The sequence below is a fragment of the Mustela erminea genome, chromosome 18, assembly GCF_009829155.1.
Source record: "Mustela erminea isolate mMusErm1 chromosome 18, mMusErm1.Pri, whole genome shotgun sequence".
In the NCBI taxonomy this organism is placed as follows: Eukaryota; Metazoa; Chordata; class Mammalia; order Carnivora; family Mustelidae; genus Mustela; species Mustela erminea.
The window spans coordinates 23741363-23802310 of NC_045631.1; the positions used below are offsets into that span (position 1 = coordinate 23741363).

General features: G+C 57.7%; 1 protein-coding gene across 1 annotated transcript; it reads left to right on the plus strand.

Annotated features, from left to right (window-relative positions):
- Positions 1 to 3900: 3900 nt before the first annotated feature.
- TMEM132E (transmembrane protein 132E) lies at positions 3901 to 58217 on the plus strand. Its single transcript, XM_032321773.1, has 9 exons — positions 3901 to 5568; positions 45373 to 46303; positions 47750 to 47896; positions 48167 to 48359; positions 49270 to 49413; positions 51588 to 51793; positions 53540 to 53828; positions 54731 to 54922; positions 55859 to 58217. The coding sequence occupies exons 1-9, from the start codon at positions 5502 to 5504 to the stop codon at positions 56909 to 56911; spliced, it is 3222 nt and encodes a 1073-aa protein (XP_032177664.1). The 5' UTR covers positions 3901 to 5501; the 3' UTR covers positions 56912 to 58217.
- The last annotated feature ends 2731 nt before the right edge of the window (positions 58218 to 60948 follow it).

Below are 60948 nucleotides of genomic sequence, written 5' to 3' on the forward strand. Positions count from 1 at the left end.
CAGAATCCCTGAGCTAGCCTCCGCAGCAGTGCTCTCCCAGCACTGAATGGCCTGTTGGTGCCCAGTGCCCCCACTGACCGTGATCGTCTCCAGCCAGAGGCTATAGCTTTGTCAAATGGAAGCGTGGGGACTTACAACTCACCAGTTAAAGTGGTTACGCAGGTTACTCGGATTTCTAGCTGTGTGAGCCTAGGCAAGACACTTACCTTCTCTGAGCCTCACTCAGGGTCTTCTTCTGGAAAATAGCAGTGTGAACAGTGTCTACTGAACAGGGTTGCAGGGAGCACCCAGAGAATGCCTGCAAAATGCCCAGCACAATGCCTGGCGTGGCAAAAACGCTCAGTAAATGGTAGCTATTAATGTGACCAGCCACTCAATACGGGTCTGTAGAACTAAGCTCTAGAACCTCTCCGTCTGGCTCTTGTCTCTCTCATCCAACCCCTGTGTTCCCAGACCTAGTACAGTGCTTCACACAGAATTAGAGCTCAACAAAAGAAAAATGTCAAGGTAATTAATAAAATGACTGAATTAATGAATTAATTTAAGAAAATGAATGAATAGAAGGACCTCTGTTTTTGCAGCTGGAAAATGAAAGGCCTAGCTTAGAATATCACCAAGCCCCTCGTCAGCAGACTAGGATTCTAGGGGAATCCCAGGAACTCCCCACAAATGGTGAGTTCCTCTTGGTGATGTCCCACATTGGCCTGCCCTATCCTCCCCTGTTGGCAGGCATCCTGAAACACAGGCCCATGGTGACAGGCCTAGCAGCAGGGGAAGTGGGTGCCTGGTTCAGCCTCAGTCCTTCAGAGATACCCATGCAGGGCAGAGGGGCCTGACACAGAGCCCAGCTTCCTCTCTGGCTGCCTGGCAGGAGAGTGGGGCTGTTACAAGTACCAACCAAGAGCTGGGGATCTAGGAAACGCCCGACCATTGCCAGTCCTCTGGCTGGAAAGATACTTGGCCCCGGACAAAATGGGAACAGCAGAAAGGAGATGTCGCCACCTGGATGAAAAAGGTTTGGGGCAGAAGAGCACACAGATACCAGGCCCTTTTTCCAGCCTGGGGTCCCCCCTGGGTTTGCTCCTCTGACCTCCTACCCGGGTTCCAGTTGGGCTCCACGGGGCTCACAGGTGAGGCCACAGCAGTCTGCAGGGATGGTAGAAAAGACCTGAATGAAGGTATGAGCCTCCTTTCCAGGTAAACAACACATGGGATTGGAATAGTTGGGGACAGCTGGCTGTGTTAACCTCATTGCCGACCGCTTTCTCTCTGAGTCCTAGAACTGGCATTGCCAAGAGTAACAGGCCCATGGGGGTACTGGGGTTGGAGTATTTGGGGCATTTTACTCCCCAGGTGGGCTGTCCACAGCTCTTTGCTTCCCTAGGGCAGGGAGGACGCATTGCCATTTGGAGCAAGAGAGGGTAATCAGACCCACTGCCTGGCAGGAGGCTCCCAGACCATGAAGGGTAGATCCACAGAGAGGGTACCAGAAGAACCTGGGTCTGAAATGACATAGCAGGCTGCCCCTGCCTTCCTGACCCTGGGCCTCAGTCTCCACCATAAGAGGAGAAAAATGCATGCTGACCTATAACTTATCACAGAGGTGATCAGTCATAAGCTTAATGTCTGTCTTGTCCTCCAGAATGTAAGTTGCATGAGGCCCAGCTAGGTCTACCTTGCTCTCTGTTGTGAGGCTTCTAGAAACGGTCCAAGCCTATTTTCCAAAAAGAAAATGTCACTTTCCTGGATGCAAAGGAAACTCACAGGGCCAGTAAGTCTGGGGCAGAGTCAGGTACAAGGCGGGGGCGGGTGGGCAGAGACAGAGCACCCCAGCTGGCCTTGCTCCGACCTACCTCACCCCACACTCTCAGACTGGTTGAGAGAGTGACCCTCAAGATCCATGGTCACCGCCCCCTTCCCCCATGAAAGCGATGTCTATAGGATTGAAGACCCTGTCCGTCCGGAGTTGAGTGGGATTGAGATGAGGCCCCTGGGGTTTGGGGCACGATACCCAAGGATGCTATAAAATCATTGCCATTGATCAAACGGGCCTATGGTCCTGTGATGGATCATGAAGTTCACCAAAGTGTGGTGAAAGGAGGGGGGCAAATGGAGGGGGCGGAGAGAGGCTTATCTTCCCTTCACCTAATATCTGGGTGGGTGGGGTGGCACTTAGAGAGAAGAACTAGAACTCTGTGCTCAGTTTCCAGAGAAGGCCAGGAGAATGGGCTGAAACAGCTGATCCACGTCAGCCGCAAACACCTGTTGAGGACAAGCTTGGACCCCATCACTGGAGACCGTGGGTCCTCAGCTCAGAAAAGCAATCTGTGTCTCTCCCTAAGACTTACTCTTTACAGGCCTGGTGCCCCTTCCAGCTGGTAGAAAGGGATGGAAGATCTCCCTGCTTTCTTCCTCTTTTTCCTGGAGCCCTCCTATCTGAGAAAGTGGCTTCTTTCCCCCTTTCTCCCACACACGGAGCCTGATTGCTGGCTTGCCTCTCAGTGGGATGGTTAATAAGCCCTTGGGTGACATTAATTGCTATCAGGCATTAGGGGCTTAATGAGAATCATCTTCCTTGACGACCAGCACCTTCCATCCTGAGGGCCTCCCAGAGCCCGGCCAGCCCTCCCTAGCTGCACCTCAGAGCTCCAGACAGATGTGGGGGTGGGGGAGGGGCGCGAGAGGTTCTCCACAGGCCCCAGTTCTAAGCTGAGGCAGCAACAGCCAGCAGCCAGGGAGGAGGGAGGCTTCCAGGAACGGTCCAAGCCTATTTTCCAAAAAGAAAATGTCACTTTCCTGGATGCAAAGGAAACTCACAGGGCCAATAAGTCTGGGGCAGAGTCAGGTACGGGGCGGGGGGGGGGGGGGGAGTGTGTGCAGAGACAGAGCACCCCAGCTGGCCTTGCTCCGACCTACCTCACCCCACACTCTCAGACTGGTTGAGAGAGTGACCCTCAAGATCCATGGCCACTGCCCCCTTCTCCCATGAGAGCGATGTCTATAGGATTGAAGACCCTGTCCGTCCGGAGTTGAGTGGGATTGAGATGCGGCCCCTGGGGTTTGGGGCACGATACCCAAGGATGCTATAAAATCATTGCCATTGATCGAACGCCTGGCTGACGGTTGACGGTTGACTTGTCGGGTCTGATCTGGGTTGCGCTCTAATGGAACCGGCCTGACGGTGGGAAAGAACGCCACCCCAGCCACCCCTCCCCCTCGTCAGCAGGTGCCTGGGTGAGTGTGCAGGAGGGGCAGTTCCCCACCCCCCATATCCCTTTAAAGGCTTGCAAAACAACCTGTAGGAAGGCGCGTCCCTCCCTCTCCGCCCCCGACCCCCACCAACGGACGGGTTTTTCCCCAGCTGCGCCCGGGATCCATCCCAAAAGAAGCTCAGCGGGCGAGCTCCCGCGCGCCGGAAGGGCTGGGCGCGACAGCTCTGTGGATTCCCAGCCAGTACCCCCAGAGAGACTCTGGGGGTGGGGGTAGGGTGCCCCCTACCCGCGCCTCTGGCAGAGCGGCTGTAAAGCACCGCCGGCGCCTGGCGAGGAGCGTGCTTCCTTTGTAAAGGGACATCGGTGGCTGCGGTGGCGTCTACCCCGGGGGAAATGCAGCCACCGCAGCCGGCCGGCCCTACTCGGGCCCCAGCGCTAGCCTACAATGGGGAAGAAAAATAAAACATAAAAGAGAGGCGAACAGAATCGCGAGGTCTGCCGCGGCCCGAGTCTCATTAAGGAGCCGCGCGCGCCCCCAGGCTGGGAATGCGGAATGGACACGTGGACCGGGGAGGGGGGAAATGGCGTGGGAGGGGGGGGTCTCCGAAGCGCGCGAGTCGTGGGCCGCGCGCTCCGGGCCCACGTGACCACGGGGAATCTGGGAGGGGAGGGGAGGGGAAGGGAGCGAGCGCGCCCGGCTCGGCGCCCGCTACTGCCGGGGTGGGCGCTGAATCCCGGACGGGGGAGGAGGGCGGGCGGGCGCGAGTGTGTGTGTCTCTCTCGAGTCATTTACGGCGGAGCAGCCGGCGCGAGCGCCGAGGAGGCAGTGGCGGCGGCGGCTTCGTGCAACTGTGGCTCCCTCCACCTCCTCTCGCTTTTTGCTCCTTGATTCTTCGCCCCACACACACGTCCATGGGGAGCCGGCCCCCCTGCCGGCACCTCCTCTCGGCTCGGCCCCCTAGGAACCAGCTGCCGCCTCCCTGGCCGCGGGCTGCGCGGGCGCCCGGTGCCCCGGCCCCGGCCCCTGGCGTGGCGCCCAGGTCTCGCCGCCCGCAGCCCGGGCTGGCGCGGCGCTCCGCTCGCCCAAACTGACTCCGAGAGAGAGGAAACCGATGCTCAGCTGCACCAAGACAGCGGGCGAGCGGGCGTCCGGGGGCAGGGCGGGGGCGGCAGGGAGACGGAGACGTCGGAGACTCTGAACCCCACAAAAGTTAAAGGTTTGTGCAGGTTCCCCCCGGGGGAGGCGAGGAGCGAGGCGGAGCTGCGCGCCCCTCTGCTGAGACAGCGAGACCTGGGAGGAGAGGGGGACGGCCGGGAGCCGCCGCGGGCTGGCCGACCCCCCTCGCCATCCTACTACGGCTGACAGCCGGGAGGCTGGAGTCGGCGCCCCGGGCAGGGAGGGCGCGGGTCCGGCACATTAGCCGGCTGTCCCGCTCCCCCGCTTCTCCAGGCCGGGTCTCCATGGGGCAGCCGGTTCCGGCCGCACCACCCGCGCCCCAGCCGCGGAGCCGCTGCCCGAGCAGGCGGCGCTGAGCCAGCTTGCGTGGAGCCCGGGCCCTGGTCGAGACTGGAGAGCGCGCTGGAGCCGTGCAGCGAGCTCGGCGAGGGGACGAGCCGCGGGCCGCCCGCCTCGGGCATTTTGTCCCGGCGGCGCCTAGGGTGGCGGCGACCCGCGTCGCCAGTCTCATCACTGCACGGAAACTTTTCCTGCTCCAGATGGATTAAAGTTGCCTGGATTTTCTCTTTCTTTGCGAAAGAAAGCATTCATTTGCTCCTAACCTGGGATTTTTATGCTGGGGCTGCTGCAGGGCGCTTGGAGGAAGGAAGCCGCGCTATCTCTGTGAGGTTACTACCGACACCGAAGAAACTGGGGCTTGCGCCGGAAATCTGCACCCTCGGGCGAGTTCAGATTGGAGCTGGGCCTCGGGACTGGGGGATCCAGCACTTGGCTCTAGGCAGTCTCCGAGACGCTGGTGGCCACTGGGCTCCGGGACCGCACGTGCGGCTCCCCCCTCGCCGCACAGATCCTGCAGGGGGCACCAGCCCGGGGAGGTGGAGGCTCCTCCCGCCCGGAGCTGCGCCCCTACCAGCTCCGAGGGTGTAGCCGGCGGCGCCTGGGACGCCCCCTCCCCTCAAAGTGTCCCCGAATTGCACTCCCTGGTCCCCAGAGCTACAGCAGAGACATTTGGACGCCACGACCACCCTGAGTTGGATGTGACCGAACCCAGCCTGGGGCCAAGTCATCGACGACTATTGCCCCTTCGGCCCCTTCCCGCTCCCGCCTCGGCCATGGCCCCAAGGATGTCGGGCCGCGGCGGCGCCGCCCTGCTCTGCCTCTCGGCGCTGCTCGCCCACGGTAAGTGTCGCGGCGCGGACTCGGAAGTGGAGATGCGGCGGGCGCCTCTGGAGGGGGCACAGGGAAGACTAGAGAAAGGCGAGCCCCCACCCCGGACTCGAAGCCGCTGCTCCCAGCCTGGCATCTCGGGCTGCAGCTCGAGTTACCTCCAGCTCCCCCAGCCCTTTGGCGGGAGCGGAGGCTGCGAGCCCCGCCCTGGGGACCGAGCCCGGCCCCGGAAAAGGGCGGGGGGGGGGGTACACTCCAGTGCTTTGCAGGTTAGGAAGAAGGGTCCAAACCCAAGAGTCTGGGGGCGTGTCCGCCCTCGGAAATCTGCGGGGATCCAAGGGATCCGCTAGATCGCGTCCGGGCCGCCCCTCCTTGCACTCCCACCCCCGCAGCCGGCGGGGCTGGGGGACGTTTGGGTCCGCGGGGATCTTGTCTTCTCCGCGCCTGATGCGCAGGCCGGTACGGGGCCGCGCCGCCCGTCGCCTCGCTTCCTGCGGCGGTCCTCGGGAAGGGAAGTGGACTGACAGGGGCCCGGGGAGCCGCGGCGGCTCGCCGCTCGCCGCCCGCCGTCCTGTGAGCTGCATCTAAATGGCCGGCTTAGCTGAGCCTGGAGGGCGGGGGTCTGGGCCACGGGCGCAGGCCGGGGCGGCGGGCGGCGGGCAGCGCGCGGAGGGAGCGGGCTCCGCGCTCTCGCGTTCTGCAATCTGTTGCGTCTGCTCCCTGGGCTCGCCCCGGGCTCCGCGGGAAAGGGGGTGGGAGAGGGAGGGCCCGGGGTTGGCGCGCTCTGGCAGTGGGACAGCAGGAATACGGGTAGGGGACAGAGGGTCTCTGAACAGCCCCCCACAGTGGGAACTCCGATCCGACGGGAGGAGGCTGCAGCGGGCCTTCTGCAAGCTGGAGGCGCTCCAGGAGGCGAGGGTGCTGACCGATTGGGGAGGGCGAGAGCTGGGGCGGAGGAGGAGAAAGGAGAAGAGAGGCCCTCTGCCCCCTCCCAACCTGAAGCCGGCAGACCTGGGACACATTTCCCTAACGGGCGTCGGCAAAGGAAGCTTTGTTAACCGCGTGTTGAGGGGTGAGCCTGGACAGGCTGGAGAGGGACTTAGATGGAGAGAGCAGTAGGCTCTGCGCATTGATGGAGGACCCTGGATAGGTCGCGCTCAGCTTTTGCCCACATCTGCCCAGTCCTGAGGAGCCTGCCCAAGCTCTAAGCTTCCCTTGCGCAGGCCCACAGCCACTAACCAGCTGCCCCTCAACCTGACCAAGGCGCTTTCTCAAGGTGGAAGAATAAAGAAAGGAATCGGCTCCCCGAATCTAAGGTCCTGGGGCTAGGAGGGGGTGGGGAACAGGCTGACCTCCCTCTAGGGTGGATTGGTTCTTCCCGGCTGGGGGTGACCCTAGAATGGGAGCGGATTTGAGTTCAATTCACCAGACCCAGCCAAGCTCAGTTCTTTATCAGAAGAATGGGCAGGGCAGCAGGATCGGGTGGGAGCAGGGCGAATGCAGCTGGGAACCAGAAATCTCGGCTCCCTGTGCAAGACTTAGGGCGGGGAGGGGGTGGGGTTGTGGGCTCCGCACTTCTGCGCCCTGGAGCTGCAGGGGCTACGCCTGGGACCGGGCCCTGGTCAGCAGGGTGTCTGGGTGCCTAGCTGGAGGAAACTGAGCTCCTGCGTGGGGCTAGGCGTGGTTCTGCCCCCCTCCGAGTCTTGTGCCTTGTTGCCCACTTTCTGTTCTAAACCCCAGCCATGGCCCCACTTGGGGGCAGCGCAGGGGCTCCTATTAGGTTCCCACTGCCCAGCTTCCCAACCCGTCAAGCCTGGCATTAAAGATCCTTTCTCTTCCCTCCTGTGCCAGAATCCTGCCTGCTTCCTAAGATCCAGCCCCGTAGGGCCTGGCTGTCCTTGCACTTGCTTCTCTGGAGTGTTAGCAGTCTGCTTCGTTTTCTCCTTAGATGTCTGTGTCTTCCCTGTGCCGGGTTAGTCCCCGAGTGGTGGAGGCAGACCCGTGGGCTTATTCTCCACTGTCCCTCCATGCAAACAGCTCTTAGCACGGTGCTGGTACCCACAGGACCCACGGCTGGTCCGGCTCCCCTTCTGAGCTCCTTCCCTAAGTCACCATCCCATGCCTCAATCTCCCCTTCCTCAAGGAATGGTACCAGCAGATGCTCAAAGCTTAGGGGATGCCCCCCCAGAGATGGATAAGACTAGAATCACAGAAGTTCTTCCCCTCACCCCCCAATAAAACCCATATTCCCTGGACCTTCCACCTTCAAGGTTTTCTGACACCCACCCACCCAAACTATTCCTCTGTCAAGAAAAGGATTTTGCCACACTTCAAGCTAGCTTTGGTTGGGATCTCTGGGCTCTTCAAAGAAGCTGGGGTTGAGGAGGGAGGAGTTGCAGGGTTTGGTTCTCCAGCAAGCTACTGAGCCCACAGGCTTCTGACCACACAGCCAGACTGAGCCAAATAGCCTGGGTTGCTCTCTGATCGACTCTGGTGCCATCGGGCAGGGTGACCTTGGGCTGTCTCCCTCATGTCCCCCAACTTCCACAAGCCGTGTGGCCCCCCTCTGTCCCCTTTCTCACTTTCTGCTGGGACTACTGGGCAGGTACCATATGTGAACAGAGCCCTGCTACCTTTCGGGGCCCAGCTCAGACTCCCCTCTCGATCTCCAGGCTTCTGCCAGAGAACATCTAAGAAGGCCACTTTCCTGCATCTGGTCTTTGGGAAGGCTTTCTGCTCCATTTTTAGTGTGAATGGGAGTGTAGGGGGACAGGGTGCTGGTGAAGTCTGTGGTCGAGCCGGTAATGTCAGCCTCCTACTCGGTAACCTTCACTGGCTCTCTGCTGCCTGTAGAATCAAGGATCCGTCTTTGGCCTAGACGATCAGAGGCCCTATACAATCTCATCTCGACCTGCCCTCAGGGGTGGGCACTGCCTGCCCGGCATCATCCATGCATCTTAGGAGGTATCCCTGTCCTCACCTTCCAGCTTCTCTGCTTTTGCACCCAGCAACCCCACCCCCACCCCAGAATACCAGCCTCCAGTTCTTACCCAGCCATCAAAACCCAATTCCAACCTCATTCCCCCCAGGGAATCTGACTCTCTTCCCCCTTGGCTTCCCACCAGTGGCCCCCGCCCTGTAACAGAAGCAAGTGCTCTTTGTGCCTCCTTCCCAGCACTCCCCCCTCTCCAGGCCACAGTGTGTGCACACACGCGCGTGCAGGGTGTGCATGGGGATATTCATGTGTGCACCCCCCTGGTGTCCACATCCTTGCGTTGAGAGCAGGTGCCATGCATTCTTTATTCTTGCCCCATTCTGCAGTCTGTGACACATGGTAGGCGCTCCGAAGAAATGAATGGCGGTGGGACAACAGCTCCGTATGGAAGGAAGGGGGGCCTTCCTGTGGCAATTGAAAAGGGAGTTCTGGGACATGGGGCAGAAGTTGGGACAGGGAGGAGCTAGGGAGAGACACTGGGAAAGAGCAAAGGAATGGGGCAGAGCCATGCCACACCCTCTTGAGGGAAACATACAGGAAACACACATCTGGAGTGACATGAGTAACATCACTCCCCAGACGAATGTAGGGTCCCACGGCATTCTGACTATATGACCTCAGATGAATGTGTCCCTACAGGCAACCTGGCAACCTCAAGTTTCCCTGGTGGCTTGGGTCCATGCTCTCCCCACCCCACTGATGACCCAAACTCTGGGATCCTTTTGAGAGGCAGAAGGGACCACAGCAGTACAGGGTCAACTCTGTCCCTTGGGACGACCCCTCACTGCTGGGAGTGAGGAGAAACGCCCCCCCTACCCCGCCCCTGCAAGCACACACACCCATCTTCTCGCTGGCCACACGGAGTCCTACACCACAACACAGCCTGGTTACATTTAAGACCAGTAGGTGGGGATGTGTTATAAACTTGGTGGCAGAAGCTTTATTAGATCCTGAGGATAACTCAGTGCTTGGCTATACGGGGTAAGGCCACATTAGAACATGAGTGGAGGACGTGGCCATCTCCTAGACCCTTGCTGGGGGGCCAGTCTAGAACTGATGGCCCCCAGACCTGAGATGGGCAGTGAGTGCCCATGAGCCTGCAGAAATACAGAATCTTAGAGGCACCAACTCCCACCACCAGGGTCCACCTGCCCACCTGGGGCAGGGACGTGGGGGGCTTACGTGGTGGGGGTAGTGGAAGGGTTGGCTTTGCTGCCCTGCATATGGTGATGTCCACCCACAATCGGAAGCTGAAAGACGCACACAGAGCCCCACCTCAACCTTCATGCAGATGAGGACGTGGGTGCTGGGAGAGGGGAGGGGACTGGCCAAGGTCACCCTGCCAGTGTGTTCTGGAATCAGAACCAGCACCAGAGCCCAGGGGTTTCCTGGATTGGTAGTCGGCTCCAGGCCACTCCACAGACACCCCTGCCACCTCTGCTATCCCATCTCCTGAGGGCTTTGTGCAAAGATGCCCTCCTGGCCTCAGGCCAACCTCAAGTCCCAACCAGTCAGGATAGGCAACCACCAGGGGTGGTAATAGGCCTTGGTGAGCACTACAGGGGCGTGTGGTGGGGCTCCGGACTTGGTCTTCAGCTCTCTTTCATGAGCTCAAAGTCCAGTGGAGGAGACCAGAAAAAAGCCCAGGTTCTGAAATTTGAGGCAGTTTGAAATTGGAGTCCCTGGGTGACAGAAGACAGGGGCTCAAGTCCTAACCTTGTCATCCACTTGCTGTGCAAACTACAGTAAAGCCATCTTCCTCTCTGAGTTCCTTCCTCCTCTGCCAAGGAGGAGACGGCGCCCGGCACGCCCCCTTTCACATCTCTTGTGATGGTTGAGCCTGCTGTTTCGTCCCTTACGTGTCTCTACCCGACGCGGGGCCCCCTCCACGGATGCCCCCAGCAGACGCTAACAAGGGAATCCGTTTCTTTCTCCCCATTCCCTCCCCAGGGTCCTCCTTACTTCTTCCTTGCCAGCACTTAGCACAGAATTTTAATAAGAGATTAATGAGCCAGTTGTGGGGCATTGTGTTTTTTTTTTTTAATTTTTTTAAGATGAATTTCTTTTTCTAGATCCCTTTTCTGTCTTTTGACATGAAAAGTGGGCCCCTGACCATCAATTCGGCCAGCTCTGCCGTACTCCAGCTGTCCCCAAGGATGGGGCAGTGTGTCAGGGAGCGCCAGCATGGGGCTAGCTACCACACTGGTCTCTGGGAGACAAACCGCCCGCCCTGGGGAGGGAGGCACCGGGCCGGGGAGGCCAGCACAGTGACAGACAGGGGACATGCTGCTCTGAGGACACAGGTGGAGAGGCCAGAAGTCATGTTCTCCTTTCTTCGGTCATGTTTGCCCCTTTGAGCCCTACCTCTCCTGGCCCCCCCATGCCCACACATCCACCCCCATGGGCTGGATGGAGTGGGAGACAGACGTGCCTGCCTGGTACTCAGGGCTTGGGGCGGGAAGGAATGAATGCGAGAATAAGGAACTCAGGGCAGAAAAAGCTTAAAAAAAAAAAAAAAGAAGTAATTGAAGAAAATCACTTTTTGCCTAAATTATCTAGAGGATTACCCGCTTTTGGAAAGTTCTGCTTTTTATCAGCCCTTGAATCCCTCCTACATTCTCCTCCCACGTTCTTGCCCACACCTTTCTGGCCCGAGAGGATGGACAACGGGTTGCTCTCTTCTCTTGAGGGACTCCTCCTGTTCTGTCCACACTGGACACAGGAAGCAGGATATGGACTTGCTGGTGGACTCTGCAGCTTGCGTCCGTGTCCTAGGCCCATGCCTCGGGGCCCGCAGAGCCCGGAGACCGGTGTGCCCAGGCTTACCTGGATAAGCGGGATGACAGTCATGAGAGTCGAGGCTTCCGGAGGCATCTCCATCCAAGAATCCAGGTCCGAACTGCGTCAGACCTCACACGGCAGGCCCCTGGCCGCCAGGGCCCCCTGAACCCTGAAGCCCTGCCCAGGGGCACAGCCCCAGAGGGGGCCAGCCCTCACACCTAATGAGCCACAGCCACACTGAGTGCCAACCTCCTTGTTTTTCTGAGGGAGAAACAGAGAGAAGGGAAAATGGTTTCTGTCCCCCAGGAGTGCCCAGTATGACAAGGGGGACACAGTCTCATACCAGAGAGGCCCCAGTCTGATGGGAGAGGCACAGCCCCAGCCCTCAGAGGTGGCCTCGGTCCCCTTGCATAGTGACAGTCTGACAGTGAGAGACGAGAGGGCCCCCTTTGCCCAGAAGCGTAGGGCCCCACCTTGCAGGCCTCGACCTCCGCTCCCCACCGCCCCCGGGGCTGTTGGAGAGCATGGCGCTGGGCCAGGAGTGAGTATATTTTTGGTGGCTCAGTACAGATGATACAGCAGACTTGTCACGGCAGGAGAGCAGTGTCGCTGGGAGCTTGCGGCACAGGCACACACTTGCGTGCACACCCACACACTCATGGGCACAGCCGGACGCACTTGAAAGCTTGAATGGCTCCTTGGAGTTCAGATCCACCTTTTCTCTGGATCTCCACAGCAGATCCCCATTTTACAGAGAGCAAAACCGAGGCTCCACGGAGTCCTCGCCACACCAACTCTTGAAGTCACTTTTTTGGACCCTGACCATGGAAGTCTTGCCGTTTACCTCCCCGTCTCACACGTACAGAGGATAAGCAGACGTGGACAGACAGACACGCGGACCCATACACCCGAGTGAGTCCCTCCTCCTCTCGAGCCTCTCTCCCCCTTGCTCTCTAGGCTTCTTTCAGTCCCTTGAATGAATGGTGCCCCTCTGTGCATGGTGTGGCCTCTCACCAGAACACCGTCCCATACCTGTCTCCTCGTCAGCCTTCAGGTCTGAAGGTAACCACACCTCCTCTTGGAAGCCCACCCTGATTCTCAGGTGGGCAAAGACCCACTACCTTCTGTAACTCATTGCCGATTTGCCCTATGTGTAATTGCGTTGCGTGACCTCCCTGCGGGCCACTAGCCTGGGTGGACCTGGACGGTGTGTGGCCTCCTCCCTGCTGCTGTACTCCCAGGGTCTACTGGGACATCCGGAGTAAAGTAGACATCCAGTGATTTGTCAGATGGGTCAATGAGTGTACCCTTGTGCACATACTTGCACACGGAGACACCTTCCCTGTCACTCCATGAGTATTCAGTTGGTGGTTACTGTGGACCAGGCACTGTTCCAGGCACTTCCCGTCTTCAGGGAATATAGCACATTCTCTGCATTCAGGAGCCTGTATTCTGGTGGAAGACGTGGCGGAAGGCAGACAGCAAGTAATACATACATTCAGTAGGTGGATTATATGTTAGAAGGCAAAGGAGGCTAAGGAAAATAAAAACGGTAGGGTAAGGGACATTGGGAATGCCTGTGTGTTGGGAGGGGTTGTGCAGTACAGAATGAATGCTCTCACCTGATAAGTGTCATTAAGCACACTCACGGGGGTGGGGAGCACACCAAGTATGCAAATATTGCCGATGGCAGCCTAGGGCAGGAGTGGGCTTGACCATTCTGACACAGCGAGGACTGCCCGAGGGAAGGAGGCGGGAGGAACTGGACTCCCTGAGAAGAGGAGGGTTGGGGAAAATGGGTGGGGGAGAGGGAGGCTCTTGTAAGAACATTGCTTTGTAGGCTCAGTGAAAGGGGGAGCCATAGCAGGGCGTAGAGCAGGGGTGACCTGAGCTGACCCACTGTTGCAAGCTTGCAGAGCTTCAGAAACTGCAGGGTCAGGGACTGCTCCCCACCCCCCAACCCAGGGCCAAAAGAGGGGGCCTCTGTCTGCTCCCTTTAGCCCACTGACCCTCACCGTCCTGGCTGTGGCCTCCTTTCCCAATGCCCATGGCCCATGGGCATAAGGCCCATGGCCACCCCATGGTAGTGGGAAAGGAGCAGGACACACCGGGGCCCAGCTGCAGAAGAGACCATCCAAGGAGAGGCCAAGCTGATGTCCAGTCCCGCCCGGCCAGCCATGTGGCTGTCCAGGCCTCTTCCAATGGGCGTGGACCACTTGTCTATAAAACAGGGCTGCAGCCCTGGGTGCTTCCTCGGCCTCTTCTTGCCCAAACCCCCACCATCGCCTCCATGGTGGGAGCCAGATGCCAGTGTCTTCTTCTCAGCTGGGGGATTTGGGATGCTAAGCTAGCATTGGCTTATTTCACAGATTCTGATTTTTTTTTTTTTAACTAATTATCTCCTTTTGCAAAAAAATTCTCTTCAGGAGCAAGGGGGTTATAGGCGCTTGTTTGGACAGCGATCTTACACCACTGATTTGGGAAGGATGACAGCCAGGATGTGTGCAGGGAAAGCAAAACCCCATTTCCCTGGATCCCTGAGTGCCCTGCAGTGATTCCAGATTACCTGTTGCTTTGACCTCTGCCTGTCCCTGTTTTATGTCTGCAAGTGCTCGGTCGGGGGCCCCCTCCCTCCACCACAAGCCCCCTGCCACTGCAGGATCAGTGCAGCCCACACCTCTTAGGCAGGGAGGTGACCTGAGCCAGGGTGGTGGGGAGGGGGAGGTGTGTGGAACCACACCCTCGCCAGCCCTGTCCTTCTCCCCTTCTCTGGGGAGAGCGAGATGGTATGGGGCCTTTGTCCAATGGGAAGGAACTCTTGGATTGAAAATAGGAAAAAATTACCATTTTCTCAGCTGCCAACACAGCAGAGAAATGATCTCAATTTTCTGTGGCTGTTCTCCGCAGGAGAAAAACGGCCAGCCGCCTGCCCCATGCATGAGAGGTCTGAAACGCAGGAGAGGGGAGGCTGGAGCTGGCAGAGGTGGCGAGGTGAGCAGTGGGGGCACTGGCATCATGCAGGAGACTAGCCTCCCCACTTGGGCCCTGCAGCCCTCCTCCAGCCCAGCCCCCACTGACCACAGGCCTATGTCAGGGCATCTATGGAATTACCTGATTACCTCACTTCTGTTAACTGAGCACCTGCTATGCACCACCCGCTGTGCTGGGCACCAGGAATCTTTCCCATGGAGCCAGGAGTAGACTTTGTTCTGTTTTTGTTTTAGTCCTGATATTCATAGCTCTCCTCTTCAACCCTTACTCGTCCCTGCTCTGGACTCTATAACCACCTTGTCTGGCTTTGTCCCTTCCTGTGTGACTCTGTGCCTTGGTTGACTCATCTGCAAAGGATTATGAAAGTACCCAACTTCCAGAGTTGTAATCATAATTACATAAACGAGTCCGTGTTTCATGTCAGATACTGAGAATAGTGCCTGGCACATACTAAGTGCCCCAGAATGATGGCTGTCAATGCCACTGTTATTAATATGCCTAGTATATGCCAGGCACTGCATTAAATGTAAAAATGAAGAAAATATGGTGCCTGTCCCTGAAGGGGCTTTTAAGGGGGCGCCCCAGGCAGATGAGCTGTGTCTGCACAGACTGTGATACAAGGCGGTCATAGGTGCATCAGGAGGGATGAAGAGGGTCATGGAGGGAGAAATCTCATAACTATTCAAGAAATCAGGGCAGGCTTCACGGAGGAGGTACCACTTCAGGAGGCCTTAACAAGGTTTGAGTTCTGCCCCTGAAAACTAATCAGTCAACATCTACTATGTGTCTGTTACCCTGGGGAGGACAGAATTGCAGGGCAAAAATGGCTCTTGGCCTACAAATTCAGTCCAGCGAGGGAGAGCCAAGGCTGCTTGGGAAGGAGTAGCAGGACAGGGGCTAAGTGCAAGGTATATGGTTGATAATTCTTTACCTGGGTGCTCTTTTGAGACCCCCTCATAACTTTGATCTAATGTCCATGGAGCACTGGGGAGCTACTGAGTGTTCTGAAGTGAGGGAATGATGTGATCAAAGCAGGGTTCTCTGCAATGACTCGGTTGGGGGCAATTTACAGGTTGGAGCAATGCTGAAGGACACCATTGAGTGAGGACACTGGGGATGGGAAGTAACCACTAGCCATCATAAGAGCACTACCATATGGCAAAGAGTCCACCCTTAGAACCAGAGAGACAGAGCTAAGGGCTGGCTCTGCCACTCGCCCGTGGCCTGACTTCTTTCTACTCCTTGGTTGCCACCTCTGTTGAGATCTGACAGCAGATGTGAGGTCCAAAGCCTGCAGCCTAAACCTCAGTGTTTGGAGCTACCTTGATTATCCTGGCAGCTAAGGCCCAGGGAGCCAAAAGGACTCGCCTAAGACCCACAGCCATTTCTGACCTCCTGGGGGTCCAGGAGTGTCAGGAGTCCTGGGGAACATGGCCTGGTAGGAAAAGTGAGAGAGACAAGATCTCCCTCAGTATTTTCAACAAACACCCAGCCTCCCTCCTCATTCCCCAGCCCAACTGGCAGCCAGAGGCCAAGGGGTCAGATCCCAGGGGTCACTGCCAGCCCTTGGGCTCCGGGAAAACCTCAGAAGAAACCACATCAGCTCAGAGAACAGTGGTAGGTTTTTAAGTTCATGCAAATGTAGGTTGGACTCTCAGCCCTGCGGCAGTACAGCTGGGTGACCCAGAAGCTTTTGCCGGCCTATCTCCCTGAGCCTTAGCTTCTCCATCTGCAGAATGGGCGTAATACTATCACCTCTCCGGGGTGGGGCTACTCCAAGGGTTCAGGCATGGAAGTGCCCAGAACAAAAGCTGTGGGCCTGCCGGAGACCTTAATAAATGTGGTAGGCTTGGTTTATGTCCTTCCTTTCTTGCCTGAAGCCAGGCCTCGCTGCTGGGAAGCACGGGTTAAGACGGTGCCAAAGGCTTCCCGGAGCTCTGCTTCCCGGTGGTTGGGTTTTTTTGTTTTGTTTTGTTTTGTTTTGTTTGGGGTCTTATTTTTCTTACCCTTGATGCCTCCTAGCAACATGCTGCCTGTTTGAAACACAGCAGTGGCCAGCAGCCAGCCCCTCGCCTGCACTCCCTCATTTCTCTTCGTGTCCTTAACCAGGAAAGCAGCCACAGACCTTGGGGGGCCCCGCATTCCCACCCCGGGGCACAGGAGGCATTCCTGGGTCCCGCAGCTGACCCCCCTGCAGTGCCTGGGTCGCACCGGCTTGTGACTGCATACGTCACTTGCACGGTAGTTCTGAGCCGTGGCCAAAAATCAGGTCTCGGGTTATAGATGCGGAGCCCGGGGCGTTCCTAAAATACTTACTCTGATGCATCCTGCTGCCCAAAGCATGTGCAGACCCTTGTCCCAGAGCTGCCTTGTCTCCCTCTTGGGCCTCACGATTCTTCTTCTGCAGACTGGAGGGAAAAAAACAAACCCACCGTGTAGGAGAGTTGAGAGCAAGGTCCCTGAGCCCCTTCATCCTGCCGGCAGAGTCGGGATTTGGTACAGGTCACTGTGACTGTTTCTTCTTCATCATGAGTCCCTAGCGGTCACCTCCAATGACCCAAACCACCCATGGGGCCCCTGTCTCCCCAGCCTCGTGCCGTTTCCCTCCTCTGACTCTGGGCTCTTTCCGCCAGCCACCCACCTCGGACAGAGCCTTCCTTCCGCTGGAGTTCAATGCCCAGGTCGCTGAAACCAGGGCTTCTGTACTGGATCAGGGCTGTCCCATGGAAATAGACCCCCAAGACACCTGTGTAAGTTACATTTTCCTAGTTCTCACATGAGAAGAAGTGGAAAGAAACAGGTGAAATTGATTTTAATGTATTTTAACCAATATATACAAAAGGTTATCATTCCAATATATTTCAAAATATATTTTAACCAATGTATACAAAAGGTTATCATTCCATTTAATTAGTAAGGAGCTATTTTATGTTGTTTCTTTTGACTTCTGTATTAAATCTTCGAAATCCCTTATGGTTGACTCCTGTAGGAGCACATGGCAATCCCAGCACGCCCCATTTCGGTTGCTTGGTAGTGGAGTGGAGAGTGAGTGTGTGTGGCTGGCATCCTGGACAGGCCGGGGCTAGGTGTTCCCCAAGGACGCTACCAAATTCCCCCCTGGGAGCTTCCTCTGGGGGCCCTGGGGCTGGTGGGCTGGGCCACTGGCCTTTCAAATGCAGTCCTAGGAGATTCCCTGCCCACTAGGAGCCCACCCAGCTCCTCCCCAGCCCTGGCTACAGTGTCCCATCCATGCAGGGGCTCCCAGTCGCCTCCCAGGGGCCATTTTCCCTTCTGCTTTGTCCTGAAATCATATAAACCACGTGTCAGATCAAGTCACTCTCCTGCTCAGAGCCCTCCACCTCCCTGAGAGGGAAAGCCAGAGTCCTTACGGTGGGTGACAAGCCTGGCGTGATCTGTCCCTTTTCCTGGCCATATCTTCTTTCTCAGCGGCTCGCCCCACCCCCAACCCTGTCCTCCACTGTCCTCACCAAGCCTCAGCGACTCCACCCTTGCTGCCCTCACCTGGCCTCTTCCCCCCAATACGTGTGACTCAATGCCCCCATCCTTTGAGGCCTCCGCTCAAATGCATGTCCCAGAGTGGCCCTCCCTAGCCACACTAGCCCTGCCCACACCTCACTCTGCCCCCCACGGTCTCTCTTCACCTGACATGATGTGTAGTTATGTGTCTGCTGGATCAGGGACCGGCACCCTCCTTGGGATGGGAGCTCCTGAAAGCTGGGTGCTGGCTGTCCTGGTCACTGCTATACTCATTCCCAGCACCTGGATCGGTGCCCGGCACACGGGAGATGCTCGGTACCTATGTGTGGAATGAAAGAAGAAAAAGGTTGCGACTTTCCCTCCTCTTAGCTTTCTCCCCAGGTTGCAGCTGGGATGAGAGATCTGGGATTAAATGGATGACAGTAGACCATAGAGCAATTTCTCCCTCCTTCCCTCTCTCCCTTCCTTCCTTCCTTTCTGTCCTTCTTTCCTTCCTGTCCTGCCTTCCTTCCCACACTCATCTGCCGTATCCTAACTTCGTGGTCTCGGGAAAATTACATCACTGTTCTGTGGGCTCAGTTTCCACATCCATAGAATGGGAGACCAAGAGTACCCATCTCATAGGGTTGTGGCAATGAATACATTAATGCACGTAATCCACTTGGAGCAGCGCCCAGCTGGTAGTTAAGTGCTTAGAAACGGTAACGATACTTTTGTTCAGCCCATGGTTTGTATACCTGCTCCGCGCCCAGCTCTGTGACCAGCAGTGGTCATGCAGCAGTGACGACACAGTCACTGGCAGATGTGGGACAAGGATGCAGACACTTTCTGTGCAACAGAACCCGGGCCAGGGTAGCCAAATGCAGGAGAGCGGGGTGGCAGAAGGGCCTCCCCTGGACTCTGGGGGGTGGCGGCAGCGGCAGCAGCAGCGTCCAGTCATTTTGCCACAATCACTGCCCAAATCTCCGTGACCTGGTGCGTTGAGCCCCAGGAGCAACAGGGGTGTCCATTCCGTCCTGAGCTGCGCCCACCTGGCTCCTGCCGAGTGCTGGACAGAGCCCAGGGGAGCGCCGAGGGAACCTGCTTGCCATCAGCACTTACATCTGAGATCACAGGGGTTCTGTGAGCTGGTGCACGTGATGGCCCCAGCTCTGTCTGGGTGCCGGGTAGACAAAAGGTACCAGTTATATTATCACGCTCACTCCTGAAGTACCAGCAGGCAGTGGAGTCTCCATGCACAGCGCCCTGCCCACGGTGGGCTCTCCGTCCGTGCCTGCAGAGTGCACTGAAAGCCAGTGCCCTCTGAAACTGCGTCTGCATCCGGGCACACGGGGGCCACTCAGTGCAGTGAGAGCCTTAACGTCAGAGCGCCTCGGGTCAGGGGAGCTAGATGGGAGTGTCAGGCCCCCCTCTCATCCTTGAACCATCCCTGTTTGGAGAGAGAGCAACATCGAGGATCCAGAAAGGGACAGATCACACAGCGATCGGGCATGGCAAAGCCACGCCTAAGACCCGGGTTCCTGATGCCCAGCCCAGTGGGCTTGTCCTTGTGTGTTCAAAGGTCTGGCATGAGGGTATTGGAGGTGGGGTCCCCCCGCCACATCCGGCTTCCCCAGCGGCTGTATCTGGGGGATCTGTCTGTCTCAGCAGGCACGGTGTTTACTGGAGTAACCAGATTCCGTCTCCAATAATCACATCACAAACAGCGTGAAATGGGAAGTGTGGGGAAGGCTTTGCTACATGTGCGACCCGTTTCCTTATTTTCCCTCCAAACGCCAGCTCCCCCCACCCCCCACCGCTGCCACATCACACGCCCACACGTGGACACACACGCACGTGACCTGCACTCCCCAGGTATCCCGGTTTGGACCTCTGGTCCCAGCCCAGCGTAGGTCACTTAGGTCCCTGTTCAGCCCTCGAAGAGCAGTTTTTCCTGTCGGGACCGGGGTGTGGGTGGGGGGGACAGGAGGAGGGGCTATTCGTCACCCCTGATGGCCACCACTGTTCCCCACCAAGACCAAGGAATGTGATGCCCTGGACAGTTCCAAAACGGCTAGCACACTCTCTATCACCTTATCCCAGGTAAGCCCAGCCTATGAAATGGGCCATCCTGATCCCCATTATACGGATGAGGTGGGGATTAGAGAGGAGAAATGACCAGCCCAGGTCACAGATGGGGAAATCTGTCTCTTCCTCTGGACACTACTTTCCATTCCCCCTGGGCCCTATCTCCTGAGTCTGTGGCTCCAGGTCCAAGGGCCTCTCTTCTCGCCCCGATATCATAGAGAAGAGCCACCCCCTTTCAGCGTGGTTCCAGAGCTGTCAACTCATCCATGCACACACCCCAGTTACCAAAGGGGAAACTGAGGCACAGACTGCCAGGCTCATCCCCTGGGGCTGGCTTCCCTCCTCATGGGTCTCTGCCCTTTGCCTGATATATCTTCCCCACTCATCCCTTTCCTCGGTCCGGGGCTGCTGCCTCGGGACCCCCCGCGGGAGATTTGTCGGAGTAGAAACCCTGCAGGCCCCCTCCCCTTCCCCACACCCGCAGGAATCCAGATTCTCCTTGGCAGCCCTGAGAAGCTGATCTGCATAAAACCATCCCCGGGCCCTGCCTTTAAAAGTCTTCATCTTTTCTCTTCTCCCTAAACGGCCCCTAAATGATTTCTGTAAATTGCTCTAAGTAGCTCAAAAAAAAGAAATAATAATAACTCAGCGAGTGGCTGCCTGACCAGAATGCGGATGGCTTTCCCCCGGCCTGGTCCCCGCTCCCAGCTCCTTCCTGCCCGGCACCCAGACAGAGCACCCTCCACTCCTTAACCCAGGAACGAGGAGCACGGCCTCATAGACCCAGCCTTGCCTCCTCCCTCAGGCAGGAGGCTGCCCAAGTCAGGGGCATCCCCCATCAGAGAGAGAGAGAGAGCCCCAGGAAGGGATGTTCTTCCTTCCCTTTCCCCATCCCCACCCCCACCAGGCTGGGGACTCTCCCAGGATGGAGCTGTGCCTCCCTCATCAGTCTTCCAGAGAAGATAGTGCCTCCATCGTCAGATGAGAGGTTTTCCCAGGAGCAGGGGCACTTGCCCCATGAAGCAGGGGCTTCTCTCTGGGCGGGGCTAACTTCCCCTGTCCTGCAACCAGTTCTTTGTAGAACCTCATTTCCTTCAGCCCACCTTAGAAGCTTGGGCCCTGATTCCTAGACTGGGCTCTGTGTCCTTGACTCCAATCAAGCATTCATTCATTCATTCATTCATTCACTCATTCATTGTAGAAAGCTTTCCTCAATACCTCCTGGGTGCCAGACACTGACTTTCTGCAGATCTGGCCCCTTTGCGGGGCTCCTCTGACCAGGGCTCCCTGGCACAAGCCTGGCTCTCCTGGGGGTAGGGTATCCAGCCAGAGGGCCAGCTGAGCTAGCATCGCCCAGGGGCATGAGCCCAGCCTCAGCCCCGGTCACCGTCATGACCTCCTGACCTCTTTGTTGTGTGGACCAGAGAGGGGTTCCTCTTGGGGAACAGAGGCCAGAGGCAGGAGGGAGGTGCTTCCATGGAGACCCTGGCCTGGACTGTCGTTCCCTCCATAACCTCTCCCCAACCCTCCTCACCCCAAGGCCATCTCCTAGCCACAGGGGGCTGAGATCAAGCCAGGAGTCCTTGATCCTAACAAACCAGGCCCCAAAATGGTGGCATGGACTTGAAAAAATCTCTTCCCCTTTCTGGGCCTCAGTTTCCCTTTCTAGGATGTGACAGAATTGGACTCAATCAGCAATTTTTTTTTTTTTCTGGCAAGGGAAATACATAGTCTATACTCTATATTACATAGAATGTATGGGCTTCATATAATACAGGTGTTACACATATAATACAGGTGTTACAGTGCAGAGCTACTGGCTAAATGGAGAGTAGGATTGTCTCCTTGAGGGCTTATCTGCCTCACCTCCCCCTGTTGCTCTGGGGCAGCCTGGAGACTCCCCAGTGAGCCCAGCTGGCAAGACAGGGGTCTACTTAACCCAGCCCTGAGCCCCTATCCACTCTGCCTGGGTAGTACTGTTCCCTCTACCTCTCTGCCCCCCGATTCCCCAGGTCCACACTCAGCCCCCCAGTTAAGGGTGAAGCCCATAAGAAGACAGGGCTCTCTCCTGAGCACCCAGCACCCCCTAGGGCCCTTGAATGAGTCCAGCCTCTGATGAGAAATGCAGGCCTGAGAGCCGCTCAGAAGGAGCAGGTGGGGCCAGCCCCAGGACAGCCCTGCCCGCCCCTGATAGGAGGCGGATTGTTCCAGATGGGATAAAGCCCGTTTGTCACCCTCCCTGCACTCTCTTTGATGCGCAGAAGGAGGAAGGAGGAGAAGAAACACAGACACAGCCCTCCGCTTCCTCTCCAATTTAATTGGAACCCAATTAAGTGAGTAATTGTTACAAATGTGAAATCACCTTCCACGGAATTGGGGATGTGATCCTGCACTCGGCATGAGTCTGTGGGACACAGGCTGCGGCCCCGGCCCTGGCCCAGCAACACAGGGTTTCCAGGGGCTGGGCAAGTGGGAACCCACACGACACCACCCCCCCCCCAAGCTGGGAGAGATGCAGGGTCATCCCAGCCAGCCCCCTCTGCCCGAGCACAGCCTCTGGTCTCCAGCCTCTGATATCCCATTCAGCCAAACTTGACCTACCCGAGGTGTGGAATCCCCATCCCAGATCCCACAGATACTTGCTTATCTGACTCCAGGTGTATGGAAGTAAGTGTCACCACTGAGGCAGGGCCGTGGGTCCCCAGAAGATATGGGAGTGAGAAAAGTGGGGGGCAGGTGTGAGTGCTGGTGTCTGTGGGTTCAGGTCTAGGGAAAGGGGAGACAAAGAGAAATAGAATAACTCAGGCAGTAGTTCCGAATCCTGGCTGCACATGCAGGAGTTTAAAAAAAAAGAAAAAGAAAAATTGCTCGTACCTTGGTCCCAGCCCTAGCAATTCCCTCTCAGTTCCCTCTCAATTCCACTGCCCTCTCATGACCCAGGATTTGGGCAGTGACAGCTGACCAGAGTCCTGGGAAGAGTGTCACCAGACATCAAGGAGGGGTCTGACTCACAACCTTCTGGAGTTTTGCAGGAGACCCCAACTTGACCATCATCCCAACGTCATTAAGCCACAGGTCTGGGGTGCAGCATGGGCTCCCAGGTGATCCCTGAGGCTCATTACTAGAGCAAGAGGGGAGGGCTGGCAGTGGGGCAGGCGTCCCCTTCCTGGACCCACCGAGACCTGCTGACCTGTGTGGCTGGGGAAGGACCAGGAACCTGCATCTTATAAAGCTTCTAGAACCGGGATGGGCTCAGGGGGGTGCTGCTGCCATGCCGCGGTCCTGTGCGGAGGGGACTTGGAGGCCCTTGAGGTCCAGAGGCTGGGGGTGCTGGGAAGGAGGAAGAGAGTAGACAGTGATTTGAAGAGAGACTTGGTTTGAGTTTTTCATCTTCTCACTCTCTCACGTAGTCCTCTGTTTCAGGGCCCAGAACTCAAGGGAACACGGTGAGAACCCCTGTTCAGTTTCATGAGACACCTCGTGGGTGCCCAATAAATATTTATGGGACACATTATAGGCGAGATCCGTTTGGTGGGCTCGCCTGGGAACAGAACTGCTGGGGATAACACCAGCTCTATGGAGGAAGATGTTGAAATGCGGTTCTAGGTTCTCATATCCCATTTCCACGGAACTTCTGACAGGCGGCCCGCGAATACGTTGGAGTGTGCATGGGTGTTTGTGTGTGTGTGTGAGAGAGAGAGACTGTTCAGCTCCCTAGCATGGGACCCACCCTCGGGGCCTACACTGACATGGGCTTTGGCTACCCAGATTGACCTCTATGGTGCATTTATGGAGAAGGCAGAGAGGGGTCAGAGGGAGGAGGGCCTGAGTGGTAGTTGAGGAGTGAAGCCAGAGAAGGGCTGAGGTGTCCGGGACAGGCAGAGGGGACTGGTGTGGCCAGGGCAGAGCTGGGGCCCAGGGTGCTGCTGTGGAGGACACAGATGTCAGGGTCCTTTACACACACGGCCTCCATAGAGTGTGCAAGGACAGGTCCGGCAGATAAGAGATTCCAAGCAGAAACAGCCAGAGACAGGGAGCTGTGAGAGGGAGGCCGTGAGGTCACGGGAGCCCCTGACCTGGAGCTTCGGTCCAGGCCCAGCTCACCATGGGTCTCTAACTGTGTTTGCTGTGAGAAGAGAGAAGGGACCATCCCCACCAGGGAGCAGGCCCAAACCAGAAAGGGGCTGGAGTGGGGAGGAGTGTCTTTACTGCCCTCTCATGACCCAGGATTTGGGCAGTGACAGCTGACCAGAGTCCTGGGAAGAGTGTCACCAGACATCAAGGAGGGGTCTGACTCACAACCTTCTGGAGTTTTGCAGGAGACCCCGACTTGACCATCATCCCAACGTCATTAAGGAACTCTGTGGAAAGCTGACAGAGAAGCAGAGACTGGGCAAGAGGCCTGGTCAGGGCCCTCCCTCCCCTGAGCCTCCAAAATATAGGAGTGGGGCAGCATCTCCAAGGAGGAATGAGGGTCCATCTGCGGGCCGGACTGCCCCGGGGCATCCATCTATCTCCAAAGGGCAGCCATAGAACTCAGAATGAGGGGCTTGAGAGAGCCCTCCCACCCTGGCTCCTGAGGTTGCCCCAGCCCAGCCCAGGCTGTATCTCCTGAAGCCGGGCTCAGCTCCACAGGGCGCTCTGACCTCCTGCCGAAGGCTGTCTTTGTCCCCAAAGTCCCAGCCCTACTTCCTGCTGACCGAGGACTCCAGAGAGGCAGCCATTCACAGGGGAGGTGACCCTGTTGGCCTTGGGGGAGGGGTCCTCCCCTGACCACACAGGGTGACAGTGATTAAACGTACCAGCAGCTGGGCCATCAGGGCCCTCCCTGCTGCTAATTTGGGTCAATTAAGCCAATTTGTCTTTGTCGACTTGAAGTCCCTTCTCTGTAATGGCTGCGGTCCCTCTGGGGCTTCCAAGGGAGGAAGCAGGGCGGAGGGAAGGATGAGGCAGTGCCCTGGCCTCAGTGGCCTTTCTCCCACCCCCATCCCAAAGCCCCAGGCTCAGGGACATTCCTGAACCTTGTGACCCCTCCTGGTGCACTTCCTGACAGCCTCCACAGCTGTCACCCCTGCACTTGCCCCAGAAGGTAGGTCAGGGAGGGTTAATCCCTGCTCCACAGATGAGCAATTAGGGGTCCTCCAGGGAGGAGACGGCTCCGAGCTAGCAGAATAGAAGGATCTAGGCCTGGCGTTCGGAGCCTGATCGCGCGCTCCTCTTCCCACAGCACTGGGACTCTGCAGCTTCCTGAGGGAGCTCCGTCTGTGCCCTTGCGAGGTTCCCAGGAACACCGTTTGGAAACCACTTCCCCACTCTATCAGGCTCCATTTTCCCTCAGAAGAGGGAGGTGGGGACAAAACAAGGGTCTCCAGCCAAGGAGAGAACAGCCATCTTCTGGAAGGGACACTAGTGCTGCCTGGAAGCTGGGCCCTGTGGGTGTCTGGGCCTGGCCTCACCCACGAGAGGGGTGGGAGCAGCAGCATTTGAGGCGAGCACAGGGCCAGAGACCAGGTTTCCCAGACCGACATGTAGGTCGAGCTGTGGGAACTGAGACAGCCCCCTTCACTCCTATGGGCCTTAGTTTACCCTTAGTTGACCCAACTTTGGGCCTGAAAAGGAAGGTAAACTAGGGCCCTACAGCTGTCATATTTGACAAGTCATCCTAGAAGGGGTGGGAGGTGGAGGGGAAGGGACCCTTCTCTCTTCCATGCCTGCAAGATGGAGTGCTCCCTCTCGGCCTCCGCTCTGTAGAGGGGAGAGCCGGCGGGACACTTTGCCACACTGGCGGGCTGGCAGGGATGAGGAGGGGAACTTCTCAGTGTCCCCTGAAAGCCACTACAGCTCACACTTCCTCCCCATGGACTCGGTCTGGGCCTAACCCTCAGGCCAGCGGGAGGGCGTCGCTCAGGGCACTGGTTTCCGGGGGAGGTGGGCAGGAGAAGGGACTCTGGAAGCCACACACAGGGGCAGCGTCCCCCATGGAATGAGTTGAGCTTCCTTTGGAGACCATACCAGACGGTCTCCTTCACCCGCCTCATGACCAGAACCACTCACACCAAGGGCGGAAGATGGGGAAGCGGGTCCAGGTGGGCTGAAGTAAGGGAACCGTCTGTGGAGAGAAGAGAGTCATCTCTCAGGAGACCTCCCCAGAAGGGCTGGTGCAGAACACCAGAGGCAGCTGCGCAGGGCCACATGGGGACATGGCCTCTCAAGGAGGCCTTCCTGTGAGACCTGTCGCCTAGCCTAGGCCCAGCTCTCCCGGGATAGAGGCAGACCAGCTGGCCTGTGTAGGGCCCAGTGGTAGTTTCTTGGTACTAAGCTCATCTGTGAAGTCCTCTTTGGGGCTGCACCTTTGCTGACAGGAAGTGGGTGGGTGAGGGTCAGGGTACAGGATAGTGACAAAGGCAGGAGACCTTCACCTCCCAGGTATCCTCTCCTGGGTCACTACCTCCGTGCATAAACCAGTCAGATGTGAGGGACCTCAGATGCCCCAGTCTGTGGGTCTCGGGGGCCCGCAGGGCAGGAGGCCAAGTGACAGACTCGCAGACCACCTGAACCCTTGGGGCAGAAGCTGTCAGGGCTGGAAGGGGCCCAGGGATGGCCCAGCTTAGCCCTTTGTTAGTGTTTCTGGGAGAGAGACCGAGGCCCAGAGAGGTCACAGGGGAGGAGACAGCTCAGTGGCCAGCACGCCGTGCAGATGTGCTCCGTGGAAGCCACCTGATGACTCCCAGGCTTAGCCAAGTGTGGCCTTCCAGGTCATATTAAATAAACCCCCACAGTGGGGTCGGTACCGTGGGCGGGGAGGGGGTGGGCCATGCCTGCTCCGGTACAGACATCCGTTTGATTGTGGGGGCACCCAGGGCAGGGTGGGTGGTCATGTGGGAAGGACTTTGGCCCTGAACTTGGAGGGAGCCCACAAGGGTCCGTTCCTTCTCTAGGTGTGATCTGTGGCCCCGTCCTCCTCTGGCCAGCTGTCTCCCCTGAGCCTCCCGCCACCGCCGCTGACCCTGCCTTCTCAGCCTCCTTGGGGCCCCTCTCCTTCCCCTCCACCCTCAGCCGTGTGCCCTGGAGAGCAGCCCTCCCTCTAGGCTCTCTCAGCCATGCTCTGAGCCCTGGGTGCCAGACCCAGCCACCCAGCCATTTCTGCTCTGGATATCACTCGGCTTCCTCCCTGAGGTTGCCCACCGGCCCAGTCACCCTCTGAGCTCCATCTCCCTCAGCGGAGCTGCCCTGCTTCCGCCCAGAGGCCAAAGTAGGGAAAGTGCCCGTCATCTAGACCTCTCCCTCTCCCGCCTCCCCTTCCCTCATCCAGCCTGGGGTCTTGTTGGCAGTGCTGCTATAAAGTGACAGCAGAAGTAGTTGTCACCTGCCAGAGCTTACTCATGACCTGGCATTTTTTCCCAAGGGCTTTGCACATATTAACTCATAGAATCCTCCTAACAACCCCAGTGGGTGCCAGTGCTGTTCACATTTTGCAGACAAGGAAGCAGGCCCAGAGAGGGTGGTGATTTGCCCAAAGCCACACAGCAGCTGGGGTGTGGAGTCGGGACCAGGCTCAGACAGACGGGCCCTTGAGTCTGGGCTTCACAGAGACTTCTCAGGAAGGGTACCCCCCCCCACTTCCTCACTGTCACCTTACCACCCGGGCCCCATGTCTCTCCCCTGGACCACCGCAACTGCATCCCGTGTCCGAGGGGCTGCCATCAACATGAAAATCTGACCACGTCACCACCACATTCCCGCCTTTACTAGCTTCCCTCTCCCATGGCCCATGTGCAGGATAGAATCCTCCACGCTCCTCACGGTGGCATCCGGGGCCCTGATCTGGCTTTGCCCATTCTCCTGTGCTTTCACCCACCTCTCTGCCCTCTCCCCCCGAACATGTGCTCTCAGGGTGCTCTCCCACCCGGATGGCCCTCAGTGCCTGAACTCACCATGCCCCAAATGTCCCATATGGCCCAGCCCTGGCTCTTCCTGGCAAAATCATAGTCAAGCTGCCAGCTGAGGAGATGGCGGAGCCTCCGGGGGGTACCCCATGATTCCCTGCTCTATACACCCCCAGCAGCCAAGTTAGCTCCCTGTGGTCTGTTCCCCTCAGCATCCAGTGGTGACCTCTCTCGGCCCCACCTGGCACATGGAAAGCCTTTGAAGGACTGATTGAAGAACAAATGCATTTTCAGGAAGATAAAGTCCTGAGTCTAATGAGCGGGATTTATGATGAATAGCAATGACTGGCATTTATTCCTGAGCGAGCTCCTACCTGTCGGGCGCCACGCGCGAGCCTGCGTGTACCCTCCTATCCTCATGGCTGCCCCATGAAGCATCCAAACTGTTGTCAGCACTTTAACGCACAGGTGACTGAGACTCAGAAAGGTTGAGCAGCTCGCTCAAGGTCACACAGCTGGAGAGAAGCAGACCTGGAGTTCAGAGCTGGGTTTGTCTGAGTCCAAACTTGAGCTGCAGACCCCCACTGCCGACAACCCCGCTGCCCAGAACTGCCCAGAAAAATGGGGCAAGACTGGAAGGGCCAGGCGTGCGTGGGCAGCGCTGAGAAGATGCGCCTGTCCTCAGCGGCCTGAAAGCAGCTTGCATTTCTGTATGTAATCAGCCATGAAGTCCTAAGTGAGCAGACTCAGGTCCCTTGTCCCTGACTGTCACACAGGCAATTGGGGCCCTCCGAGCATGAACTATATGATGAGTGAGGCTCAGCCCGGCACTAGAACCACATGGCTCTTCACGGCCGGACCAGCGAAGGTATCTCTTTTTGGGAGTCAGGTGTGCCCGGCACCCCCATCTCCAGGGCCACATGGGACAGGAAGGGCTGACCCTTCCAGGCAGCCTCCTTGGGGGCCCTTCCCTGGTCATCCAGAGCCAGCCTGGAGGAGGCACCAGCTTCCCCCCAATACACTCTAGCTTCAGGGCAGCCTGACCCTGTCCCGCTGTCCCACCTGGGCTGTAGCCCAACAGGAAAACGCCCTATGCCTGCTCTAAGCTCTGGGCTTGTCCACCGGCAGGAGAAGGGCTGAGGCGACCTTTCACGGGATTCCCTGTGTCTAGGAATGATTATCAGTCAACTCCTGCCATGATAAAGCCACATAACAGACAAGCCCCACCCCTCCGGGTCAAGGTGTGTCTCTTTCTCGTGAGTCTGTGGGGTGTCTGGGGTTTGGCTGTTTTGCGCTGGGCTCGGCCGGATGGACACTGAGCTGCAGTTTGGGCCTCCGTCACTCCACGTTTCTCGCATCTTCTTTGGATCAGATGCTACTTGGGGTGTATTTTCGTGCTGAAAAGGCCCAACCGTGCAAGCCCGTTTCAAGCCTCTGTGTGTTTCATTCTCTAGAATCTCATTAGCTTAAGCAAGCTGTGGCCAAGCTCCAGATCAGGAGGTGGGGAAGGCCACCCCACCTCCACAAGGCCATGGCGGGGTACAGGGCACTGAAGAACCAAGACCAACAATTCCACCTGTCCCCCAGGGAGAAACTGAGGCAGACTCAGAGCTGGAAAGGGGCCCAGAGATCACAGGCATAGAAACTGCGGCCCAGGAATAGGACAGGACATGCCTAGGGAGGCATGGGACGGATGCTGCCTCATACTCTGCATTTGTGCTTGTGTCCCTAGAGAGAGGGAGGGGCTGGACCACCTGGGGTTGGGGGCAGTGTGCCAGCCCAATCCGGTGACCTCCCCTAAGGAGCTTGAGTGTCTCCTGCTGCCATCCCTACAGCCCTCCCTGGCTGCACCCACCCTGCCTGAAGGGCAGCTCCCCACTCTGCATCTCCCATTCAGCCCTTCCCTCTCGGCTCCTTTCCCTTACTCCTTCCTTTCTTCCTCCAGCTTTATTCACAGTTGCTAAGAACCATAGCCTCATGGAATCTCATGGTTGGAAGGTCCTCCAGGCCAACCCTCTGCCTGTCCAGAAGCCCCTGTGGGAGATCGTCAGCCTCAAGTGGCTGGGATCCTTCCAGGGATGGGGAGCTCACTACCTACACAAGGCAGTCCTTCCCATTGCCGGACAGCTCGGACCCCAAGAAATTACCACCTCATTTTTAGTTCCAAGTCTGCCTGCCCCAAAATTCTATTCGCTGATCTTAGTCCAATATTTAGGAAAACTTTACTTGTCCTCTGGGGTCTGGGGATATAGCAATGAGATGAGAGTCCGTCCTCACACCCAAGGGACCACAGACCACAGGAGAGGCGGACAAGGGTACAAGGTGATGGGTGTTCGGATCGGGGAGTCATGGTTATCCTTGGGTGGTGTCCTAACCTTCCTGCTTCCTGGAGCCACAGACAGATCTCTTCCTCTTCCCTCTCATCCTGAGGTGCCTTGGTACTAGTCAGACCTGGGCTTGAATTCCAGAGTCATGATCTGTTAGCTGTGACCTTGGGCATGGCTAAGCCATAGCGCCCTCCTGTATAACCCTGGGCTATTGCATACATGGCCTGGTGGGAGAACAGAAGGAGGACTGCATAAAGGTCTTGGCACACAGATGGGCTCCACGAATGGCACTGTTGTCCCCCTCGCTGTTCGTCACACGCCCCAAGAGGGAGGCAGCGGTTAGCCCATCCTCGCTGGGCAAGTTCAGACTTCGACCTGCAGGGTGGGACTTCACACTGAAGGGATGCCACCTGCCCTGGTGTGGCGTCTTCTGGAATCTGAGGGCTGTAAGGAAGCTCAGAAAGGGCTCGTTGAATACCCCATCTCCGGCTCAGAGTCAGGAGGGTCTGGGCACTGAAGACAGATGCAGGGGCCACTGATGTCCCCATCCCCATCCGTGTCCCCAACAGCACACACGGTTCAGCATTGACTGCTCAGATTCACGGTCACCCTCGACTCAGGCTCCTCCACAGGAGGAGCAGGAATTCCTCACCAGTCTTGCCTTGCAGCAGCCCACGCAGCTTCCTAAAGGAGGCATGTTCCAGGTGTGGGTGGGGAGGGCCCTGGGCTCCATTCTGCTGCCCTCCCAGCAGGTGCTCGGGAGACAGCGGGCGGGACTGGCTTTGAGTGGACCCAGTACAGGGACTGGGCAAGAGAGGAGGAAGCAGAAGGCTGTAGTCAACAGAGGGGGCCATCAGGTGAGCTGGAGGCCAGGGCAGGTGCCTGCCAGGGGTCTATTCCCTTGGTCTGAGGATGCCTGGAGCCCAGGCTTACCTGACAGGTTGTTGCAATAACATAAACTCAGGAAATTCTTGGCAATTACGGCGTTTGCTTCTCACGCCATGCATCAGCCCCTCTGAGCCGCAGCGTCATCCAGGTCCCCTGCTTTTGTCCTGCTGTCTCTTGAGTGTATGCTGGAGGCAGGGCGTATGGGAGGGGGACTGGGAGACCCCCTCATGACGTGACTGTCCTGCTCCCGAGCCCTAGTGGCTCCCCATCACCCGAGTCATGATGGGCAAACTTTTAAAAGCTATCATGCATGTGAAAGCCTCTGTGAAATCCCTGACTAGCTTCTGTAGTCAGGGAAGCTACTGAGGACCCCGGTAACAGTGCAGAGCCCCAGGGCTCCAGGGTATACAGCTAGAAAACCCCTGGGATAAAATCCCCAGATTCCTCCATCTGGCACCCAAAGCCTGTCACCCCCCTCCATCACTGCCCCCTCCCATCCTCCCCAGCTCTCTGTTTCATGCCACCCAGCCCAGAGCAACTTAACCCCAGGCCCCATTTGCCACCCTGCTCTCTGCGCCTGGAAGCCCCCACCCTGCCAGGTCCCATCAGGCTCCTGAGTTGATGCATTTCTCCCATTCGTGGACACCCCTGCTCCTCAGTCCCTCCTTCCCCGCCCCCACCCCCAGGGCATCTGTCTCCCCCCTCCCCCCCCAGCGTTGCAGCACTTCCTACCTTTCAGCGTGGTTATTTATGTACCTGTCTGTTCTCCCTGTTTACCAGCAAATTCCTTATGGACAGAAACTATCTGCTTTATCTCTGTCTCCCTGGCAGCTCCCAGCAGGGTCTGGAGCAGAGAAGGGGCTAAGTAATGTGTTGAATATCTTTACTGAGTACTATAGTACTGGGCAGTCAGGCTGCAAGGTGAAAGGCCCAGTCCCTGCCCTCAGCAAGGCTTCGGTCTAAGAGAAAGCAAAACCTGGAAAGCGAGTCACCATACAGAGAAAAATGCAGAACGATGGATGCAAGCAGCTCAGAAGTGCCTAACCCAGCCTTGGGGGTGGTCAAGGAGGGCATCACAGAGGAGGTGACACGTGGGAGAAATCAAAGGACAAGCGACACCTACCAGACAAAGTGTGTGGGGAACAGCATTGCAAAGGCACAGAGGCAGAGAGCAGGGCTGGAGTGGCCCAGACCCAAGTGTGTGGTGTGGGGAGTGGGAGATGACTTCAGAACAGGTTGGGACACGCAAAGCAGGGCACTGTGGAAATGAAACGCTCCTGGGATACTGACCCAGAGAGCAGGATAGAAAGCATCCCATGAAGAGAAGGAATGGGCAGCAATGAGGCTGCATGGTACATGAGGGAGGCGGGAGCTGTGAGATCTCGAGCAGGGTTTTTCTCCTCTCTGAACCTCAGTCTTCTCACCTGGAAAGTGGGTGGTTCCAATCAGAGAGCCTTGAGGACCCCTGACCAGCCCTGGATCAGAAATGCCCATGGAGCATCAGCTAGATGACTGCCCGTCAGTTAGTCGGTGTGGGGCCAAGAGCAACCAGGTACCAGGGGGCCTGGGTTTGGAGGGGCAGTGAGGGTGGGGCAGAGCAGATCAGGAGGGCTCCTCGGGGGTGATGGGGAGCACCTGTGAGCGGGGGTCCATGAGAGCACTCAGTATGGATTCCCTCACCTACTCTTGACAACACCTGTATATAGGTGGGTTTTGTTGGCCCCATTTTGTGGGTGAGGGAGTTGAGGCCCAGAGATTAAGTGGCTTGATCTCCCCGCAGCTGGCAGGCAGATCCCGTCACCCAAAGTCCCACCCCCCACCCGCCCCGCACCTGGGAACCTGGGCCAGTCCCCACAGTCACCCTGCACACGTGGTCATTCTTCTTTCCGGGCCCCGTCACAACCCCGTGGGGCAGAGAGGGAAGGGATGGTCAACCTCCTTCTTAAGGTGACTGGGTATGTCATTTCGCCCGGGACTGAGGGACTGTCTGTACAAAACCCATGACAGTCTCAAGCAAACCAAGACAGAGGGGTCACACTGCTCCCCTGCAGGAGGTGACCTGAGGCCCAAGTCACTCCTTGCTGGGGGCAAAGGCCCTGGTCCCCAAATTGGCCCCACCTCTGGCACACACACGTGTTCCAGCCCAGGGGCGGCTTTAAGAGGGGGGCCTCCCCTGCCCCCAGCCTCCCAGTTCCCGAAGCCCCAGCTGGGGGCCACAGGAGACTCTGGGAAGGCACAACACAGCTACCACTGAGTCAGGGAAACCCAGCCAAGGCTCAAAGCCTCAGGACCATCTTGGGCTCCTTCTCCAGGTCCCGAGGCCCATACTGGCTTGGAATGTGCTCTGCCCCTCTGTGGGCGGCTCTCTCCTCCCCAGTTGGAAACCCTAAAAGGGGCTTTGTCACCCAGGGCTCAGCCATGTAGCTCCAGCTGATCCCCGCCCCCCCCCCCCTATCCTGCTGATCCATCCAGGGATCGGGAGTCTGACTTCCCAACCCTGCTCTGTAGCGAAATCTCGGGACCGTGAACAAACACCGTCCTGTCGCTGGGCCTCAGTGAAAACGGGATCGGAGGAAGGCCCACTTCTCAGGACTGTGGTCAGAACGTCAGAGACAGTTCACGTCTCTGGGCTCTGTGACGGCTCACGTGGTAGCGCCCACGTGGCGGCTCTGGAAGGAAACGCAGTTCCATCGGTCAGTACGCCGGGTCCCCAACTTCCAGTTCCCAGTGCTCCCCGGAAGTGAGGCCAGGGCCAGAGCAATCAGGAGGCCCACTGGGGCCTGACCCCAGCTCTGGGGCCTGGGGCCAGTAGCCTCTTAGCCTCTCTGAGCCGTGGTTCCTTCCCTGGCAGAAACGGATATGTTATTTCCTGGGTTTATTGTGGGGTCGGAGCAATACACTTAGCCCGGGGTCTGCTCTCTCTAAAGCAGCCCAGAGGTCTAAGCCGGGCCCCCCCAAGGTCTGAGCCAGCCCCCACGGCCAGGAGTTTGCCCTGCCTTTCGAGGCCCTTCTGAACAGGGCAGCCCTGACCCGCACACACCGGGATGGAGTGGGCTGCAGGGGTGATGGAGATTTCCCCAGCTGTCCTCGAGCCTCCCCCTTCCTGAGGCCCAGCTCCAAACCCTCCCCTACCCATCGCAGGCAGACGCAGGCTGGAGCCACACACACACACACACACACACACACACACACACACACACACTTTCTTTTTCTGTTGTTTGCAGCTAATTGTTTATTAGGAGATGCAGGCGCTGCGCCAGTGGGAAGGCTCAGCTTGCTTCGCTATAATTAGGATAATGCACATTAGTCATTTAGTGTAACTCAGAGAACAGCCCCTCCCCTGCGGCTCCCGTGGCAGCTCCCAGGCCAGGCGGCCCTGTGTCTCCCACCCGTGCCCTCTGCCCACCTCCCTGCCCTGTCCTCCATCCCCACCCCCAGGCACCTGCCGGGATGAGGGGTTCCTCCCTCCCCCTACCCCTTCTCCCTCTCCTGGTTTCTTTCTCTACCTTCCCTCTTCTCTCCTGACTCTAGCTTTCTCTCCTTCTCCCAACCACCCCCCGCCCCCCGCAAACCCTTCCTCTTCCTTGCCTCATTTCCGCCGTCCCCACTTCCCAGCCCTCCTGGGAGCCAGAACCAGCTGGGTAAGGCCAGCAGAGGTGGTCAAGCCTGGGTTTCCAGGTTTTGGGGCAGGGGCAGTTCGAGTGTGTGGCGCGACTCGTGGGGGGCCCACCTCCCTCAGGCCTGCTTCCCTGGAGGGTGCCCTGCTTGTAGCTGCCCTTCCCTCCTCCCTGCCCGAGGCCCGAGGACCAGACTGGCAGAGCAGGGCTCTGTCCGCAGAAGCCCCCTCCCCAGGAACAGGGATGTTTGGAGTGATGTGGGCTTGGGGTTCTGGGAGCCCTCTATCTCACATGGCCCAAGGTGGGTAGGGGGAAGCTGGGAACCAGGGGCTATTCCAGCAGTTTCCTTTTGTTCCTGAGAACCACAGTCATTGGGAGACTCCAGACCTGGCCACATAGGAGCCCCCCCAACCCCTCTTCCTTCACACTAGAGCCCCCACCCAGCCCTTTCCACCACAAAGGGGACCTCACATCAGGCCCATTACAGCTGGGCAGACTGAGATTGGCCCTCGCCCTAGGAGTTGTGGCAGGGGGCAGAGGTGAGGATGGGGGTCCCCTCTGGATTTTCAGAAATCAATAAAAGAGCTGTTCCCCAGGGGTGAGGGATGCTTGCCTGGAAACACAAGGCCTCCTTGTCCTCAGCAGCCTGTCTGAGCCTCTGGTCCCCATCCTGAGTTCACAGATGCAGACAGACTAACAGACACACGCTCCCAGCTTCTAAGGGCAGGCCCCCAGAGCAGGCACTGGGATGGGGGTGGGGGCAGGATCCCTGGGCATTTTGGAAGGGACCAGGATTCTGTCCCCAAAGCTGATTAACCCCTCCTCTCCAGGACTCACCCTGCCCAGGAACCCTACCTCAGTGCTCAGTTTCCTCCAGCCCTGGGGTCACCATCTGGACTCCCCCCAAAGGCCTATCTTACCCCCTCCCAGGCTATCCCTTCTCACCCTCTCTCTCTTCATGAGCCCTGAGGGTCTGTACCCTCCAGCCTGGCTGGTGCAGCTCACAGCTTTCCCCAGAGAGTGTGGAGGCTAAAGAGGAAGGGAGTGAGTGGGCCGAACCAGGCTCTCAGGACCAGGAAACCATTCCTGGAGTCCCTCCCCTCTGGCTCCGAGGCTCCGGGGCTAGCAGGAAGGTGACCCTGGGGCCAGCAGGGAGCCGGGACACAGGACCCCTGGCTCCAGGGGTCTCTGACCTGCTGTACAGCTTATCCCTCCCCAGGCTCAAGGTACCCAGGAGCAGGACCCGATGGTCAAGGCCAGCAAGGAGGGCCTCCTAGCGGCAGCTCCTTGGGGGTCATGGCTGCCTGAGCCCCTGGGGCCCTGGCCCTCCTTTGGGCCTCTGGGAAACCCCTGACTTAGCTGAGCTTGATTCTTCCTCTCCTCTGCCAATGGTTCCTCCTCCCCTCCATTCTTCTGCCTGCCTCTCTCTGATTTCCTTCCTTCTTCTAGAAGATGATGGGTCACAGCTGGTGGCAGGAGGGATTTTAGGCTGAGGGAGCCAAAGGGGTGGCCAGGTCAGGATAGCTGTCCCAGGACAAGAGTAGGGCAGGGTGTCTGTAAGGGGGATGACTGGTACAGACCCTGGTTGTGGTGGGCCTGTGTGTGTGTGTGTGTGTGTGTGTGTGTGCCCGTACATGTGTATACTTCAGCAGACACGACCTCCCAGGACCCCCAGTCATACATTGGTTCGTGGCTCTGTGCTGGGTGCCGGGGATAAAGGAAGCAATCGCGCAGCATCAGGTGACCCCTGGTCACAGCAGCAGAAGGCTTGGGCACAGGGAGGAAGGGAACCAGTCACTGGGTTTTGGGGGACCCCCAGGCCCCACCTCAGGAGGCTGTGTGGTGTCCCTCCAGTGATGAGGACGGTAACTCTCAAACAAAAGCTGACATTTAAAGAGGCTGACAGGCACAGCGTGGCTGAAGGGCTGGCTGAAGGGCTTTATGAATCCGCTTACAACCCATGCATTTCCTTTTGTAGCCTCGAGGTAGAGGGAGGGGCTGCTATGACCCCCCCCACCCCGCCTCAGGACAACTGAGGAAACAGGTAGAGGTGTGCTCAGCTGCTGCTTACCCAAGCTCACACAGCTGATGAAGGCAGAGCCCATTTCTGGGGAGCCTTCTTGACCCTCTGTTTTGGGGTGGGGACCCTGCCGTCCCTACAGTGAAGAGACAGGGAGTTCCCGGGTAGATGCGGGGAGTAACCTGGTAGCCCGTCACCGGTGCTTCTGGCAGTGAGAAGGCAGTGGGGCACTGAGGCAGAGTAGGGGATGGGTGCTTCTCTCCCAGCCCCTCCCCCCAGCTTCTTCCAGCCAGCTGTCGCAGAGGGTGTTACCATACAGGGAAGCTGCCTCCCAAGGATTTGCAGCCTCCAAGTAGGAGAGCAAGAGCCACCTGGGGGCTATGGGCTTCTGGAAGCTTCGATTGCCTCCAGCGCACCCTCCACAGCCCACGACAGGAGTGGTTAGCTCTTGTATGCACCCTGGCTGCTCCCAGCCTAGCCAGGGCTCCAGGCACATGGGGCCTCAGCATGGGGGGCTCAGGAGCCAGGCTGGGAGGGAGACAGCCCCACCCTGATGGAGCTGTCTTGGGGAGGGGCATAGCGAAGCGGGGGAGGGAAGGGAGAGTGGGGCTGGCGGGGAGGGGAAGGCAGGCGGACAGCTCAGGCCCACAGGGAGGCACCCATCCCTCTACTGGGCTGCTCCTCAAAGAGATGGTTTAGGGTAGCCCCAGCCTTGGGTGGGGACGTCCTCCGTGGACCAGCCTATAGGACATCCTTATTGTATAAGAAAGACAGACGCGTCTCTGCATGATGAGGAGGGCCTCGGGTTGGGCGTAGTCCCCTGCTGGCTCTCTGGTCGGCATCTTCGTGCAAGACCCAAACTATTTCCCGGGACGTGGAGGCCCTGTCCTAGCGGATCGGGCAGGGCAGTGTTCGGGGCCCACCGGGCCCAGCTGTTATTTCCTCTTTACTCAGCAGACCTCTGCCTGGTCCAGAACCCACCAGACTCCCCCCACACACGGCACCTGCCCGCACCTAGGTCACCCAGGTGGCACACAGGGCAGGGACTATCTGCTTTTCCCCGATGAGGCCCAGAGAAGGGAAGACATGGGCCGGAGGTTACACAGCAGGCCACTGGCTGGTCTGCCTGAGCTGGATTCCAGGGCCCCCCAAAACTTGTACTCCTTCCAGCCTCGTGCTGCTTTTGAGCTCCCTGGGATGCTCTGCTCCACGCACCTATCATCTCTGTACTTGTCCTTTTTAACTTAACAAACACTGACAGAAGACTGCTGTGAGCTAAACAATACATCAAGTGCTAGAGAAAAGCAGGTCGGCCCTTCCCTTCTCAGAATGAAATAACCAATAAGTGTTGAATGAATAAACGAATGAACACTGGGCACGGACGCTGTACCAGCAATTTGCTTATTTAGTCACAACAGCATTAGGAAATGGGTTCTAGGATCCTCGTTTTATAGGTGTGGAAATTGAGGCCCAGAGAGGTTAGGTAACTTACCTAAGGTCACACAGCGAGGAAACGTCAAAGCTGGGATCTGAGTGTGAGTTTGTGTGGCTCCCCAACCACATAGGTTCGTTCTTTCTTTTCTTTTCTTTTTTTCCCCCAATTTCCTTTAAAAAAAAAAAAAATCTTGGAACAGCTTCAAACACTTTCCTTCATTTTTTTAATGACATTTATTGTTTCCTCTCTTATTTTACAAGCAATGCATGCTCGTTGCATTCAACTGGAAAATACAGCAAAGCCTAAAGTAAAAAAATAACAATCACCGAGAATCCCCGCCCCTCAGATATAACCACCATTAGCATTCTGATGTCTTTCCTCCCAGGGTCTATATCTTTTTATGTAAAATTGGTATCACACCGTAGAGCCAGTTTTATACCCTTTTTTGTTTAGTTCAAACTATTTTGTGAGCATTTTCTTTTCTGAGTCAATATTTTCTTTTTTTGAAAACTAGACCTGTAATGGCTACACACATCCATTCTTAAGCATCTGCTTTTATTTAAACCCTGCTTTTGGACACTTAGGTGTTTCTAATTTTTTACTGAGAAACATAACATTGCAGTGAATATCTTTTTACATAAATCTTTGAGCTGATGTCTACACACGGGATTCCCAAAGGCGAGCCGCTGGGTCAAGGAGCATGAACGGTGTCAAGGTCTTGAAAGCATATTTTGAAAGTGCTTTCTGGAAAATTGTCTTGTGTACCCTCTGACCGTAGGGTGTGTGGATGCCCCCATTCCTTACAGCCCTTGCTAATACTGGTATCACTAATTTAAAACACAAAAACCGAAAAACCTTCCTCAAGACAGGTTTTTTCCAACCAAGGCACCCCTCTCCATGGTACCTGGTATATTGGTTCATGATTCCCCATTTTGCTGATGGGGAAACGGGGCCTCAGAAATGACAGGCTTGCCCCGGTGAGATCTAACCCATTAGCCAAGGAAGAGCAGAACTGGAAGCCGGGCACCCCTCCTCCTGGCCAGAGCCGTCTTCCAGGCACCCTCAGAGGGGAAATTCCTCCCCTGAAGCTCTCCTGGACCAGAGAGGTTTCCCCTGAAGTCCCAGCCCTGCTATGGGCCTAGAGCTTGACCTGCGGGGGAGGGGGGGTGGTTTCACTGTGCAAAGCCCATCCCTGGCCCCTTGACAGCAGACGCATGGACCCTGGGATCCTGGTCATCTGCAGCAACCGTGTCTCTTGCTGCGTCTTGTTCATTTCTTCATCCATTCATAGATTTGGTGCTTGTGTGTGCCAGGCTCTGTTCTAGACTCTGGGTCCTTCATCATCTGCTCTCAGCAGTGCCAAATTACGCCGTACAAGCCACAGCCTTCAGCATCTCCCAACCCTTCCAGCCTAGCACTGTGTTTTCCAGACCCTGTGATAACAAGGCCTGGGATGCTTGCTAAACATACAGATCGTCGGGTCTCTGCCCTGGTGAAGGGGATGGTGTTAAGCCCCGGTCCAGCCCTAGAGTCGGTTTGCGCTTGTTTTGTTCGCTCCTGCTGAGTCTGACGTTCAGGCAAGTTCAGGAGCAAGTGCCGAAGGGTCCCCTGACACTGACCTCTGGTGGGGCACACACACGCTCACACACACAGGTGAGTAACCAAGCCTGCTCAGAGCACAGCCCAGTGCCCTCGGGCCCTGCTGACACCCTGCTGTGTCCCTCAGCCTCAAACTCACGAAAGCTAATGACAATTTTTTTTTTTTTAATTCTGATTTGCCAGTGATTAGTTTTAATTTTGGGACAATTAGAGGTAGAAGCAGGAGGCATCTGATCTTGATTAGGTAGAAGCAGGGAGATGGCCAGAGGCACCCCCCGTCTCCGTCCTGCCTGGCTCTAGCCTCCAATCGGTTTGCGGGGGAAAGGGCAGGGCTGTGCGCCTGGAGAGAAAGTGAGAAGGTTTCCTGGGAGCGCTCAGAGGCCCCCACTGTTCTCCCAGACACCAACAGCCAGCTGAGATGAGAAGGCAGGGCCTCTGTCCAGCCACTGGCCCTGCACAGGTGCCCCAGGCCTTATAAGACGGTAGAATCGAGATTCGTTAACCCGGTGTCTGCCCATACCCCAGTCCAGCTGGAAAGACCAAAGCACAACTAAGCAGGTGCCTCCTGGTATTGGGTGTGGCCTGAGAAGGGCGCATGGGCCTGCCTTCAGGGTGCATGGGCCTGCCTTCGGGGAGCATTCCCAGGAGTGACAGATGAAACAGTTTAGCGATCATTTGCGTGTCACACATACCAGGGCCGAGCTCCAGGTCGGTCACAGCCCAAGCTGGACAGAGCCAAGCAGTAGGGAAGCACAATCCAGGTGGCCGTGGTGAGAGGCAGTGCCAGGACCAGGCACAGAAGGATGAGGGGACCCCACACCTCATCTCCTGCCCTCTTCTCTTGGGTGCTGGCGGGTCTAGTCCAATGCCCTTGGACACAGGGCCAGTGAAGCCTCTATTCATGCCATCATGTCTTTCTGGAACAAGAAAGGAACGATGAAGGCCACTGCCTCTCAGGGAAGCATAACCCAGAAGCAGCCCTGGGTTGGTGCTCCCCAAGAGGCTGGGCAGGGAGGGATGGGAATACAGGCTGTGGCACCCACAGACACCCCGCTCTGAGATACCCCGCTGTGAAGAGCTGGGTGTACCTGCGGGGGTCAGCTCAGCGGGAAAGGGTCACATGCTAAGTGTGGCGTTAGGAAGGGGCTAGGAGTGCCTTGGCCGCCATCCTTATCCCTGTGCGCTCTCCCAGCCCATCTTCATCCCTGGTAAGGTGTCTCTACTCCCTACTGGGGAGACTGAGGCTCTGAGGGGCACACATAGCCAATTCCCTGTGTGAGTCTGCTTGGGCGGCCCTCGCACAGCACCACAGGCTGGGGGGCTAAAACGACAGACTCTTGCTTCTCATGCTGGGGCTGGAAGTCCGAGGCCAAAGGGTCAGTGGGGAGAACTGCTCTTGGGCCTCCCTCCTTGCCCCAAAGCGGGCCGCCTTCTCCCTGCCTCTTCCCAAGGACTTCCCTCTGGGTATCTGTGTCTTGATCCCCTCTGCTGGTAAGGACACCAGTCGTACTGGATTGGGGCCCACCCTAATGACCTCATGTTACTCTCATCACCTCTTTGCAGGCCATGTCTCCAAACACAGCCACTTTCTGAGCTCCTGGGGGGTCAGGCCTTTCATGAAGGAGTTGGGGTGGGGGGGTCACAGTTTCACTCATAACACCCCTCATGTGCCCGAGAGGATATGGAGAAGCCCTTTCTGTGAGAAGCAGAGGATCCCGGGGCCAGGCCCAAATGCCTCAGGAGGCCCGAGGCTGTGTACACAGAGAAGAGCCCCGCTTCCGCTCCAGCAGGGAGGCCGCTCCGAGGGGAGCTGAGGCGGGACAGGAAGACAGCGTCAAGCCTGGTCCTCAGGGCAAGCTGGTCCAGAACATGAGAGCAGGAAGTAGGGTCTGGAGGGCAAGTGATCTGGGGAGCAAGGGGAACAGGGAGAGGGGCCAAGCCTGAAGATCAGCTAGGGGCAGGTGTGCGCCAGCCCATGGGAGCAGCTGCCCTTCTGTTGGGGGTTCAGGCTGTCCACCACTCACACCCCTACAGCACCTCTTGCCCCCCACCCCCTGAGCCCACCAACCTCAGATCTGTGTAGATCTTCTCCTCCCCCACCCGCCGTCCCTCAGGAAACTGTCCAGCAGCTCTTCCGTCCTCAGGCTGGGCCTGCTCCAGGCCGAGATGCAGGCCAGCGTGCACACTTGCGCACGCACACACGCGCACACACACACACACACACACACACAAGCGTGCACACACCTTCCCACAGAGCATCCCTGAAAACCTGATCTGTCTGCCGACAGCTCCACAGGTCTCCCCTCCTGCCCCCGCCACCCCCAGAACACTTCCAGAGCCTCTCCCACAGCCCTGGGGAAACCGAGGCCCAGAGAGATCCAGCAGCTTCCTTCAGGCTGCAGAGTCAGTGAGCCCAGGAGACCGGGGGTTAGTGCTGGAGTCTCAGAAGCCCTCACCGCCCCCACAGAGGAGGCTCCAGGCCCCGGAAGATAGAATGACTCACAGTGGTGACTGGAGGGGCTGTCGTGTGTCACGACGACATAAATACAGACACTGTAGCGCCCTAATACTGTCTTTTCTGGTTCCCCTGTCTGAAAGCAAGCTGGGGTTTTGGGGAGTTTTTTTGTTTGTTTTGTTTTTTTAACACAGGCTGCTCCCCCTTTCAGAAACTCAGCCTCCTTATCCGCTGCTGCCCAGCGTTGGGACCCCTCTCCCTCAGTGCCACCTAGTTTCCCCTCGGACGCTGCAGGAGACACTTCTACCCCAGTCCGTGGGCAGCTCCTTCCAAGAACTCCATTAATTCACCAAAAATCCACTAAGGGCAGAGGGGTCCATGCAAACATGGTCTCCAGTCCCCTCCTCCATGCCCCCATCTGCTGCCCATCTGGTGGCTTCTGCCCGCGCATGCCTCCCAGGGGTCCAGATGGCCCACAGGGAGCTTGGGACAGTGAGAGGGTCAGAGGGGACTAAGTGCCACTTAGCAGTGTCTGGGATCTCCCAGGGACGGTAAGCAAGGCAGGGACAGTGGTTATGATCTCTGCGGCCCCACCCGGCCTGGACAGGGAGCACTTACAGCTGCGGCAGCTGCCCTTCCACAACCCCAGCAGGACAGGCATGGCCACTCCTCCCCATCCCAGCCCTGGCCATCCCGCCATCCTGAGCACTGACCGCCCCTGCCCCCTTGGCCTCTTATCTACTCTCAACATCCCTATAAGGGGGCCGATATCACCATCTCAATTTTAGATGTGGGAACCAAGGCCCAACATGAGAAGTAATTTGCCAGGGAGTATCACAGGGAGAAACTTGAACCTGAGTCTTGAAATCTTTGCTTGCCTGCTTCTCGCTGCTTCCAAAGCAATTGGCTGGCTCCTTGTGCCCTGGCTCAGATTGTTTTCCTGGACCCCAAATGTGTGACTTGGGCCAGCCTCCCAACAATGGCGAGGGTCAGAGACTCCTGGAGTAACTGTGGGGTGGGGATTCCTGCCAGAAAGGCTCCCCCCATCTCTCCAGACATCTTCCTGTCCTCCTCTTGAACTCAGCTACCCACTTCTAGCCCACCAATGGCAGCCAGCATACCCCACAGGGTGCAGAGCATCCAGGGGGAAAGGTGGCCCAGGAACAGAGTTCTCCTGGGGATGGAAGAAGTAGTCTGGTGATAAAGCATGGGTCGCACCCACATGGGCAGTTTCCCCAGCTGGCCCCAAGGACAACTCAGAGAGAGCCCTGAGCAGGTGCATGAGACCAGGTGCCACTCCTCTTAGAGCACCTGACTCCAAGGGCCTATGCCCTGCCCCAAGCCAAATGCTTCTTTTTCTGAATGAGGAAATTAAACCACAGATTTAAAAAACAAAAACAAACAACAACAAAAAAAAAAAACAATAGGACATAAACACTAGAGCCACCAGAGTCTCCAGAGCTGGGAATTTTTAGTTCATTGCCTTTATGAGGAATTGGCTGGGAAGGTTTGTAGAACTGTCAAGGTTTCTTTGACGGTGATAAAGTGACAAAGGTGCATAAACTTCAAGTAACCACTATAGCGTTGATTGGGAGTCTCCTTGCGACGGGGGTCCCCACCAATCAGCCAAACTTTGTGGAAGATTTGCTCAGTGCACAGCTTCATAGATAACTATCTTCCACACAAGGCAAGACGAGAGGTTCCCTCAGAGAAGGAACATCCCAGGAATTGAGGTCATATCTTGGAGGACTTCACGGAGGAGGTGGCATTGGCACTGGACCGTGAAGGAAGATTCCAATCTGGATGTGTGCAGTTAGAAAAGGAGTGAATTTGACTTAGAGGGCATGGCAGGAGCCAAGGAGGGGAGATAAGGTGGCATTGGCGAGTGCTAAAGCCAGAAGGTGTCCAGTCACGTTGGCAGTGGGAACTTGGGGGGAATAGTGGAGAAAGGGGAACCTGAAACCCTGTTGTAGAGGGTCACAGTCCAGCTCAAGGTGAGTTTGGATTTTGTTTTGTAAGCAAAGGGAGAGATTCTTTCCTAATATTTACATTGCATAATTTATAGAGTGCTTTCTTACTTGATTCTCAAAAACAGAACAGTAACAGCACCACATCCTTTAAGATCAGCATTGTTATCATTACCCTGATTTTAAATATGAGGAAAGTGACTCAGGGGTCCATGGCAAGATCCAGAACTGCTTCTCAAACCTCGAACCCCCACATGTTGGTCCTTCCTATTCCTTGACAGTCTCCAGCTGGAGTTGGGCTGGCGGTGAGGGGCCAACAAGCTCCCATCTGTGTCCAGGACGAGCACATCACGAGCACATCACTCCGCTGCTGTGGAGGGAGGGGATGCCGGGGAGACGGGAGACCCAGTCATGCCATGTGTCGTTGTCCTAGCAACAGCATCCAGGCCAGAACTGGGGCAAGGTTCCGGGGATGGAGGAGGAGGGCAGCTTGGGACACACCCCAGAGTCAATAAGCGGAATTGCTAGAATTTGGCAGGTTCCTGCATGGATGTGGGGACCAGAGACGTCAGACCTAAGGCCCATGTTGTGTTTGGGAGACTGGGGTCAAATTCCCTGAGTGTATAGTGCATGGTGGGTGGGGGCGGAGTGGGAAATAAGGGATCTCCGGGGGCCCTGCACCCTCTTGGGCAGTTGGGGCAGGAACGGCCTTGGCTTTGAGAGTCAGGTGGCCCCGCGTTCAAACCTTAGTCGTGGCCCTGTTGCTCAGTTGACGTGGGTAAGTTACTTAAGCATTCCACACCTTGACTGGTGAGATACAAGAACAGGCTCTCAAAAAAGAGAAATTATTTATAGAAAACAGAACAAATCCAAGGAAATGGTAGAATACCTGGCTGGGAGGGTCCATCTGAGCATTAAACAGGCCAATGCCTGTGGAGTGCTGAGTAGCTTGTAACCCCCGGAGCCCCCACCTTCCCAGGGCCACACTTCGCTCGCAGCCCTTTGTGCACACTACTAGTAAATCTTCACAACCACACTTCCAGGCAGAAGCCCATTTTATCCTCATTTTACCAATGAGGATGCTAGGGAAGAAAGCTCTAAAGCTTCACCATGCTTTGCGCTGCTATCAGGCCTACCACCACCCCCATGCTGGGGCAAAAGAGGCAGTGGTAAAGGGGGAAGAGGAGGTTGAAGCTGACACCCCCCGCGGGGGTGGGACGCTGGGGTGCCCAGAGGTCCCAGTCCAGCCTCCGCTGACCCCTCCGGGCTCTTGCTTCTGTCTGTCCCCAGCCTCTGGCCGCTCCCACCCAGCCAGCCCCAGCCCCCCGGGGCCGCAGGCCAGTCCCGTGCTGCCGGTCAGCTACCGCCTGTCGCGGACTCGGCTGGCCTTCTTCCTGCGGGACGCGCGGCCCCCGCCGCCTGCGGTCGCCAACGGCTCCCTGCAGCGCTCGGAGCCCTTCGTGGTGTTCCAGACCAAGGAGCTACCCGTCCTCAACGTCTCCCTGGGGCCCTTCAGCACCAGCCAGGTGGTGGCCCGGGAGCTGCTGCAGCCATCCAGCACCCTGGATATCCCTGAGCGCCTGACCGTCAACTGGAAGGTGCGAGCCTTCATCGTCCGCGCCCGCGTGCCCGCCTCGCAGCCGGTGGCCCAGGTGCTGTTCTATGTGGCTGGCCGCGACTGGGACGACTTCGGCGTTACCGAGCGACTGCCCTGTGTCCGCCTGCACGCCTTCCGGGACGCCCGGGAGGTCAAGAGCTCCTGCCGCCTCAGCGGGGGCCTGGCCACCTGCCTGGTGCGTGCTGAGCTGCCCTTGGCCTGGTTCGGACCCCCCGCCCCCGCCGCGCCACCCACCACCCGCCGCAAGTCTCCGGATGGGCTAGACCCCGAGGCCACGGGGGAGAGTCAGCAGGCCGAACTCTACTATACCCTCCATGCCCCCGACGCGTCGGGTGGCTGCGGGGGTGCACGTCGGGGAGCCGGGCCGGGGACCGGCGCCCGCGCGGAGAGCCCCACCCAGCACCCACTGCTGCGCATCGGGAGCATCAGCCTGTTCCGCCCGCCGCCCAGAAGGGCCCTGCAGGAGCACCGGCTGGACAGCAACCTGATGATCCGCCTGCCGGACCGGCCCCTCAAGCCTGGGGAGGTGCTCAGCATTCTCCTCTACCTGGCCCCCAACTCCTCCTCTCCCTCCAGCCCCAGCGTGGAGCATTTCACACTCAGGTAGGGGGCCGGTGGGTTGGGGGTGGGGTCTGCCTTCCCTTCAGAGGTCAAGTGCATAGCTCGCTGCCTTGTAGGGGTGAGCCCCTCCCTGCCTGCCTGGCCAGCATCCTAAGCCCACCTCTTCCATTTATTGCTTGAGTAACTTCAGGAAGACACCTTATTTACTTGAGTCTCGTGTTTTCACCGGCTTAATGACAGCAAAAATTTCTGCCCGACCTCTGACCTCTGTAGCTCAGGGAAACAGTCAAGGAGAAATGTCAGTTCTCACAAGCATAGGTATGAAAAATGAGAGAATGGGGTTGGAAGGGCCCATAGATGTTAGCTGGTGCACCTCTCTCATTTTACAGATGAGGAGACCAAGGCCAAAGAGAAGAAATGGAGATCAGAGAGCAGCCCGTTGGCTGGGAGCCAAAAGATGAGCAGTAGTCTGTCCATGTGTCAGGACATTTGCCCATCCTGGAGTTGGGAGAAAAAAATTTCCAGGAGTCCCAGCCTTTTCTACACCCTGAACAGGATACAGTTCACAAACTCAGAAATACTTTAAGTAGGTCGTATCAAGGGCCCCACCAAAATATCTCCCCTGCCCCAGGTATTATGCATAGGACCCAAAACATTGCCATTGACCTTCAACTTCTTTGAGTTAAATTTTGCCCTCTCTCCTGAGGGTGCCACGTTATAGTTCAGATATTCCTGGGAGGGATAGGCCTGATTTATTGATACCTGAATGTGAGTATTATTTAAATCAGTCACCACAGATCTTGGGCTGCATTAACAGGAGTAAAACATGTAGAATTCAGGAGGTGGTCACTGTTCTTCTTTAGTCAGTATTAATCAGAGCACAGCTGAAGTGTTGTATTCCGTATGGGCCACAATGCCCATGTGTTTAGTGTCCAGAGGAGGGTGACTAGACCTAGTTGCAAGGGCTGAACCCTAACTGCAAGGGTTAACTTGAAACTATGGCAAAAAGCAACAAAGAAGACTCAGGGAACACCTGCCCCGCTCCCACTGTCTGAAGAACTGTTACAATTGAAATGAAGGAGAGTTGTTCTCTCTTGCCTGGGCAGAACCCATGACTGTTATACTTTAGCTAAATGTGGGAAAGGGGTTTCTAGTTTTTAGGGGCTTTCTAAGAATGGAATGGGATGTGTGCAATAGTGAGTCTCCTATCACTGAGGTATGCAAGTAGAGGTTTGATAAAAGCTTGGCAGAGAGATATGGTAGAAGTGATTGAAGCCTCCACGGAGGGTTGGAGGTTTCAGCTATATGATACCAGATTCCTCAGGTTCATCTCCAGCATTGAGTCCAGGATAATTTACTGGGGAGAATTACTCACCTGCTCCCCCTACTCCCAGCCCCATCCTGAGGTTGGGGGGCAAGATTGGCCAGACAGGCAGTCACTGGGCCCTAGGCTGACTGTCTCCCTCTCTTTTTTCCACGTTGTCCCAGGGTGAAGGCCAAGAAGGGTGTGACCCTTCTGGGCACCAAGTCACGGAGCGGCCAGTGGCATGTGACCTCAGAGCTGCTGACTGGAGCAAAGCACTCAACAGCCACTGTGGATGTGGCCTGGGCCCAGGGCACGCCGCTGCCCCCCTGGTAAGCACCTTTGTCCACCTGCTTGCTGGACGGCACCGAGAAGGGGTGGGGGGGATCCTTGATGGAGGAAGCCAGGCTGGCAGGAGGGCCGGTGCTCTGGTGCTGGGTACTTTAGATCCAGGCTGGGGCACCTGGGGTGGCCAGAGAAGGCTTGAAGCCCCCAGCAAGCAGGCTGCCAAGGAGGGCTGGGGGGCCCACAAGGGGTTTCAGAGCTTCCGGGCTGCTCGCAGCCCTTCCTCCCGGGCTCTACTTCCCGCCCTGACCCTGCAGGGAAGGCCAGGGGCCGCTGGAGATCCTGCAGCTGGACTTTGAGATGGAGAACTTCACCAGCCAGTCGGTCAAGAGGAGAATCATGTGGCATGTCGACTACCGCGGCCACAGCGCCCTGCCTGACCTGGAGCGGGCGGTCACCGAGCTGACGGTCATCCAGCGGGATGTGCAGGCCATCCTGCCCCTGGCCATGGTGAGCGGGGCGGCGCCCGGGTCCATGGACGCGTGTGTCTGTCATGGGTGCCTGTGCGTGACCAACGTGTGCCCGGCTGAGCGTGCGTATGGATCAGTGCATGTGTACGCTGGGGCCTGAGCCCAAGTGTGTGACTGTCTCCTGCACCCAGGCATGCCTGTGAGTGGAGGGGTGTGTGTGTGTGTGTGTGTGTGTGCGTGCGCACGCACACTCACTGGAAGCAAGTGGCACTCTGTGCCTGGTACTGGAGTAGGACTGCAGATACGCAGGGAGCCAGAGGTGGGAAAAGTCACCCATGGAGAGGCCACTCAGAAGAGGCTTCCTGGAGGAGGGAGTCGTGCAGTTGAGCCTTGAAGGACAGGTGGAAGGAAGGGCTCATACAATCAGAGATGGTGAGGAGGGTGCTGTAGGCAGGGATCCCGTGGGCAAAGGTGTGGGGATGGGAATGGGAGTAGTCTGTCCTAAGATACAGTGCATGTGGGAAGGGTGCCATGAGGTGGTGAGGCTGGAGTGATTGTCTCCAAACAGCCCAGGGCACCTGCAATGGCCAGAGGGACACTGGGCCAGCCCAGGGGCACCTGGAATGGCCAGGCAGATGTGTTGGATGTGACTCTGAGAGGCATATAAGTTTTCAAAGAGAAGGTGGTTGGGGCACTGGGGAAGGGTTATTTCATGGCAGCGGAGGGAGGTAGACCAGAAGGCTACAGCAGGAGACCAAGCAAGCAGAGCATCTGAGAAGATGAGTGAGACTGGACAGCTGCACCTCTGCGCATATGTGTGCACGTGTCCCCAGGGGAAGGCCGTGCAACCAAGGGGTAGGGTAGTCAGGAGCCGGGCTTGGCTGGTGTGTCCTGGGAGAATGGAGGAACACAAGCGCCCCTCGCTCAGCAGGGCCCCACCCTCCCTGCAGGACACCGAAATCATCAACACGGCTATCCTGACGGGCAGGACGGTGGCCATCCCGGTCAAGGTCATCGCCATCGAGGTGACTGGTCTCGTCCTAGATGTCTCTGCCCTAGTGGAATGTGAATCTGACAATGAGGACATCATCAAGGTGGGTTTCCTGGAGATGGGGGCCCCCTGGGAAAAGGGCCTCAGACCTTCAGGGGGAGCAGAAACCCAAGCCAGAGGGGAATTTGCATCCCAAGCAGCTCCCCGTGGCAGGCAAGAGGAGGAGAAACTGGGGGGTGGGGGGGTGGCAGGAATAGCTTCAGGCATCCGTGGCTAGTGGGGTGAAGAAAAGCCCCGGGTACTGCTGGTCCTGGTGGGCTTCCTGCAGGAATATGAAATATGGCAGGCAGAGGGGAGCAGGCAGACAGCCTGAGCCAAATCCAACACATCAAGTGATGACTGAACCCCTGCCCGGACAGACACTGGGCAAAGCAACAAGGGTGGGAAGGGGGCCTCTCGAGGACGCGTACTGAACCCGATGCTGGTGCCCGAATGGAGGAGATTCAGCTCAGAGATGAAGCCCCAGAAGCATGTGAGTTAAGGTTATATAAGGAAGGACCTGCTCAGGGCACATACCTCCAAATCCTCCAACTCCTACAGGCCCCTCCCACAGCTCTCTCCCCAGAGACCCACTCTGGGCCCCAGGTCCTCACAGCCCGACAAATAGGACAGCCATCTGACTCAAGGGACCCACCTAGTTTGCCACCTCCCCAGGAGGGCCTCCAGATTTACCCCTTTCGACAGCAGTCAGAGGCAGTGGGACAGGCAGTGACGCAGGAGAGTGGCAGTCCTGGTGCCGGTGTGGTGGGTGAGCTGTTTATCGGGCCAGCCTCCAGCAGGTGCCCAAATCAGATGATCAGGAAAGGGAATCTGTTCCCTGAGCCTGTAAATAGCTCAGGCTGAAGGAGAGCAGGAGGAGTGGGCCGTGGGTGTCCTTCTCCCTCTGGCTAACTGGGGTTGGAGTGTGTATGCTCTGTCTCTCCACACTCTTCCCCAGATCCCCCCAGGTCTGGGGAGCTGGAGCCTCACCTCATCCCTCCCGCATCCAGGAAGAATGACCCCTCACCCCGAATGAGCAGGAGCAGATGGCTTGGTGCCTGGGCTTGCCCAGGCCCGTGGAACTTTCCAGGGCTGGCAGGCTGGGACAGGAGAAAAACGGACCTGCTTGCAAAGGCCCTCATCCTGCCTCTGCCCCCCAGGCTCCGCCACTCCGGCTGCAGAGTGGACCAGAACAAAGTCTTGACTGCTTAGATACCAAAGGGAATTCACAAAGACTCGAAATGGAATTTGTTTCCACTCTCGATGGAATGCACTCGGGTTCTGTATGAAGTTTGCCAGCACTCAGAGTGGAATTTGCCAGCCTTCAGAGGGAGTTCGCTGCCTCCTGAAGTGGGAAATGAGCATTTCTGGCGGGGCTGCTGTCCCACGCCCTACCACCCCCACCTGAGATGATTATGGGAGCTAGCAGGAGTTTGTGAACAGCCAGGGGCTCATGAGAGATGAGCCAGAGTCCTGGCACCCTCCCTGGCCCCCAGCAGAGTCTTCAGAATGTCACGAGCCCACCAGCTGCATGATCAGATCCTCCCCAAATGGGAGGATGTGCACCCATGGGTGTGTACCAGCAGGAACACCTCAACACATTGCACATGAGATTTACTCCAGAGTGTGCCAGGTACCTACTGGGCACACTTGACGTATACACCCACCTGGATCTGTCCTGCAGACTGGCACCGGTGTCCCCTGAGATGTGTTCGGCAGGCACGTGCCCACCCAAGGAACCTCTAGGAATGCAAGTTGGGGTCTTGGTAGGCATGCATTTGTACAAGCTGCACCCACTGGTGGCAGCCAGCCACCTGTCTGTCCTGATTTTTTCCTCTCTCCATCCCCTACCTCCACCCCTGGCTAGAACAGTCCCTGCCTCAGAAATTAACCAGCTGCTTATTTTCCGGTGGTCGCAGGGCCAGGGGGCCCGGGGGGAATCATGAGTTCAGGACACATCCCTCTCTACCGTGGAGTACGCCACCAAAAGACACCCATGCCAGGGCACAAGAAGTCATGTTGGGAAGGGGAGCCAGCTTGGGGAGCCCTCAGCCTTAAGGCTCCTCTGAGGTGTGGTCTGCGCCTTCAGAAGCAGCCTCCTATAAAGGCAGGTGCATGGTCACCCCTTGCCAGGGAGCAAAAACCTCCCATAGTAGCCACTGAGAGATGATGATCTGTGAAGAAATAATGGGAACAGGGACCCCCAAAGCTAACACCTCCCTCTTTCCCCCTCGCCAGGTATCCAGCAGCTGCGACTACGTGTTTGTAAGTGGAAAGGAGTCGCGCGGGTCCATGAACGCCAGGGTCACCTTCCGCTATGACATCCTCAATGCCCCTCTGGAAATGACAGTCTGGGTCCCCAAGCTGCCCCTGCACATCGAGCTCTCGGATGCACGCCTCAGCCAAGTGAAGGGCTGGAGGGTGCCCATTCTCCCCGACCGGAGGTACAGCCCTTCCACACACTGGATACTCGGGATACTCACAGGTGGACACGGCCCTGGTATGGGGTCTGGTCCACGTATGTGTATAAGGCCCCGGGTGTACACAGGCTGTTGGTCGGTTAGGCAGTCAACAAACATTTACTGAGCAGCTACTGTGTTCCTGCCACTGATGGGTGCTTGAGACATGGGGTGAGTGTGACCAGTGCCTGACCCAGCCATGGTCTGGGTCCAGCAGGGAGGCTGTCCTGTACATGCCACAGGACATGGTGGACCCAGGAAGCCCTCTGTGCGGGGAATCAAGGGGCACAGAGGAGAGAACTACCTCTTCCTCTAGGATAAGTCAAGGCAGGCTTCCTGGAAGAGGTGACTCTTGGCTAAGTTTTAAAGAATGAGTGGAAAGGAGTTGGCTGGGAAGACAGGGTGAGAGAGCAGCCAGGCCAAAGACAAAACCTGTATGTGGGTGCCTCAGCCTGTGAACGCCAAGGGCACACTCGTGTGTACCAACCCAGCCATGCAGTGACTCACACCAGGATCCCTCGCTGGGGGGCACCTCATGCACCTGAGTGTGCATCTCAGGGGTGTGTACTCCATTCACCCCTCACTGCTGCTGGAGGGAAGAGCCAGCAGGGCAGAGGGAGGAAGAGGGGTGGGCAGCGAAGTGGGGAGGGGCTGGGCTGGGGGAGAAGTGGTGGTCAAGGAAGAGCTGGGCTCAGTTCAATTACACAGAGATCAAGGAAGAGCCAGGCCATGTGGATCAGAGCCTCTCACACTTGAACCTGCACGTGGTCGCCCAAGGAGCCAGTTAAAGTGCCGATTCTGACCCGGTGGGTTTGGGAGGGGGTCTGTGATTCTGCCCTGGGACCAGCTCCCGGGCCAGCTTTGAGTTCATGAGGGTGTAGTGCACTGTGAAGTGAGATAGGCTGGGTTTAAATCCTGATTGCCGTTTCCTAGCTGGGCAACCTTGGACTACTTAACACATCCTCTCTGTGCGCCCCATTTCTTTGTCTGCAAAATGGACACGTTAGCATGTACCTCAGCATGGTGGTGAGGATGGGTCAGGCCAGGTGAGAGAGCCCTCTGTGGATGGATATTCTGGCTTCTTTTCCACAGCAGTAGCAAAACGCTAACCATGTCCTTGGCTGGCTCTCTCCAGAGCCTGCTCTCCGGACCGCGAATCTCCTGGTTTTCGTATCTTCGGCAACCTGAATAGGCTGAATGTCCCGATTCATCCAGTCCTGCCTCCCTTTTGCTTACTGGTGCTTGGCTCAGTTTACCTCTCTCCTCTTGGGTTTTCCTATAAGCAGCAGGAGGAACCAGGCCACACATTCCACACGCTGCTTGGAAATCTCAGCCAAATCTCCAAGTTCATCCCTTCCAAGTTCTGTTCGCACCCAGCTGTAAGGGCACCCCCAGCCGAGCAGTCTGGCACTCTGAGCAAGGAGTGCCTTCGCCCCAGTTGAGAGCGGAGAACAGGGCCAGGCGTGTGCTCAGTGCTGAGAAAGAGACCGCGCTTGTCAGGGTTCGACGCCGCTGATTTCCAGGCTTGGGTGAAGACCCGCAGAGGCCAAGGGTGCCAAGGGAGGGGCAGGAAGTTGCCTTTCTGGGAGAGAAAAGGCTGGGGACACCTGGCTCCCAGCTGGTCAGAGACAGAAGGAGTGGGGCGGAGCCCGCAGCCCGCAAGGGTGAGGAAGTGACTTGTGCAGGTCGGAGGCCGGTGAAGAGCCCTGACCCCCGGCCTCCCCACTCCAGGTCGGCCCGGGAGAGTGAGGACGAGGACGAGGAGGAGGAGGAGCGGCGGCCGAGCGCTAGCCGCGGCTGCACCTTGCAGTATCAACACGCGACTCTGCAGGTCTTCACGCAGTTCCACACAACATCGTCCGAGGGTGCCGACCAGGTGGTCCCCATGCTGGGCCCGGACTGGCTGGTGGAGGTCACTGACCTGGTCAGCGACTTCATGCGGGTGGGGGACCCCCGAGTGGCACGCATGGTGGACAGCAGCACACTGGCGGGCCTGGAGCCAGGCACCACCCCCTTCAAGGTAGGCACAGGGGCACCGTGCGGGCAGAGAACACAGACGTCCCAGGAGGGACAGGGATTCTGTCCCTGGGATCAACCCCAGCAGGCACCCAAAACACACTCGCTGCCCCGCGCCCTGCTCCCCCCACCTACTGAAACCCCACTGTCAGAGGTTAAGATCCTCTCACTTCTCCTTGGAGGACAATCTCCCTGCAAGACCTGGCGACCTTTACTAACCCCGTATGGCTCGGTGTGGTCCCTGAGAGCAGGTTTGGGTGAGGAGAGGGGGCTCAGGAAAGGGAATTTGGGGACCTAGGAACTCAAGTCTGACCCTCCTCCTCTACAGCTGGGTGCCTGGGTAGAAATCTACCCTCTAAAATATGGTGAATAGTGTGACCCACCGGATACAAGCCGCCTCCATATGCATTTATCTGTAAAGCGGCTGATTCATCAATGAAACATTGGGAGCTCTCTTGTTTTCGAAGATCTAGACTTCTGGTTTTACAGACAATGAATCTGGCAACCCTGGGCCTGCATTCCCACCTGGCACTAACTGGATGGAGTCAATACTGCATGAGCACAAGTTCTGTTTGCCACAGTTCCCACCACTCCCTTTTGTCTCCCCAAGATCAATTGCTATTTATCAGTGTGGGGGGGCTATTTTTTGCCCTAGAATCTGCCCACCTTTCATCTGTGTTCCTGCCTGGCTCCTGCAAGCCCCTGAACCTCACTTGGCCTCTGGACCCTGGTTCCCAGCTGTAGCCCTAAAGCAGGGCCCAAGAGTCCAGCCTCCCAGCCTGCCCTCCCACCCCCACCCCACGCTCTGGCCCTCTCTTCTAGCAACACTGGGATTCCTTTGTGGCTGGGAATCTTGGGGATGCTGCTTTCCTGGCCTTGGCCCACCCCTGTTCCACTCTGTCTCAGGTGGTGTCCCCACTGACGGAGTCTGTACTTGGGGAGACGCTGCTAACAGTGACGGAGGAGAAGGTCAGCATCACACAGCTGCAGGCCCAGGTGGTAGCCAGCCTCGCCCTCTCCCTGCGGCCCAGCCCAGGGAGCAGTCACACCATCCTGGCCACCACGGCTGCCCAGCAGACCCTCAGCTTCCTCAAGCAGGTAACCGGGTGCCCAGCCTGCTGGCCAGGGGGCTTGCAGTGTGAAAGGATGAAGGCAATTCCAGTTTGTCCTTGTGCCATGAGTCCCCCAAATTCAGGCTTTAATGGAAGATCTGTCCACTATTGGTGCCCAGCACACCTGGCCCACCCCATTCCCCTGCCATCTGCACAGGGAGTCCAGCCAAGATCTCGCTTCTGGCACCTGCCACCCCGAGATGTTCCCACTGAGGGCTCCCCCTCCCGGATTCTCAGACAGCCCATCACCTCTGCCTCCACCCCTAGGAATTACCCTCACCCATCTCTGGAGCCCCAGCTGCAGCCCCCCAACAGATGCACCGGGGTGCAGGACAGAGGCAGAAAGCTGACAGGCAGGAGCACAGGGAGCAAGAAGGCAGGTGTCGAGCACTGAGCCAGGAGTCCCCCTGCCCCTAACTTGCTCCGTGACCCCAGGCCAATCCCTTCTCTCAGGGCCCTGCTTCCTCATCCGTAGGGAAGGCAGTTCTCAGAATGTTTTAACAGAGGAGAAGGTTGGGAGGAGAAGAGGAGGAGAAGGTCTCCACATGTCGAATGGGAATGATCCCAAAGTCAGGCATGGCATGGAGATATGGGGTTACTCCTGCAACAAAGTGGGCTCAAGGTCGACCCAAGGCAGAACATACATTCAGCTTATCAAGGGGAGAAGGACGACTGGACAAGGAAATGCTTAGAGCAGTAGCATGCCCCTTACCTGCCCACAACCTCCAGAGGAGGACTTCTTGCTCCCACAGTTCTTCCTAAGCCCTGCCACCTGCCAGGAGCAGTTCCAGGGCTGGGAATACAGCTGGGACCCACAGTACCACAGTCCCTGTCCTCAGAGAGCTCAGCATCTGCCCAGCACCTAGCAGGGAAGCCAGCCAGGACTAGCTCTCTGACTCCCGTCCCCTTCTTTCTCCTCCAGGAAGCCCTTCTAAGCCTCTGGCTTTCCTACAGTGATGGCACCACCGCCCCCCTCTCCCTCTACAGCCCCCGGGACTACGGGCTGCTGGTGAGCAGCCTGGACGAGCGGGTGGCTACGGTGACCCAGGACCGGGCCTTCCCGCTGGTGGTGGCAGAGGCCGAGGGCGCCGGGGATCTGCTGCGCGCAGAGCTCACCATTGCCGAGAGCTGCCAGAAAACCAAACGCAAGAGTGTGCTGGCCACGACCCCCGTGGGCCTGCGGGTGCACTTTGGGCGGGACGAGGAGGACCCCACTTACGACTACCCGGGCCCCAGCCAGCCGGGCCACGGCGGGGGCGAGGACGAGGCCCGGGGAGCCGGTCCCCCGGGCACAGCGATACCAGCAGCGGAGGCCCCGGGCCCAGGCACTGCCAGCGCCGTGCCACCCACGGAAGACTTCTTGCCGCTGCCCACCGGCTTCCTGCAGATGCCGCGCGGGCTGACGGACCTGGAGATCGGCATGTACGCACTGCTGGGCGTCTTCTGCCTCGCCATCCTCGTCTTCCTCATCAACTGCATCGTCTTTGTGCTGCGCTACCGGCACAAGCGCATCCCGCCCGAGGGCCAGACCAGCATGGACCACTCTCACCACTGGGTGTTCCTGGGCAACGGGCAGCCCCTGCGGGTGCAGGGGGAGCTGTCTCCGCCCGCGGGCAACCCGCTGGAGACCGTGCCTGCCTGCTGCCACGGCGACCACCACAGCAGCGGCAGCTCGCAGACCAGCGTGCAGAGCCAGGTGCACGGGCGGGGCGACGGCTCCTCGGGCGGCTCGGCCCGTGACCAGGCCGAGGACCCTGCCAGCTCGCCCACCTCCAAGCGCAAGCGGGTCAAGTTTACCACCTTCACCACGCTGCCCACAGAGGAGCTGGCCTATGACTCGGTGCCCGCCGGCGAGGAGGACGAGGAGGACGAAGAGGACCTGGGTTGGGGCTGCCCGGATGTGGCGGGCACCACGCGGCCCACGGCACCCCCAGACCTGCACAATTACATGCGCAGAATCAAAGAGATCGCGTAGAGGCGCCGTCCCCCGGGGTGGGGGGGTCTCTGTGGGGAACGTGGCTGGGACCCCCGCTCACACTGACGCAGGCCGGCCGACGTGGATTTTGTACTCCCTGCCCCTGCAGCTTTGCTCCGTGCTGGGTGGCCGCCTACCCTACGGGGTCCTTCCCGCCACCTCACCCCATACCCAATTCTGCCACTCAAGGTGGAGGGCTCCTTCCTCAGGAGCTTCGAGGAGGAAAGCAATCCCGGGCCTTGTTCCACTCTTTCCAGACCTCCTCCCATCTTAGACAACCCCCTGCCCCAAAAGTGAGGTATGGAGGCCAAGCTTGGGGTGAGGTGGGCCACACTGTGCCCCTGCCCCCCGTGTCCCCTGTCTTCCCCCTGTGTTGGGGGGGCTTTGGGGGGTCTTGTGTCACAAGCTGCACAAAGACTTTTCTCAAACCACTATTCAGGGATTTCTGTCCTGCAGGGTGGGGAGGCAGCGGCGGCCTGCCCTGCCAAGGATCTTGCTGTGGACAAACTATCGGTGGTGGGGGGCGGGGTGGACACTGGTAGCATCTGCTGGCTTCTGGGTGCCCCTGGTCCCTTCCCAGGACCTGGGAGCTGACCCTACAGAGGGGTCTTGGGCCAAGCCAGGCACCTTCCTGAGATCTCAGGACTCCTTCCTCTGTCTAAACTGGCTGTGGGCAGGGGCCTCAGTGGGGAGGAGCCCTGGGTCTGCCCCTTGCAAACCATACCCCAGCACTGTGGTCTGGGCAGCCCAGGGACGCCGGGTCCCCCTGCTGAGCCCACAGCGAGGTCAACACTGCGCCTTAGCCCCACCCTCCTGCTCTGCTGACCATGCCTTCCTCTCCGCAGGGGCAGCCAGCCCCCCTACCCCCAGGAAGCAGAATCTGGTGGGAGGGGGAGAGGGTACCAGGGGACATGCTGTGAAGGACCTTGGGACAGGCCAAGGCAGCAGGGAGCCAAGCGTCTCCCCACCCCTCCCAGCCCACAGCCGCTTCTCTCTTGGGTTCTACCCACCACTGTGTCTGATTTTCTTAAATAAATGGGGGTGACCAGACTGGGCCGGAGCAGCAGCTCCTGGAGAAGAGAAAAGTGCATAGTGCCTGGCTCTGTGTCTTGCCCTGGTGCGTGCGTGCACACGCACATGCACACGCACACTGTGGACACACTAAATGGCCTGAGATCAAAACACGGCTGAGCTGGGCCACAGGCCTGCTGCTGCTCCGACATTCACATCCCTTCGGACCCTGGGGCTGAGGACGTGCTGACCCAGAAAGTTCCCCTACAAAGAGGTACCTCCTCTAGGAGTTGCCCTCATTGATTCGGGAAGGTGGGGCAAGCCTCAGGGCTTCCAGAGAAAAGGCTGGGGTGGGGTGGGGAGTTGAAAAAAGATTGGTGTCTGGATTCCTTTCCCCCTCAGTCCCCCCACCCCCAGCAGGTCCCTGCCTGTCACTGTCACACTCAGGGAGGCTTCCCGTCTCCATGGAGGAAAGCCCGTGGGGGGAGGGGGTCTCTATGGCAGAGAGCCAGGCAGGAGAGAGCAAAGGCGGCTGGGTGGGCCTCTCCTTCTCAGGAGGACTAGCAAGGGCTAGTGCACAGCCCCTGGGCACATCTGATCTGTGTGTTTGCACAGGGCCTCCACAGCCCTGGGTTGCCACTCCCCAGAACAGGCAGCAGCCTTGGGGTGGGTGGAGATGGGGGTGGAGACAGGAGGCCTGGCCAGAGGCAAGAGCCCGACAGGATGCCAGGCCAGCCTCCAGGGGCCCAGCCAGGGGGCTACAGCCACCGAAATCTGTGCCTTGAGGTACCAGGGACAGGACTAGGGCTGCACTGGTACCTGCCCCAACATTGCTGCCGCCCAGCATGGAAGGAAGCCTGCCTTCCACAGTCATCTGCCCAACGGATCACGGCAGCCCTCGGGTTGCTGACCGGACTGAAGCTCCCAGCACAGACCCTGCTCCTAGAGGTTCTCAGCAAATGGAGTTTCTCAGGCCTTCATGTTCAAGATCCATTGGTCTATTCAACACATTAGGCTCCTACTGTGCACCAGGCCCTATTGGGGAGCATGGAGGCAAAACCAGGGGCCTGTCCCCCTAGGAGCCCCAGCCCTGCTGGAAAGATGGACGAGTCAGCTGCCCACGGTTATCTGGAATGATTGATGCCATGTGTGATGTTTTAACCCTGGTTGGTGGGACACAAAGGAGGTGGGAGGGGACATTCTCAAACTGAGTTTGCTAAGGATGGAGCCAAAGGCATTTTGGGAGGCGAAGCCGGTGGGCATAAAGACCCGAAGGACGCACACCCCATGCCCCGTGCTTTTGTTTTCTTTTTTTTTTTCCCCCATATCTCTGCACATTTCCTTTATTTTTTTATGCATATATTTCTGGAATAGGAGTCACCAGTGGTAAAAGAAGCACGAAATACACATGCAGAGTTGCAGAAGCCAGAGGCAGTGTGCTGAGTTCAGCATGGACAAGGCGGGGGTGGGGGTGTCAGGCTCAGACTTGAGGTTTAGGCTATTTCCCCCTGACCCGGTGACCGGAGGAAAATTCGGGGGCGGGGGGGGGGCAGGAGAACCAGTTCGGAGGATGCTGCCGCAGAAGGGACAAGAACCAAGGCAGCAGGAGCAGAGCTGGGTGGACCCCGTGGCATTTGGATGTGGAATTGCCAACTCCTTGGTCCCGCGTGGGGATGAGGGGGAGGGGACACGAGCCGCTGCTCAACACTGAGACCTCCTGCCCAAATGAACTACAGAGACCAGGTCACTCCAGGAAACCAAGGGGACGCCGTCATGATGGTGTCTGTCAGCCTCCACACTTTCACACACGGGAGACCCCAAAGAAGGGGACCGTTGGCCCAGGGTCACCCGGAGAACTTCATAACGGAGTCAGAGCTGGCCTGCCGCCCTGTCCTGTAATCCGTGCCCCTTCCTCTCCATTCCTCACCCCCACCCCTCGTCCAAATGCGAGAACTCAGAAGCAATTGCTGGAAATGGCAAGTCCTGACCCTCGTGTAGTTCAAGAGGGAGCAGGCTTGGAGGGAACGAGGCAGGACGTTAAGTTAACAGCCCCTCTGGAATGGCCCTGGCACTGAACTCCTCTTTAAAAATTTGTCTTCAACCCCGAAAACGAATCGAGGGACCTTGTAAAGAATAGTTATTGACAGAGAGCTGCTCAGGGAGCACTAGGACCCCAGGCCCATGAATCAGCTTGCTAGCAAAATGAGATTTCTCAGACAGCCAGGCCTGGCAAAGGCAGAGCTGGAGGGATGGAAAAAGCACCTTGAGCCTTTGCCCACCCTGGTGCTCAGCTCCCTGCCCACCACCCTCTCCCCTGCCAGCAGCCCGTCCGCACCTGCCCTGCATGTGCCTCCATGCCTGTCTTCAGCAAGTCTTCACAAGTGCCTACTAAGTGCCAGGCACGCTGCTCCCCTGAAGAGAAGGCTTTGGGAGTGGAGGGGGGGGGGTCTTGAAGCCAAACTGAGATGGCTGAAAATGCAACAAATGGGCCAGAGGAAGGAAACCCTCATTTGAAGGGAGGATACTTCCTAGAACAGGTCAGCAAGGACTCCCGGAGTCTGACAGTACATTTGCTGTGTGACCTTCAGCCAGTCTACCACCAGCTCTGGGCCCTCATTTCCCCATTTGGACAAACATGGAAATCAACCCTGCTAGGCAGTGTCCACTGACCTCCCTCATGAGGCCCCACTGTTTCAACACCTGTATCCCTAACAAGAGTCTAGAGAGGTAAGAATTATTACTGCCACGTTAAAGACGTAGGAACATGTAGAGGGCGAGTAGCTCGCCGATGGTCTCCAGCTCGGAAGTGACCCAGCGGGCAGCTACAAAGATACCCTCTTCCTGCTGCATCCTTAAGCAACATCGGCGGTTGGAGGGGGATGAAGTTGCACAGATTTGGAGGTTGAGAGGGGCATAAGGAGGGGTCTCTCGAGATTTCATGTGCTCAGGGATGGGGGCAGCCTGTGGGGCCACCACTGAAGGCACAGATCATGGATAGTGTGTGGGGACAGAGGGAACAGAAGTGG

What these genes read in the sequence shown, in the direction of transcription:
- TMEM132E (XM_032321773.1), top strand. Translation starts at nt 5,502, where the DNA reads ATGGCCCCAAGGATGTCGGGCCGCGGCGGCGCCGCCCTGCTCTGCCTC. An exon ending in CCCATTCTCCCCGACCGGAG is followed by an intron (nt 51,794 to 53,539) that starts GTACAGCCCTTC and finishes TCCCCACTCCAG; the next exon opens with GTCGGCCCGGGAGAGTGAGG. An exon ending in CAGGCACCACCCCCTTCAAG is followed by an intron (nt 53,829 to 54,730) that starts GTAGGCACAGGG and finishes ACTCTGTCTCAG; the next exon opens with GTGGTGTCCCCACTGACGGA.